General features: G+C 40.4%; 1 protein-coding gene and 2 long non-coding RNA genes across 8 annotated transcripts; 1 reads left to right on the forward strand and 2 right to left on the reverse strand.

Annotated features, from left to right (window-relative positions):
* Positions 1-15,418: 15,418 nt before the first annotated feature.
* Positions 15,419-31,859, reverse strand: LOC114307423 (uncharacterized). The gene is made up of 2 exons (XR_014332237.1): positions 31,663-31,859; positions 15,419-16,243 (listed from the first exon to the last, which is right to left on the reverse strand). It is a non-coding gene; the product is annotated as an uncharacterized LOC114307423 (long non-coding RNA).
* On the reverse strand, positions 28,256-29,275 carry LOC145792626 (uncharacterized). The gene is made up of 2 exons (XR_014332238.1): positions 28,613-29,275; positions 28,256-28,530 (listed from the first exon to the last, which is right to left on the reverse strand). It is a non-coding gene; the product is annotated as an uncharacterized LOC145792626 (long non-coding RNA).
* A 2,237-nt stretch (positions 31,860-34,096) lies between the features above and the next one.
* LOC114307422 (uncharacterized protein At1g01500) lies at positions 34,097-38,858 on the forward strand. 6 transcript variants are annotated; one of them, XM_028252830.2, is made up of 3 exons: positions 34,097-34,357; positions 35,200-35,991; positions 38,306-38,858. In XM_028252830.2, the coding sequence occupies exons 2-3, from the start codon at positions 35,287-35,289 to the stop codon at positions 38,540-38,542; spliced, it is 942 nt and encodes a 313-aa protein (XP_028108631.2). In that variant the 5' UTR covers positions 34,097-34,357; positions 35,200-35,286; the 3' UTR covers positions 38,543-38,858. The 6 variants fall into 6 exon arrangements, with proteins under 6 accessions (XP_028108631.2, XP_082729845.1, XP_028108632.2 ...); XM_082873719.1 differs by having other exon boundaries at positions 34,139-34,474; XM_028252831.2 differs by having other exon boundaries at positions 34,140-34,399.
* The last annotated feature ends 33,231 nt before the right edge of the window (positions 38,859-72,089 follow it).

Below are 72,089 nucleotides of genomic sequence, written 5' to 3' on the forward strand. Positions count from 1 at the left end.
GGGGTCATCAAATTCAGGAAATCGATAGTGGATTCGTTCCCTTATTTGAGGTTGAGTAGGTGTGGGCCAAGTATCCCAGCTAGTATTTCCAGAAGAAGATGAAGCAGCTTCATTCCATGCAAAGAGTTCTTGAGCAGATGAAGAGCTTCCAAGATCCATTTTGCAAGTGCTTGGTCTAGAGGTTCGTATGGTGCAAAAGCTTTCATAACTTGTATAAATGGGGGCGGATAAATGTGGTCAATAAATGGATTAAGGTTCTTTCGAGGTTGGTCATCATTGTCCAATACCTCCTCGTATGCTCGATCAAGGTAAGAGAGGGCTTGATTGGCCATTGGAGATGTATCAGTTCCTTCGGATACACAAATAGTGGAGGAAGTGTTCAAGCGTAAGAAAGAATTTAATGAAGTTCAGTGCTTCATTTCTAAGAAGACGATTACATTTCCAAGATAAACAAAGTCCATGCACATCCTAGGATGTGGATAAAGTGCACTGATCCACTAATATCACCAAGTATTGGGTATATTAGTGCGGGGGGTAATGTTGGCTACATATTTTGTATAGGCCAATTGCAGTTTAACACGAGGCTCGTAAAGGGTAATTTCGGGAGTTAATGCAAGTCTTCAATCAGCAACAGACACGTGGAAGTGCATATTGGTAATAATGGATCTGCGCAACATTAGGACAGTTAGAAAGCGTAAGATGACATGGCCCAACAGTTACTCATGGTTCAAATTCAAATTCAGGAGGAAAGCCTAATTGCAAGAATGGCGTAGTGGAAGCTAACTGTGCAAGGCCATGATCAGTGATCGTGGGAGGAGATTTCAACGGTTAGAAGCCCACTTCGACGGTTACTATGAGAGAGTATAAATAGAAGAAAAGGCCAACAGAAGCAGGATCCAGACTCAGATCCAAAAACCAGTTATGTACTTCATATTTTTTTTCTAGTTTTTACATTTCCAATTCTTTATATTTCTAGCTCTTCAGTTTCTGTACTGCACGTCATTTCCTAGGAGTAGTTTCAAATAGTTTGTTGCTGTGAACCTCTTTGAGACTGGGTCATTTCATTGTAAGTTCTCATATACTTAATGAAATTCAGTTTCTGAATTATTTTACACTTGTTTTTGTTTATAAGTTTCTCCTAAGCAAGCCATCAATAAAAGTCCTCTTCATTGAGGCTGAAAGAACTTCAACACAATCGTCTAATAATTGGTTAGCAATTTAAATTATGTAAAGACTTATTGATCCTTACTGGCATGCTTAAAATTACATAATTAACCTTCGAAAGTCAAAAAAGCCAACAGTTACGCTCGCTACAAATAGTTGTAACAAAATATATCATAATCAAGTCATAAAATTTTTATAACATCAGTCAAAAAAATCTAGATATTTTATTACGTCAATTTGTGGTAAGATTATACATATTGTAGTTGATGTTATGAAATTATATATTTTTGTGTTAAGCTCAATTTGTTTAGGAGAAAAACATTTTTTGAAAAATATTTTATGTATTTTTTAGTGTTTGGTACAATGAAAAATGAAAATTAATGAAATACATTTTTCATGGTTAACAGAAAACCAGTTTATAAAGGCAGAAAATGTTTTCCACTTTTAAAAGGCAAAAAACATTTTTCGGATTACAGTCTTACTAATGTCACCACACTACCACTGTCACTTTTACCTCCACCAACACACCACCATCACTACGGTCACTGTTGGCATCACTATCGCTATTACCATTGCCAGCGCCCTACCACCATGCCACCACCTCACCTTTGTTTTACTACCATCACTACCAAACATTAAAAAATATTTTTTTCAAAAAACATTTTTTAAAAAAATTTATAAAAATATTTTTCGTCTACACAAATTAAATGCACATTGTAAAAATTCATCATATTATATATATATATATATTTATATATATAGTAGGGATTGTTGAACTTGAATTTGGATTGATTTGGTGGGAGGTGCGAATTTAATTCTTGAAAAGGAGTTTGATAATCATTGTGATAATGATTTATTTCTCATATTATAAGATTCTACATAATAAAGAGGGGTTGTTAGACTTGGAGTGGACTAATAGTTTATTAGTACCTCGTTTGGGAATATGTTTATTTAGTAATTTTTTGACCAACTCCAATTGGTAGCTCGAAATATTCGAGGGTCGAATGGCTTGAAATCTCAAAACGACGTCGTTTTAGGCTTTTTTTGTATTATCTTACCGGTAAGAGAATATTTTCGACCCATTCGACCCTTTACTTTCAAGCTACCAGCCATTTTCCTTTTTTGACTATTTAATTAAAATATGAGTTAAAAAAGACTAATATATTTATGATGAATTTTTTGAATTTTTACGAAAGAAATATGTAAAGAAATAATATAAAAAAAAAAAGAAAAGTTAGGAATTTTACAATTTTGCCCTTCACGAAACTCGAAATGTGTGAAAGTCAATGTTGTAGTGCAGACGTGCAGAGTAACGTGGGAGGGGCATTTAGAAATTTGGAATTTTGTATTTTTTTGAAGGAATTTAAAATTACTGTAGAGTTGTTGCCTCATGTCAAATGGCATGTATACTACAACACGTGCCAATATTCAAAAATCACTATTCCGGACCCTTTTTTTGTGGTCTGAAGTTTTATTAATTTTTTTTTTTTTTTTACTTTCTGGATTTTCAAAAATTAAACATATGCAACAATATGTAGGCCTTGTTTGGTTTCTTTTTGGAAAATAAATTTTGGAGAAAATTTTTACAAATTTTATTTCGTTTAGTGATTTTGAAAAAAAAAAATTAAAATCATTTTTTATCTTCTACACATCAAGGAGGGGCACTTTTTCTTTCTCCTCTCTCCTTCTGAATCACTTTTTTCTCTCACATACATCTACTCAATTACAACAAAATATCAAATCTGTTTAAATCTCCACACTTCGAAACTATTTCTAAAATATACAACCAAACAAACCAAAAAATTTCTAAACAGTTTCCCAAAAAAAAAAATTTAAAATTTATCTCTCAAAACCAAACCAAACACACCCATACTCTTTCGTCCCCAAAAAAATCTTGAGTTATGGTATGGACTTCACATAAATTATCAATTTGTTTGTGAAAACTTTCACATAGGTGTAAGGTCCACACATATGGTAATTTATTTGGTGTCCATAACATTTTTTCAAAAAAAGTTTGTAATGAATAAAATTCACCTTTTTTGTGTAATGTTTGTGGTGTTATGGATGAAACTTGTATAAGAAAATTGAAATTATATTCAATCGGGCAACATTGCAAGTTATGTTGTTTACATTTTCAAATGCATCTAGCTTATTTATTTTATTTGTGCAATACTGATTTGTTTGTTTTAGTTGGTTCAAAAAAATGTTGGGCCATGTTGTTTACGTGATCTAGTTGGACACTACTACGAACTACACATAAATGGCCAAAAAAACAAAAAAAAAGTACACGAGTATTATCTAATTGTAGTTGGAGAGTATTACCTAATTGAAAAAAAAAAAAAAAAACAAAACAAAACAAAACAAAACAAAAAGAAAAAATAAGCCTCCCTGAACTGAGCCAAGTTGGTGAAAAAATTAGGTGCATTTGAATTGCTGTTTTATATTGATTCACCTACCTAGGCAATAGTAAAATTATTAGCCAAGCTGTAATTGTTAATTACATCTGAATACAGTTAATGCATGTAATATGTATGAAGAAATTCTTTACGACAATCCGTAAAAGATAAAATTTGAATTAACCATACACGAATGCAAAATACAACAATTGCATAACACATTTGTGAATGTCGTAAGTCATCTAAAAATATGTAAACAGTTTAGTAGGGTATGCATAAATCCTTACAAACCAAGAACTAACAACTACATTTCCCAAAACACATATTACGAAAAACATTTAGAAGCAGTCATACTAAACAACCTTGTCCGACTACCTATCATTTCGCCGAATTTGGTATAACTCTGCCCTTATCCGATAATGGACCTGCGCCATTTCAATGTCCTCGTCCGTAGGCATGACGGCATCGTCTAGGGCAGCCAAATCTGCGCGATCGGGAATATCATCATATGTGTACCCCGCCACATTTTTGACAGCAACAACTAACACATCATCCTCGCAGTTTCGGCATATGAAATTGTGTAATGCCATAGATGCAGCCACCAACGCCACCTCCACTCTACGAAAATCAAACCGCGGCATGTTGTGCAAGAATCTCCACCGCGACTTCCAAGCGCCAAATGTTCGCTCAATCACACTCCGCAAGGAAGAGTGGGCACGGTTGAACAACTCATCACGATTCCTCAACTTGTGACGTTGAAAGTGTGGTTGGTGGTAGTGGCTGCCGTTACATGGTGCAAGAAATCCCTTCTTATTACTGTATCCACTATCCACCAGATAATAGCGACCTATCAATGTGTACATGTTAATACATATTGGTTTCATGTGTGGGCAAACAAATTGAACATATTAGGGCATTGAAAAAATTAACAACTATGTATAAAAGTCATAGTTAAAGGTCTTCATATTGTTGCAATTGTTACATTTTTTTTTTTTGCGAGTTTACTAAGGTTGTAACAACCCTCACTTTGTCTTAGTCATGCTCACTTGCATTTGCATGAACTTTGTCTTGCTTAAACTTGCATATTTCGGACCTTGATTTGTTTTGTCTAAGTGTTACTTGCATGCTTTGTTTCTCGCTTGGTGTGTGTTAAGCCGAGGTCATCTTAAGCCTAGGTCACACCTTCGAACCTCTTACACCTAGGACCATCTTGAAACCACTTTGGTTGACCTCCACCTTCACCTTGGCATATTGGCCGAGATGTGTATCATCTAGGCCGAGATGTTATCATCTGGACATCCTAGATCTTTGACCCTTGCACCTAGTGATCTTGTTCCTGGACTGGTATGACCTAGACCGAGGTGTGGCACATCTAGGCCGAGGTGTGGCACAGCTGGGCCAAGTGTTATCCTTCCTAGCCGAGATCATTGAGACCTTACTTGCTGAAGCTAATGTCTCGATCCGAGGTCATTGCCTTGTTACAGTACCCATGTCACCTTACTTGTTGCATACACTTTGTCATGCTCTTGTCTTGTCAGTCAGTCACCTTTTTTAGCAGAGCCAACCAGTCGTTGCCACGTGTCCCAACAGAGGGTTAAGTCAGCCGGCAGTAGAGAAAACTTATCATTTTGTCATATCCTTGCCTTTGAAGAGAGAGAAGGTCTAGGAAGAGGAAGAGAAGTTCTTAGAGTGAGAGAGCTAGAATCCAAGCTTGATCCTTAAAGTTTGAACCGTTAGATTCGTGTTTTGAGGTTAGATTCTTGATCTACCCTTGTTGTTCTTTATGTTAATCCGATCACATTGCATGATCTAGAATTATTCATGAGCCATGCATTGATTTAAAGCTTGTTTTAGAAAGAGAAAATGATGTTCTTGTGTTCTTAAAATAAAACCATGTTTAGATCCGAAAGTTTGCATCAAGATCCATGTTTTTGTGTTTATTTTCATAAGATCTTCGAGTATGGTTACCCAGGTCCATGTTTTCGAACTCATCTCATGAAATCTTAGATTTTGAATAAAGAAGTTATGATTTTTAGCATTCATGTTCTTCATGTTCTTTAAAAAGAAACCTAGAATTTCCAGACTCCATTTCCCTGAATGTGGTCATCGGGACCACACCTCGGCCAAGAGGTGTGGGACCTCGGCCAAGACCTGGTTGGTACCCAGCATGTTTTCCCGAGATGAGAAACAGTGTTTTAACTCCAAACACTTGTTTTGCTTTGTCTTGACTTAGTTTTGAAAGAAATGCCGAGATCATTTACACTCATGAAATGCTTGTTTTAAGAATGCATTTCATACCCATCTTTGAGCATCTCTTCTTGTCTTCTTGAACTGCATTCAGTGGACTTTCCCATGCATTTGTAAGTCTTGGATTCTTCCCTTAACCCCTACACCTGAAGAGCCATGTGAGTGGTATTTTTAATAAAGCTATGTTATAAAGTTTTAATAAAGCTTTGCTTCGTTTTGGAAAAGTATTTGATCAAGCATGAATGATTATCCCTAGTTTTGTATCAAGTATTATCTTGTTTTGATGACATTCTTGGAAAGTCCTTAGTGCTAGGGGACTATAATGCAACTAGCGCGTTTGTCTTGGAAAGTCCTTAGTGCTAGGGGACTGTAATGCGACTAGCACGTTTGTTTGAGATATCTCCTTTGTCTTGCCACCGACGGTTTACCGCGTCGGTTTGTCTGGAATGTCATCCCTTGTATTATATTGATGTTAGTAAGCATCCCTTAAAGTTTTGAAAGATTTGACAGATGAACTTGGTTCATCCCTTGATTTTGTACAAGATATGCTATGTACTGTTTTGATAAAGATCTCGGATATCATTAATTTAAACCTTTATTACTAATATCATTCACTGAGTATCCAAGCTCACCCTCTCCTTATATATATGTAGGTGACGAGCAATAAGGCAGTGACGCCTAGATGATTATTTGCAAGATGTTTTGGTTTATGTTTTGGCTAGCATCTTGAAGATTATGCTTCTTAGCTTTGTATTTCATGTTTTTTGTATATGTCGGCTTGAGAAGCCTTTTGATCAAGATGTAACACGTATCTTATTTTATTGGTATTCAAGTTGTAAACCATGTTGGTATGTATGTCATTTCATTTAATCTATGCACAGCTCTTATGGACTAACTAGATTTAAATTTATTGCTTCTGCACATGTAAGCCCCATATGTATGCTCTGATTGTGTGTGAATCTTTGTAAGTTGGCCTTTGGTAATCTCGGATTACTGGCCATCACGGCACCATTCTACTAGGGGCGGAATGAGGTCATGATAGATTGGTATCAGAGCACCGGTTCCTTATAGTACGTTATTCGCACACACTTGAGTCCTAAAGAGCATAGGATCTCCCTTAGAATGATCTTAGGATTGCATCATATTGCTTGCTACTTGACTAGATGTGCATCATCTCGGCATGATTATTTGTTATTTACACACATGTCTATTTGTTCATTTTGTTTTAAAGTCATATTCTACATACTCTTAGCATCATGAGAAGGGGTAGACCTCTCGTTGGCCGAGATCATTCCGAGGAAAGATTGGACAAATTAGAAAGGTTGGTCGAAGGTTTGGTCCGTGAGTTGAGACAACCTAGGCCACAAGACACTAGTACCACCTCTACTCAGGCCTAGCAGACAAACAGCTGAAATGTAGTTCCACCTCCACCTCTTCTAGTGCCGCAAGTGCCTCCACAGCCAGCTTTATATGGGGACGGCACGATAACTTTGATCAAAGAATTCAAGAAGATGAATCCGCCAAGATTCCAAGGGGGTATAGAGCTGATGAAAGCCGAAGCGTGGGTTTTGGAGATAGAAAAGTTGTTCGAGATTTTTCCCAGCACCGACGCTCAGAAGGTGTCATTGGCGGCATTCACATTGGACGACGACACTCAAAGATGGTGGATGATGATCCAAGAAGGTAATCCGAGTTTGACTTGGGCTAGATTTTTGAAATTGTTTTATGACAAGCACTTTCGCCTCTGTGTCCGAGATCGCAAGACCACCTAATTCCAGACTTTGACACAGGGCAACAAAACCGTGGCTGAATACAACCGTGCTTTCACTGAGTTAGCAAGGTATGCACCCCACATGGTCAATAGTGAATATAGAAAAGCTAGGAAATTTGAGAGTGGACTCCGTAGACCAATACAAGATCGGGTTAATATGCTTAACATGCCGACTTATGCCGGAGTGTTAGATAAAGCCATTCTGGCAAAAACTAACCTGAATAGATACCAGAATTCGGGGGAGAGCCAAAGAAAGAGGCAGAATTATAAAAATCGCTGAACATCGTTTGATGCCAAGAAGAGAGTAAACGTCGACAATTCAAGCAACTCAAATCGAGGAAGTGATGCTAGGCCGACATGTTCAAGTTGTGGGAAGCCACATTCTAGAGTCTATCGTTGGGAGTCTGGAGCTTGTTTTGAATGTGGTGAGATGGGTCATCACGTTAAAGATTATCCCAAGACTAAGTCTAATGATTGAAAGAACAATGGGAGTACTTCAGGTACTGCACAGAAAAGCAACATCGGCAAGGCGCAGACGAGGCAGGGCAGAGTCTTTGCATTAGTGCCAGGAGACACCCAGAGTGCCGAGACAGTAGTGTCAGGTACCCTTCCAATTTGTTCTCAAGATGCATATATATTGATTGATTCGGGTTCTACACATTCATTTGTATCTACTAAGTTTGCCAAGAAGTTGAATAAGGAACTAGAACCCCTTGGTTATGTGTTATCTGTATCTACTCCGTTTGGGAGAACTATGACTGTCTCATACATTTATAGAGCATGTGTAGTTATAATTGAGAATGTTGAATTGCTAGTTGATTTGATGCCGTTGAACATGACTCATTTTGATGCTATACTAAGAATGGATTGGTTGGTAATTAATTGTGCATCCATTAATTGTGTTTCCAAAAGTGTCACATTGAAACCCCCAAACCAAGCCGAGGTTACGTTCCAGGGTAAAGGAGTAGTATCCCCACCTCACTTGATTACGTCCATGAAAGCTTATAAGTTAATCCAAAAAGGGTGTCGAGGTTATCTGTGTAGTGTATCAAGTAATCCGAATGGAAACGACGAAATGGCCAATATCCCAATTGTTAATGAATTCCCGACGTCTTTCCAAATGATTTGCCTGGCCACTTAGTCGATAGAGAAGTAGACTTTACTGTTGACGTTATGTCGGGAACCCAGCCTATCTCCAAAACACCCTATAGAATGGCCCCAGCCGAGCTTAAGGAATTGAAACTTCAATTACAAGAGTTGTTAGATAAGGGTTTTATTAGGCCGAGCACTTCACCTTGGGGAGCACCAGTTCTATTTGTGAAGAAAAATGATGGCACACTTCGCCTTTATATTGATTACTGAGAACTGAACAAGGTAACCATTAAGAATAAGTACCCATTGCCGAGGATCGATGATTTGCTTGATCAACTACGAGGAGTACGAGTCTTTTCTAAAATTGATCTTAGGTCGGGCTACCATCAGCTCAAGGTTAAAGCCAAGGATGTTGAGAAGACAGCTTTTCGGACAAGATATGGCCACTATGAATTTTTGGTAATGCCTTTTGGGGTGACTAATACTCCTGCAGCATTCATGGATTTGATGAATAGAGTCTTTAAGCCATACCTAGATGAGTTTGTGGTTTTTTTCATCGACGATATATTAATCTATTTCAAGAGTGAAGTTGAACATGAGAAGCATCTGAGACTTGCCTTATAGATTTTGAGAGACAGAAAGTTGTATGCCAAGTTTAGCAAGTGTGAGTTTTGGCTTTCCAGCATTTCATTTTTAGGACATGTGATTAATGAAGAAGGTATTTCGGTTGATCCTAGCAAAATTGAAGCCATTGTGAATTGGCCGACACCGACTAATGTGTCCGAGGTTCGTAGTTTTCTGGGTTTGGTAGGATATTACAGAAAGTTTGTGAAGGACTTCTCGAAGATTGCAGTACCATTGACACAGTTGACTCGGAAGGGAGTGACATATGAATGGACCGAGGTTAAAGAATCAGCCTTCTAGGAGCTCAAGACAAGGTTAGTTACAACACCAGTTCTTGTACTACCATCAGGCAATGAGGAATTTCAGATTTATAGTGATGCTTCACATAAGGGTTTGGGTTGTGTATTAATGCAAGGGGGTAAGCTTATAGCATACGCATCTCGCCAGTTAAAGCCCTATGAAAAGAATTATCCTACCCATGATTTAGAACTAGCAGCCGTAGTATTTGCCTTGAAAATTTGACGCCATTACTTGTATAGAGCTTCTTGCCAAGTTTTCACCGACCACAAGAGTCTGAAGTACTTGTTCACGCAGAAAGAATTGAATATGAGGTAGAGAAGATGGCTTGAGTTATTGAAAGACTATGATATGCAGATTCAGTACCACCCAGGTAAAGCAAACTCAGTGGCTGACTCGTTGAGCAGGAAGTTAGTTGGGAATTTGGCATGTTTAGCAATGATTTCAGTGGAGCCGACTATTATTGAGGAGGTAAGGACAAGACAGAGAGAGGATGAATTCTTCAAGAAGATAATTGATGAGTTTGTCACCAAGCCGAGGTCAGGGTACACCATTGAGAATTAGGTACTTAAGGTTGAAGGAAGGTTGTGTGTGGCCGACGTCCCGGAGTTGAAAAAGAGAATTTTGTAGGAATCCCATGGTTCTAGATTTTCCATCCATCCAGGAAATACCAAGATGTACCAAGATGTGAAGCAAACTTTTGGGTGGCCAAATATGAAAAAAGAGATAGCCGAGTTCGTATCCTAGTGTCTATATTGTCAACAAGTGAAAGCAGAGCATCAGAGGCCAGCAGGACTTCTTCAACCTATGTCAATTCCTGAGTGGAAATGGGAACACATCTCCATTGATTTCGTTATTGGGTTGCCGAGGACACAAAAGGGCATGGACTCAATTTGGATTATAGTTAATAGATTAACTAAGCCAGCACACTTCTTGCCTGTTATGACTACCTTTAATGCCAATCGACTTGGTTTGTTGTATATGAATGAGATTGTTAGACTTCATGGAGTACCGATGCCCATTGTGTCAGACCGAGATCCGAAGTTTGTTACTAGATTTTGGCAGAGTCTACAAGGAGCTTTGGGAGCCGAGTTGAGATGTAGCACAGCTTTTATCCCCAGACTGATGGGCAAACAGAGAGAACAATTCAGACACTTGAAGATATGCTTAAGCTATGTGTATTGGACTTCAAGGGAAGTTGGGAAGTGCATTTGCCATTAGTGGAATTTGCCTACAACAACAGTTATGAAGCTAGCATTGGCATGGCGCCATATGAAGCTTTGTATGAAAGGAAGTGCAAATCGCCGTTATGTTGGACCGAGGTAGGAGACAAAGCTTTGATTGGCCCCAAACAGATTCAAGTGACAGCTGAGAAGATTAAACTTATCCAGCAAAGAATTAGAACTGCTCAGAGTCGACAGAAGAGTTACGCCGACCGGAGGAGAAGAGAGTTAGAATTTGAAGTTGGGGATCATGTATTCCTGAAGATTTCGTTGATGAAAGGAGTTTTAAGATTTGGGAAGAAAGGTAAATTAGCACCTCGTTATATTGGACCATTTGAAATTCTTGAGAAAGCTATTGGTTACAGACTTGCTTTGCCGCCAGAACTAAGTCAAGTCCACAACGTGTTTCATATTTCGATGTTGAGGAAGTATATTCGGGATCCATTGCATGTGATTGACCATTTCGGGATTGTGATTAATAAAGATTTGGGTTATAAGGAGAAGCCGATACGAATTCTTGATAGGCAAGTGAAACAGTTGAGGAACAAGTCGATACAAATGGTGAAGGTTGAATGGAAAGAGCATTATGGCAGGGATGCTACATGGGAAATGGAAGAAGAAATGAAAATCCGACATCCGAAGTGGTTTTTGGGGCAAGGTAACTTAAGTTTGGGGACCAAACTTCCTTAAGGGGGGTAGGATGTAACAACCCTCACTTTGTCTTAGTCATGCTCACGTGCATTTGCATGATCTTTGTTTTGCTTAAACTTTCGGACCTTAATTTGTTTTGTCTAAGTGTTACTTGCATGTTTTGTTTCTCGCTTGGTGTGTGTTAAGCCGAGGTCATCTTAAGCCTAGGTCACACCTTCGAACCTCTTACACCTAGGACCATCTTAAAACCACTTTGGTTGACCTCCACCTTTACCCTGGCATATTGGCCGAGATCATTTAGGTCAAGATGTTATCATCTAGACATCCTAAATCTTTGACCCTTGCACCTAGTGATCTTGTTCCTGGACTGGTATAACCTAGACCGAGGTGTGGCACATCTAGGCCGAGGTGTGGCACAGCTGGGCCAAGTGTTATCCTTCTTAGCCGAGATCATTGAGACCTTACTTGCCGAAGCTTATGTCTCGATCCGAGGTCATTGCCTTGTTACAGTACCCATGTCACCTTACTTGTTGCATACACTTTGTCATACTCTTGTCTTGTCAGTCAATCACCTTTTTTAAGAGAGCCAACCAGCCATTGCCACGTGTCCCAGCAGAGGGTTAAGTCAGCCGGCAGTAGAGAAAACATATCATTTTGTCATATCCTTGCCTTTAAAGAGAGAGAAGGTCTAGGAAGAGGAAGAGAAGTTCTTAGAGTGAGAGAGCTAGAATCCAAACTTGATCCTTAGAGTTTGAACCATTAGATTCGTGTTTTGAGGTTAGATTCTTGATCTACCCTTGTTGTTCTTTATGTTAATCCGATCAAATTGCATGATCTAGCATTATTCATGAGCCATGCATTGATTTATAGCTTGTTTTAGAAAGAGAAAATGATGTTCTTGTGTTCTTAAAATAAAACCATGTTTAGATCCGAAAGTTTGCATCAAGATCCATGTTTTTGTATTTATTTTCATAAAATCTTCGAGTATGGTTACCCAGGTCCATGTTTTCGAACTCATCTCATGAAATCTCAGATTTTGAATAAGGAAGTTATGATTTTTGGCATTCATGTTCTTCAAAAAGAAACCCAGAATTTTCAGACTCCATTTCCTTGAATATGGTCATCAGGACCACACCTCGGCCAAGAGGTGTGGGACCTCGGCCAAGACCTGGTTGGTACCCAGCATGTTTTCCCAAGATGAGAAACAGTGTTTTAACTCCAAACACTTGTTTTGCTTTGTCTTGACTTAGTTTTGAAAGAAATGCCGAGATCATTTACACTCATGAAATGCTTGTTTTAAGAATGCATTTCATACCCATTTTTGAGCATCTCTTCTTGTCTTCATGAAATGCATTTAGTGGACTTTCCCATGTATTTGTAGGTCTTGGATTCTTCCCTTAACCCCTACACCCGAAGAGCCATGTGAGTGGTATTTTTAATAAAGCTATGTTATAAAGTTTTAATAAAGCTTTGCTTCGTTTTGGAAAAGTATTTGATCAAGCATGAATGATTATCCCTAGTTTTGTATCAAGTATTATCTTGTTTTGATGACATTCTTGGAAAGTCCTTAGTGCTAGGGGACTATAATGCAACTAGCGCGTTTGTTTGAGATATCTCATTTGTCTTGCCACCGACGGTTTACCGCATGGGTTTTTTCTGGAATGTCATCCCTTGTATTATATTGATGTTAGTAAGCATCCCTTGAAGTTTTGAAAGATTTGACAGATGAACTTGGTTCATCCCTTGATTTTGTACAAGATATGCTATGTATTGTTTTGATAAAGATCTCAGATATCATTAATTTAAACCTTTATTACTAATATCATTCACTGAGTATCCAAGCTCACCCTCTCCTTATATATATGTAGGTGACGAGCAAGAAGGCGGTGACGCCTAGATGATTATTTGCAAGATGTTTTGGTTTATGTTTTGGCTAGCATCTTGAAGATTATGCTTCTTAGCTTTGTATTTCATGTCTTTTGTATATGTCGGCTTGAGAAGCCTTTTGATCAAGATGTAACACGTACCTTATTTTATTGGTATTCAAGCTGTAAACCATGTTGGTATGTATGTCATTTCCTTTAATCTATGCATAGCTCTTATGGGCTAACTAGATTTAAATTTATTGCTTCTGCACATGTAAGCCCCATATGTATACTCTGATTGTGTGTGAATCTTTGTAAGTTGGCCTTTGGTAATCTTGGATTACTGGCCATCACGACACCATTCTACTAAGGGCGGAATGGGGTCGTGACAAAGGTATATAGGACATTCGTTACGTATATGGAAATGCGCATATGTTATGCCACGAAATTAATTTTTGGACAAGTAATTTGTACATTACAGATGCAGAAGGGTGTACCAATGTGTGCACATAAAATGGTCTGTGTGTACGTACCATCCACTGCAGTTGGAAAATTATATTGTGGATCCTCGGTGACAATGTTTAAAATCTGGCTGTCATGTATGCTACCCTCCCAACTGCATGACACAAAGACGAAACACATATTGAAATCACACACTACCAGAATATTTTGAGTGTGGCAACCCTTTCGGCTAAAATACGGGGCTGTTTCTGACTCCCTTATGCACACTGGCACGTGTGTCCCATCCAAGGCACCTAAACAATCCTATACAATTCGCACAAGTAGGCAACCAAATAGTAGCATCAACTTATGCATTATAGCCTTGCATTTTTTAATTCACATCTTTGTAGAATTTGACCATGCAAATTGATTTGAAAAAAAAAAAAATTTGCGCACCTTAAATGGAAAATACTGTGGTTGGGTCTGCAGGTGGGGATCCCTCATGTTTTGGAAATCTGAGGGCGGCTGACAGTGCGCGACGGTGAACTTTTTCATTGCTTTCAAAACATTATGAAAATGTCGTGATATTGTTTCACCAGAGTGTTGGAATCTTTCTTGGAGCTCTCGGTTAGGCAAGTATTTGAGAACATGAATGAAGATTGCAACACTCTCTTCAACGTGCAAGTCGTGGTCCCGCTCAGGTACATGCAACCCGAAGTCGTTCACTAGTGTGGAACATAAACGTGAAAAACATGTTTCGGCATGCACAGTTCATAGCGAAATCTGCCACTGTGCCCATTATACATTTCCGCTATCCATGCCCTCCCCGTCAAGATGGACGTGCGACATGGGATTTTAAGCACGTGTGCCTTGTAGTAGTCGGAGGCTATTTTGTACGCTTCAACATAATTATTATTCATTTTAGTTTGCCACTCGATTACGAGTGCAGCGACATCATGACACATTTCCTCCATCCGTGCATCGTTGTCATCATCACTTTCCATGCCTAAATCACATAACTTCAAATTAAATAGGAAGCATAACATGACAGTCTATTACTCTGGCAAAATTAAACATGGCAACATTAAACATCAGTCACAACTAAAGCCCTTCAATAAAAGAAAAATTATGTATAAAGAATCAATTACAGTTCGTTTCACACCAAATGAAAGCTTTTATTGTACAACTTATGTTCTATTAGCAATGGTGAAATTGTAAATAGATAAATTGCACTTTCCTTGATACGTTAACACATCATATATATATTTTTTTCTACCTTACAAAGGGTCGAACTTGTAGTAATTCTTTTTTTTTTCTGAATAATAAAACATACAAATACCAATGACATATACAAACAACACTGTTCAAATAAAATATACAGAAATAAGAACTTCAAATCTTTTTTTGTTTTTACTACCTTACAAAGGGTCTAACTTACTCTTTTCACCTCAAGCCTTTAGTGAACTTCAATGCTCTCTCTACAAATAGCAACTCTTTTGTTCAAATCGTCGAGTATAGCAGATTTAGAACCACTGTTTACATAACTATGAAGCTGCAAAGTGGAAGAGTTTGATCAGATTCATGGTTTATTTAAATTTAAAATTTTCAAATCCAACCATAGCCAAACTCAAGCAATGCACATCCATAAATTTAAAACTAGGAAAACCTTGCACATGCATAACCATCTCCCTAGCAATTCTCCTTACAACATGGTCCAAACAAAGCATAGTTAAACAAGAAACTCCTTACCAAATACAAAACCAACATATTTACAAATAACAAGCCGAACAAAAAGCATAGTTAAAAAAGCAGGTGTTCAGGAAATACAAAAACGACATATTTAGAAACCAAGTCCTCATTGCACAATATGCTTGCAAGAGTTGGAACACTTGTCGTCCTCTCTTTGCCATGTTGCTTCACCTGGAGCCAGCCGATAATGCCTTCATCCGAAGGAATACTCATCACCATCTCCCTATTATTGGGCACCTCTATAAGCGAAATTACGAAATGGAGCAGTGGATTAGTTTGGTCAAGTCCCTGAATTTCATAAAAACGTTCAACTGCTTCAGCCATAGTGGCACTATGGCCACAGACAACATGGTTTACAGTGAGTTCCTTGCTTTGGGTCTTCACCGAATTGACCATATCATCCATGCTTGTTGCCAATGCTTCTGCCCCGGTGATTCACTTTTTTTGCACGGCTGTGACGGATGAGTGCCTCATTTTGCTACCACTACCTGATGCGTTAATGGTTGCGGATTTCATCAAGTTAGATGTTTCAGTTGTGCCCAATTCGTTGCTGACCATAGAAAAGTCAGCACTGTCGGACTCCCTTTCCACCTCCAACTGGTTTCACGTCTCGCCAGGCGTCCAAGCATTTTTACCCATTGTCTCAGCCCAAGTGAATACGCGACGCATGAACTCCTCATGATCAAACCGCTTTGTTCTGAACTTGCAACTTTCTTTATCAACCTGTAATACAATAGAATGCGAGTACACAATTAGCGAAATGAATAACTTATGTACATGCAATATGCACAAGAGTAATGAACAGTATAAGCATGAACAGTCTATGTGCTGATAGAAAAAAAAAGAAAAAGAAAAACCAAAATATGTTAGAATTGTCATCGCATGTTTCCTTTGTATTTCAATGTTGTAGGCATGAAAAGTATACGTAAATGTTGTAATATGTTTATGGAGTTTAACATCTGTTTGTGGCATAGTTGACTTAGTTTAACCGTCAAAAAGTTCAATTATGTAAACATAAGTTAAAATCGTTACCTTCTCAATTCTAGCCCACCATTCATTCGACGCATTGATCAACCCTGTCTCTTGGTCGAACCCAATTCTAGTGGGGCCTTTGCGGCTGTACGGGGAGCAAATATTCCGGCGAGCCTCTACTCCTTTCTTCCAAGCTCCCTGTCTGTCCGATCGACCTGCGAACACAATGGCGGTGAGCTACCCGGCGGTGTGTGGTTGGAAAACCCCTCCGACGGTCAAGTCAGCACACACTCAGGAATAGAGAGAGAGAGGAGAGAGTTGAATGTCTAAGTGTATCTCACCAAATGATCATTTGCCTCAGCATGGGGGGCGCAGACATGCTTATATACCTTCTGAGCCCCAAATCTACTCCCATTAGTCTTTTGACACGTGGTGCTGCTATCCCATCTGTCAGCACAAATCCAGCAATTACCACCTAACCAAACTGTCAGGATATCTTGGCAGAGCCCGGCGGAATCACCTCGGCCTCACACGGTCGTGCTGCGCCGCATGCCCGAATGCTCACTAGCCGAGCTCCATACCGACCGAGCTCAATTGCATTCCGGCAGAGCCGAGCTTGAAATAGGTAATGCGGGTACAAAGGCCTTCATGCCGAGCTAAAGGCGCGAGCCTTCCTATCGAGCAATGCAAGTAGCACGGTTCCCACCTGTGCACGTTCAAGTAGCTCAGTCTTGGGCCTTAGCTGAGCAGCCCCATCTCCGTGCAAGCCCAAAGCTATCCTAGCCCAAACGCGCTCGGCCTTCAACTTGCCCGGCCCTTACCATGGCCCATTTCCAACTCATAAAATCTCCCTCTCAATTGCCCCTTAATTCCGTCTGTAAAAGCGTGACCGGGATTACATGATCCGACCAGGGTAGACCCTTCCTCGGTCTGTTGTTTGCAAGACATCAACCGCACTAATTCCAATGCTTGGTTCCTCGATTTGCTCGACCGACGTCTCATCTCGCCTTCCTGTCTCTTCAACTTTGACGCCGCCATTAATTGGGACACGTGTCGCTCGTTTGTTGGCCTCGAGCAGCCAACCATCACGTCCCTTCACATTCAAAATTTTTGGCGGTCTCTCATTTCTATTTATACGTCTTCTCCCCTTCACTTTTCGTTCTTACTGAATCTCCTTCATTCTTGTCGATCCAGAGGTCCAGTGCCCTCAGCAGCTTCCACTCTTGCCCTTTCCAGCGTTCGTGTTCAAAGAAGCAACTTCTGCCCCTAAACTGGTAAGTCCTTAGAATCATCTTTATCGCTTTTTCTTTTGATATTCCACATTCTAGGGCACAAAAACTATAGATTTTAGGGTATAACTCCCCAAAACCCTCCAATGTCCCTTGTTCTCCTTGTTGTTCTTCAGCTCCAGTGATGAACACCTGAAGATCTGGGACGGACCGGGCTCCAGGTCTTCTATTGATCCCAAAAACCATACAGACCGAGCAAATTGCGAGTTTAAAGAAAACTTCTGTAGAAACCGAGGTAGGCAGAGTACTTGGCCGGTCGACCGGGATTATATCTGGTCCGCTTGACCGGCTGAGCTTCTGAATTTACCTTCGTGACCGAGGTGGTCTGGCACTCCATCTGATCGAGCTAAAGTCAAGCTCGTTTTGCGCGACCGCGCTTCCACTTACACTTTCCCTCCTTTTCCTGCAGAGTCCAAGGGGACCACACCAACTCCGAGGCTCTGTAAGACCGAGCAGCCATCAAGCAAGATTTTGTGCCAAACCACCTCAGCCGAGCTAAAACCAACCGGCCACACATGGGGCGCTACCGCTTCCTGGTCGACACCCCGATCGCTCTAGCCGCGTTCTGGGAAGAATACGGTATCCCGGACGACATTCATTTAGAGCTCGGTGTTGAGGATACAACCCCATGGGGTAGATTAGACCAGTGTCCCTTCACCGTGTCGTCTATTATAGAAAGGGGTCTCCGCTTCCCGGTTAACCCGCTGATCTACGAATTCTTGCGGCGCACCGGGCTAGCTCTAACCCAGGTCTCAACCAACACTTACAGAATAATCAACGGGATCCACGAACTGAACAACCGGCTAGGAACCAACCTAGGACTAGTTGAGATACTGCGCCAGTATACCCTCAGGCATACAGGCGATGGCCTTGCCTACTATTCAAAAATCAGACCGGACAAGGAGAAGATAGTGACCGGCATCACAGACAAGGACTTGCATGACGATGACTTTTTCTGGGTGTCCTGTAATTACGAAATAGCCGATGTGCCGGGCTGGTTTATCCGCAAAAATTTTGGCGAAACATGTAGGCCGTGCTAACTGCTCGGTTAGATTACTTTCGTTAACCATTTTGTACTAATGTGCCTTGTTCCTTTCATTTTCGCAGCAATCGACGCTTTGCAAGCCAACTACCATTATCCCAACGAAACAGCCATCAGAACCGTGCTCCGCTACTGCAACTAGGATTGCCACGAGCTCCTCGGTTACACACCAACATACAGATATTCAGCTCCATACCGGAGTGAAGTCACAGACTTTTTTCGCCCTCCATCTCCACCTCCCGATCCCATATTATCGGACGTGCCATTCATCTGGTTGACCGAGGCAGAAGAGATGGCCAAAAAAATCCGCATCAAGAACCTCATCACTGCCACCTCCATCGAGATACTAAGCATCCCAACCTGCTCTCCTGCTGCCGGGCAATCCAGCGGGACCGTGGTTGCACTAGCGTCTCCTGCCGCCGGGCAAGCCAGCAAAGACAATCGCCGGGCTGGTTGCAGAGCTCAACACCGAGCAACCTGCCGTGATAGCTGACCTAACTCCGCCACGGAGGCCCCAACTCAAGCACCGAGGTAAAGAGATCCTAGCGACAGCTTCTGTTAAAGGCAACAAGGAGCATCTGCTCGCCTTTGACCTCACCAAAGCCGTGATGTTACCGAGCGACGTGGTCGGCAACGACCATGTACCGGACACCCGGCTGGTGAAATCCTCGGTCAAGTCTATGACCAGGGTAAGAACTTTGCACATTTTGCCAAAAAATTTTCCAAGTGTTTGCTCGGTTTTCTTTCTAATCAAACCTTCTTCTTGCAGGCTATCCAGAAACAACACTTGGCCATGGAGCGCATTTACCGACTCCGGCAGAAGGCCACCGACTCTGTCAACCAGGTGGAACACCTTCAAGTCGACCTCCACCGATCCAAAGCATCACTGCAGATGGCGAATTCAGACAATTCAAAGTTACTCGGCCAACTTGGTGTTGCCGAGCAAGAGAGAGATGCGCTCAAGACCGAGCTAGAGAGGTTGAAGCAATCAAGAAAGGAGGAGCTGGAGGATGCAAACAATGCCGGCTTCAAGGAGGCCGAGGAGCACTACACTAAGCAGGTCCACGCCACCCAAGACATCTTCTTCAAGGCAGGCTGGAAGGCTACTTATGAACAGCTCGGCCAAGGACCTGATACCGACGTGTTTGCCTCTCCTCCAGCTGCTTTCCTACCGACCTATCTCGTGCGCTATGCCAATGACGTCTTCAGCGTGTTGCAGGCTGAGGCCGAGGAAGAAGAAGCTGAAGACGCCGAGGAGAATGCGGAGGGTGACAACAGCCCAAATCAGGCCGGCCAAGAGAAGACCGGCGCCCAGGAGACCACAACCACGGTCGACCTAGAGGTCGCGATCGGGAATGAATTCACAGACCTTTCCCCCTAGCTTAGTTTTCTTTGTGTTCTTTTTTTTTTTTTTGTTTGGACATGTAACCGGGCTATCTGCCCCTTCTCTTGTAATTATTTTGCACATCAGTGAAAAAGTTTAATTTTCATCAAGTGTTTGCACGGTCTTCGAGCTAGATAACTTCAGCCAGACAAAATACTTCGGCAAAACAAACCATCTTGTTTAACTTATTTAACCGAAAAAGACATCTCGGTTTGAATCATAAAGTTGAGTAAATCATCAACTCAGTCAACTGGAGTAAAACATCTCGGTTGTAGTTCAAAGAAGTTGAGTAAATCATCAACTTAGTCAATCGGAATAAAACATCTCGATTAAAAACCTCAAAGTTGAGCAAATCATCAACTTAGTCACCCGGAATAAAACATCTCGGTTGACATTCACAAAAGTTTGAGTAAATCGTCAACTCAATCAACTAGAATAAAACATCTCGATTGAAATCTCAAACTTCAGTAAATCATCAACTCAATTAACCAGAGTAAAACATCTCGGTTGAAATCTCAAAGTTCATCAATTTAATTAACCGGAGTAAAACATCTCGGTTGGAATGTCAAAGTTCATCAATTCAATTAACCGGAGTAAAACATCTCGGTTGGAATGTCAAAGTTCATCAATTCAATTAATTGGAGTAAAACATCTCGGTTGGAATGTCAAAGTAAAAAACAACAATCTGAATGCTAAAGCAAAGATGAGACACTTTTATTATATTGACAAAAAGAATATTACATTTTGAAGTGTGAGGCAAAAAATTCCTTTGCACAAAAAGAACACAAAAGCTAAAAATAGTACAGTTTGAGGTTGGCCGCATTCCACGGCCGAGGTATTCCTCTTCCCTCCAAGTCCTCCAAGTGGTATGCCCCCTTGCCCGCCAGACCGGTTATCTTGTAGGGTCCTTCCCAGTTTGCCCCTAGTTTGCCTTCACCTGGCACCACGGTGTTGCCCATGACCTTCCTCAAAACCCAGTCGCCAACTTTGAACGGTCTGGGGTGCACCGTTTTGTTGTATTTTCTTGAAAGCTCTTGTTGGTAGGCGGCCACATGGATGAGAGCCTTTTCCCAGCATTCTTTCACTAGGTCCAATTTCAGGGCAATGGCTTCAGCGTTTAGCTCGGGCTCAAAACTTTCACTGCAGAGGGTGGGCATATCGACTTCCAAAGGGATGACCGCCTCTATGCCATATGCCAAGGCCAAAGGAGTTTCCCCAGTGGATTGCGGCGGGGTCGTTCGGTATGCTCAAAGAACGCTTGGGAGTTCCTCGGTCCATTTTCCCTTGGCTTTCTCAAGCCTTTTCTTCAACCCATTAAGAATGGTCTTGTTTGAAGCTTCTCTTGACCATTAGACTACAGGTAAGCCAGGGTAGAGTTGTAGAATTCAATCTTCAAGTCTTCACAAAATCCTCTGAATAGGCGGCCGTCAAATTTGGTGCCGTTATCAGAGATCAGAATTTTAGGGACGCCAAACCGCGTTACCACATTCTGTCGGACAAACCATTCGACGTCTTTCTCCTTGATTGTTGCCAAAGGCTTAGCTTCAACCCATTTGGTGAAGTAGTCTGTAGTCGCGATAAAGAACTTCCGGTTGCCTGGTGCCGTTAGGAGTGGCCCCACTATATCTAGCCCCCACATCGCAAAGTGCCAAGGGCTGGTGAGGGAAAGAAGTTCCCTGGCCGGCTGGTAGATTTGGTGGGCAAACTTCTGGCACTTCTCACATTTGCGAACATACTTCTGCGCGTCTGCTTGCATGCACGGCCACCAATATCTTTGCGAGATAGCCCGGTAGGCTAGAGATGTGCCCCCTATGTGACTGCCGCATATGCCTTCATGAATTTCGTACAAGAAAGCTTCCACGCTGCTTGGGTGTACACACTTGAGATAGGGACCGGTGAAAGACTTCTTGTATAAAGCACCAGATGGAGAGAGCCAAAACTGCTCTGACTTCACCCGGACTTTATGTGCTTCCTTTTTGTCAGTGGGAAGGGCCCGATCTTTGAGGAAGAGGATAATTGGGTTTATCCAGGAAGGACCTACCTCGGTGCAGAGTACTTCTGTCTGCTCGGCTTCCTCAATGCTGGGCCTCGGAAGGAATTCAATCAGGAGAGGGTTGGAAGATGTGTTATCAACTAAAGAAGCAAGGCCGGCTAATTCATCTACTCGGCCGTTTTCTTCACAGCCAATTTGTTGGACCCTTATTGCCTGGAATCGCTTGATGTGGTCTCTTACCAGAGCTTGGTACTTCGCCATTCTGTCATCTTTAGCTTCATAAGCCCCAGAAACTTGGTTAACCACAAGTTGGGAATCACTATAACCCATTAGCTCGGATGCGTGCATCTGAAGCACGCTCTTGAGCCCGGCCAAAAGCGCCTCGTACTCAGCCTCATTGTTTGATGCAGGGAATCCAAGGGTGATGGAGTGTTCGATAGTCAATCCGTCTGGCGAAATCAAAACTATGCCCAGCCCGGCACCATGGCGGTTAGAAGCCCCATCTACGAAAAGTTTCCACATTTCGCCCACAAAGAGCTTCCAACATTCTGAGGGGTCCTGGAAGGCTTGCAGGTGGATGGGCGCATGGTCGCTCGGTTGTGAGGCGTCAGGTTCAATGCTAATCGGTTCCACTTCCTCCCCTCCTGGTGATGCGGCACCGGACAGAGCAGGTTGGTCGGTAATACCCAACTCCGTCGTCGCATCGCCGGGTTGTAGTGTCATACTAGCTGAAGGTTCTTCGGCGGGGTGCATAAGTTCCACGTCGCCAACATCGCCTTGCCGTGTTAATTCGGTTAAATCTGTACTCACCTCCTCGGCTGCCGCCGCAAGATCCACTGGGCAGACGGGATGAATCCCGGGTGAGAATTCAGCAACAAAATCGGCCAATGTCTGGGCCTTTATGGCAGTGCGTGGCTAGAACTTGACGTCAAACTGTCCCAATTTGACTGCCCACTTGAGAATTCGACCGGAGAAGTCCGTCCGTTCGAACAAAGCTTTGAGGAGGAACTCGGTCAAAACAATGATTGTATGAGCATGGAAATAGTGCGCCAACTTCCTGGAGGCCATTATCAATGCCAACGCAAGTTTTTCCAGCGGCAAGTATCTCGACTCTACCGGTAGCAAGGTTTTGCTTACATAGAAGATAGGGAGGTGCTTGATTCCTTCTGACTGGACAAGTACCGCACTAACTGCATGCTGAGAAACGGCCAGATAAAGTTAAAGTTCTTCGCCAGGCTTCGGTGTTACCAACAGTGGTGCTGAAGACAAATACTCCTTGAGCTCGGCCAAAGCCCGGTCACATTCCTCATCCCATGAGAACTTTGATTTCAAAGCTTGAAAGAAAGGGCGGCAGTGATCTGATGACCGACTTATGAATCGGTTAAGCGCGGTGACCATTCCGGCCAGATGCTGCACGTCTTTAGCCGAGCTTGGTTGCTTTAATTCCTGTACGGCTTTGATTTGTGTGGGGTCTGCCTCGATGCCTCGGTTTGTGACTAGGAAGCCTAAGAATTTTTAGGATCCCACGCCAAAGGCACACTTAGACGCATTCAGGCGTAGCTTGTGTCATTTGAGAGTGGCGAACATCTCGGCCAAGTCGGACAAGTGGTCTGCTTGATGCTGTCTTTTAACCACCATATCATCAATATAGGCCTCCATTGTCCGGCTTAGCAGAGGAGCGAACATTTTGGTCACCATCCTTTGAAAAGTTGCCCCGGTGTTCTTCAAACCAAAAGGCATGACTCGGTAGCAGAAGAGTCCCTGTGGAGTAGTGAAAGAGGTGATCTCACGGTCGGGGCCATGCATGGCAATCTGATGATAGCCGCGGTAGGCATCCAAGAAACTGAGCCTGTTATGTCTGGCCGTTAGATCCACCAACTGGTCTATTCTAGGCAGGGGAAAGCTGTTTTAGGGCATGCTCGATTGACGGTCTTGTAGTCGATGCAAACTCGCCACTTTCCATTCTTCTTGGGCACTACGACCGTGTTTGAAATCCACCGAGGGTAGTGCACTTCCTGAATAGCCCGTGCTTCAAGCAAGTTCTTTACCTCCTCTACGACTACCTCGGTGTGGTGCAGCGCCGATCTCCTGGTTCTTTGAATGACCGGCCTTGCAGCGGGAAAAACATTGAGGTAATGACAAATAAAGCTCGGATCGACGTCGGGCATGTCGTAGGGCCACCATACGAAGACTTCAATATTTGCCATCAAGAATTCCACCATCTCGGTCCTCTCTTGGGCGGTAAGGCTTGAGCCGAGCAAGAAGAACTTGCTCAGTTTTCAGTGTTAATTTGCACTTCCACCAACTCTTCAACGGCTTTGTCCTTAGCCTTGGTGCCCACGTCGTCAAGGACTCCCCGGTCTTTCGGTCCTTCAATCATTTGGACGAAGCCTTTGGCAGCTCAGCTCCCGTTTACTGCCACGAAGCATTGCTTCAACATGACCTGATCGCCCCAAACTTCCTCAATTGCCCCCATAGCCGAGGGGAATCTCATCACCTGATGGTAAGTCGATGCTACGGCTTGTATAGCATGAAGTCATCCCCTTCCAAGGATCAGGTTATATGTAGACGACACTTGCAATACCTAGAACTCCAGTTGCTTGACCGCGGATCCCGCTTTGACCGGCAGAATAATTTTTCCCAAAGGCCACTCCGGTTGCGAGTTGAAACCAACCAGTGGCGAAGTTGCCGGAGCCAAGTCTGTATCTCAGAGTTTGAGCTGTTTGAATGCGTCGTAATACATGATCTCGACCGAGCTTCCCTGGTCGATCAAGATGCACTTGACATCGAATTCCTTGACGCGGAGTGTGACCACTAAGGCATCGTTGTGCGGCGTCTGAATGCGCTTTAAGTTCCTTGTAGAGAAACTGATCACGTCTTTCTCTTCGGTCTTCCCCCTCTTGATCGTAGGCTGGACCGACAAAATTTCCCTCATGTGTTCTGCCTTCTTGATCATACCTCGGAGCTCGCATACACGCGTCGGCTCCACTATGCCGTGGATGACATTAACAACTCCTTGTGGGGGCACCTCCAAGTCATCCGGTCCACGCGGATCAACCGGGGCTTGATGTGCGGCCTTCACACCCCCATCAATGTAAAGGTCCAAGTGTCCGGCTGCGACTAGCTCCTCCAAGTGCTGCTTCGGAGGCAAACAATCCTCTGTCCGGTGTCCGCGCTCCCGGTGGAATGTGCAGTGGTACCACGGATTGAAGCCTTTTTGTGCATCGCCTAACTTAGCAGGAAACCGGACATAATCCTCGTCACGGATTTTACTAAGTATGCGATAGATTGAAATCTTAAAGACCATGGTGATGCCCGTCCGAGCTTTCAACCTTCTGTTTGCATTAGCTACGTCATCGCGGGGGTATTCATCTCGGTCATTTCGCCGACCCCAAACCCGGTTTCGACGATTTGAACATCGGTCAGATTCCTCGGCGCGATCATTTGAACGGTTGGTCTCCTGTCCGACTGCGTGCACCTTACTAGCCGACCTCTTGTCTGTTGCTACCGGAGTTGCCTTCATGGTAGATGCTGTCGCATCATCTTCTACTCGAATGTGCTCGTTGATGTGCTGCATTAGTTGGCCCATGGATGTCGGCTGGTGCATGGTAAGCGAGTCCCGCAATCTATGTCCGACCGGAAGACCACGCTTGTATTGTGTGATTGCCAGGTTAACCGGGCAATCCAAGATCTCATTAAAGGTTTCCCAGCATCTGGGGTTGTATGCCTTGAGTGTGTCGCTCGGCTCCATCTTGAGACTAAGAAGGTGGTCAACTTCCTTTGGCGTTCTGGTGTTGGTTTGGAAACACGTCACAAAGGCTTCTGCCAACTGCTACCACCTTTCGATGCTCCCCTTCGATAGCCTCTCAAACCATTTCAAGCCCAGCTCGCCCAAACTTGACGGGAAGATAAGGCACATAAGAGCGTCATTCTGCCTATGCCCGGCCATGACCTGTCGGAAGTGGCTTACATGTATGTATGGATCGGTCTTTCTGTCATAGAGCGTGAACTTTGGCTGGTGGAAGCCCGCGGGAAGCGGTCTTGTTTCTATCTCCAGGGAGAAAGGAGTGGCACTAAGCCTCGCCAAATCTGTGTCTGGAGGAGGAGGCACAGCAAGGCGAGGTGGAGGCATTACGACCTCTTCACTGGCGCGATCTCCATAGGATAACCGCTGGAACGCCGGCACCCTCTAAGTCTCCCGCCGGCGAGCCCGCTCCTCTAAGACTACCTGCAAATCCTCTGAATGAGCGGAGTAGGAGTACCTTGATGTCATCGCCAGACGTGAGGGTCGGTAAGTGCTATCATTCGCGCTAGACTTCTCTACGGGCGTGTCGGAATCTCCAACCTTATAACTTCTGGTGATTGAGAGGGACGGAGTGTGCCGCTGGCTCTGACTGCCTGAACGGCGGGGTTGGGTGCGCTCACTGTGGTCTCCCACCCCAGCTACACCCTTCCCTTTGCCATGCCGCTTAAGATCCTCCATCTCTGCCGCCATTCTCCGGATGACGGCGTCTTGGTCCCTTAGCTTGTGTTCCAGACGTCTGGCGTGCGATTCTCTCCGCCGCCGGTGATCGACTGGACTTCGGGAATGACCAAAGCTTCTTCCGCGCTTATCCTACGCGTCTCTTGAATGTCCTCCTGGAGAAGTCTCCAGGTCCGCCATCGGAGGAATGGCGGGGTATCCTTCTCTCCGTCTGGCTGACTCCGGGGTAACTTCGTCGATGGCGGACAACGGAATCTCTTCGTTGTTCGCCATGGATGGCAATCAGATGAGCTGGGAAGACAGGGTTTTGTCTATCAAGTTCCCACAGACGGCGCAAATTGTACAGGGAGCAAATATTCCGATGAGCCCGTACTCCTTTCTTCCAAGCTCCTTGTCTGTCTGATCGACCTGCGAACACAATGGCAGTGAGCTACCTGACGGTGTGTGGCCGGAAAACCCCTCCAACGGTCAAGTCAGCACATACTCAGGGATAGAGAGAGAGAGAGGAGAGAGTTGAATGTCTAAGTGTATCTCACCAAATGATCATTTGCCTCAGCATGGGGGGCGCAGACACGCTTATATACCTTCTGAGCCCCAAATCTACTCCCATTAGTCTCTTGACACGTGGTGCTGCTATCCCATCTGTCAGCACAAATCCAGCAATCACCACCTAACCAAACTGTCAGGATATCTTGGCGGAGCCCGATAGATCGGCGGAATCACCTCAGCCTCACACGGCCGTGCTGCGCTGCACGCCCAAATGCTCACTAGCCAAGCTCCATACCGACCGAGCTCAGTTGCATTCCGACAGAGCCGAGCTCGAAATAGGTCACGCAGGTAAAACAAAGGCCTTCCTGCCGAGCTAAAGGCGCGAGCCTTCCTGCCGAGCAACGCAAGTAGCACGGTTCCTACCTGTGCAAGTTTGATCTTGGGCCTTAGCCGAGTAGCCCCATCTCCATGCAAGCCCAAAGCTATCCTGGACCAAACGCACTCGGCCATCAACTTGCCCGGCCCTTACCATGGCCCGTTTCCAGTTCATAAAATCTCCCTCTCAGCGGCTATCCATTAGCTTCGACCATGCACGCCACTCCGCCTTAAGTTGATTGTACCTATTTTTAAGTTGTTTAATGGTATGCGTCAATCCAGTTGTTGCCTCATAAGTCTAAGACAAAGACCGGTACCCATTCTGAGTGATTGACATGTGCGGCCTGTTACCTGTGCCTATTTCCTTAACAAGAAGTTCCAAAAAGATACGTATGTTCTCCCAGTCCCTATTTGCTTTGTGATGAGGTTTTGGGCCCTTCCCTTTGGCGAAAGGGGTACGAGAGCCGAATCGAGTTGAGGCCATGCGACTATAAGTACATTATAATTTGCGTAAATTGCAGTGCATTAGTTGTAGCAAAGATGTGAACCATATATTATTATGTTTGTATATTACGTATCACATTATTAAAATCACAAAAGAAACGCAAGTTGTACAAATGTTTTGTTTTGGAACGGGATTGCCGTGCACACATTTATGAACATAGAATTCAGAAACTACTTCGCAAACACAGATACATATATTACATATGGACATCATAGTACGGTAACCATTTAAACACGGATACATATATTACATACGAATAGCATAGTACGGTAACCATCTAAACACGGATACATATATTACATACGGAACAACAAATAATGACGATGATGGACAAAAAACATGTCACAACTTTAAGTACACGTAGAGTATGTTCTATGTCAATGAAACGAACCTCAAAACGACGAACATTGTCTCTGTCATTCTCAGGAGGCATTTTTCGGCCATATTCGTCACATCACCCAATCCAATTGATACATGGCTGAGGTTAAAAAAATTATTAATTATTAGTGACGGTTTGACAAGGTAATAATCCCAAACAAGGTGAAGGTGCTTGTACTCACCACTCCACGAAGGCATTGGTAGTATGCACGTCCTGAATTTTTGGCGGACCGAGAAATCTTGACCACACAATGCCCGTACCCAATAGCACACATAGGGCCTGGTTGTGTTGATGTCGCAGTCGACATAAACGAGGCCATATAGTCTGTGATGACTTGTTTGATGACATGACAAGCACACCAAAACAGGTAAACGGGTGTGACATTTATGGTATGGGATAAGTTTGTTGGGTAAACAAGTTTATTGTGTTAACAACTTTGTTAGTGCACGTCATTTGTTATGTCCATAAGAAATTATGAAATGATTACTTGAAAAAAAAAACTTCTTGAAAAAAAGATTAATTGAAAAAATGAACCAAAGTTAATTAACAAAAAAAATGAAAACAAATTTATTTGGAAAATAACTGAAAATTTGAAAACAAAAAGCAACTCTTTCAAAAAAAGATTGAAACAAAAAGATTAATTAAAAAACAATTATTCGAAAAATAATTAATTGAAACAAAAAATTAATTGAAAAACATTTATTTGGTAAAAAGGTAATTGGAAAAAAAATTAATTGAAAAAAAATTATTTGGAAAAAAAGTAATTGCAAAAAAAGTAATTGAGAAAAAATTATTTGAAAAAAAAACTATTTGAAAAAATAATTATATGAAAAAATAATAATTGGAAAAACAAAAATTAATTGAAACAAATTTATTTGGAAAAATAATAATTGAAAAAAACAATTGTCTCCCAAAACAAATAATTGAAACAAAATTATTTGAGAAAAAATGAAAAAAATTAATTGGTCAAAAAATTTATTTGAAAAAAAAATAATTGACAAAAGACCAAATACACACCAAATGTGCAAATACACAGCAAATGTCCATGTGGATATACACACCAAATGGTCCTTCCTTTTTTTTTTTTTTTGTGTTTTTTTTTTTTTTTTTTTTGATTTACTTGGTGCACAATTTCAGAATCCCTATTCGTACAATTATATTTCTAACTGGAAAGAGTAAAAACCAATTGTTATCTCTACAAGAATTAACACAAACACACCAACATAAAACAAAATGTTTTATGAAACTCTAAATTATATTTTTCCAAGCTATTCATGTCAGGTTTACTTGTTATCCGTTAACTTTCTAACTTGGGTAACTTTCTAACTTGGGTAAATTTGTACAAGAATTAACACAACTAACCAACATAGAAGAAAAGATTTCACCAATCTGTAAATTATGTTTTTCCTGGATATTCATGTCAGGTAGCCTTCTCTCAATGACAAGCTTTTTTATATATGCAACTGTTTAACTTGTAAGAAGCTAAAACCCATTAGTAAATTTCTAGATTGTACACTATCCCTCCATTGGTAACCCGTGGGACTAATTTTTTTTGTTATCAAAAATGCCATTTCCAGCACAACTTTTAATTCAAACAGACAAATTTTGGACAAACTCAACCCATGCGGTAAAGGATTTCATACAAATCTATAAAATGATAGCAAATAAATAACTACTTCAGCAAAAAATGGAAACAAGATTCTTCAAAGAACATGAGCATACAAATTTTTTTATCCTTGCCTGTTAACAAAGAGAATAGAGAGTGGTTTGGTGACTGAAAATGATTCAGGTCTTGGTGACTGCTCTTATACTTTTTGCGGATCGCACGAACTGAGTTGGTTCTCTCTACGGATACGGCTAAGGCTTCTTGTATATGACTCTCCAATTTAGGATTTTATTGGTGAAAAATATAGATTGTCGCATTTAGGATTTTAATATTGAAAAATATTGAAGGTAAAAATAAAAAAAAATTTTAAAAAAATTGTATCCAGAAGCCTTGATGAATGATAAATACACATGTTCAAGGAAAAATGATATCCATTACTTGCACTACACATACATCACTTGCAAATGCAGACAGTATTGGAAAAATAAATAAATAAATAAATAAAATAATTCAGGAATTGTTAACAAGGAGCAACATATACAGTTTTTGATCTGCTACAAAGAGCAACATATTAGCACATAAGTGTCCAAAAATAAGAAAGCATCAAGCAGAAAAATCAAGACCTTTAAGTAGCTAATTTCACCAAATTTACAAGAATAGTATAAATAATGATTTCATGTCAAAGTATTCAAAAATTATAACCAGAGAGAGAGAGAGAGAGTAATTGGAAAGATTATACTGACAAATAGCCCAAGTTCTCTCCCTTTGTCTTCTTAGATTTTCAATTATGTTACACCGGAGAAAAGCTATCATCAAAATACTTCCAACTTGTTGAATTCAATAGCTATAAGAACTGAGGACCATAAGGGGATGCTATTTTAAACATATCCACATAATTTCTCATGGGTGACAACCTTACCAATAGCATAAACAATGAGCCTTATATGAAAATGAGGAATTCCATTTTGGCTGAAACAGATAAGAACGAGGAGCTAAAGAGAACCCGTCGTATAATGCCTTTGGTCTGTTTGTGTTGTATGTAAAGGATTTGTATTGAAACATATGTGAGGATCAACCATTCATGAATGGTATAACTGAATAACTTCATTTCATGTGCAAAACGTGTGTTAATTACCCAAATGCGTTGTAAATTTTTTTTCTTACAACACATAATGTGTTCAAATTGGCAAGTGGTGATACACACACACACACATACAAAGACAAAGACAAAGAGAGAGCGAGAGCGAGAGACAGAAGAGTTCATACATATACAAAAAACAGAGCACACAAGTCATGGTTATGAGATCCACACCCCCCACCAACAAACAACCCGCATATTGCTAAACTGCTCTCAGTAGGTGAAAGGAAGCCCTAAAACCCCGCACATGGCAATATATAGGCAACTTTCTACAAAGAATTACCCAACTCTAAATTTTGAAGACAAATTCAAATACGAAAATGGTCACACAGGACGACAGACACACACACACACACAGAGACAGAGAGAGCACGAGAGAGAGAGAGAGAGTTCATACATACATACAAACCAAACAGAGCATACGACTTATGGTTACATAGCGAAATAGAAAGAAGAGAGGCTGAAGAGAGAGAGAGCAAGAGCATACCTGTAGTTGAAGGGATCGTCCGAGGAGGGACTGCTTTTCCGTTCGCCTTGGCGGACTATCGTCATCGCTTGGTTCGTGTTTCTTCTCAGATCGAAGCTTCTACTATGATCTACCCTTGAACGAAGGGCCCTCTTCATCTTCACTCTTTGATGTAGCTGAATAGCTCTAGCTACTACACCCTGTGTGATAATAGCTTTGCAGATATTCCCATCAATGTTTGACATAAAGCGAGGGGTGAGAACGAAATAAACAAAATCAAGGAGGGGCAAAACGGTCATTTTACACTATAGCTGGCAGACTTCACGTGCAGCTACTGTACATAGGTTTTTAGGGTGACTTTTTGACATTTTTAGTAACTTTTTGATTTTTTGACTAAACGGGAGGGTTTCCAAACGAGGCCTAGGTAAATTACATTGACATTTCGTTTGTTTCTATTTAATATAGATTCATTCCTTGCATTTAAAAAATTATATTTATTTTTTTATTAAATTAAAATGATATATTTGTCTCTTAATTTTTATATATATAAAATAATAAAATAATATTGATATTTTGTTCAAATCATTTCAAAAGAAATAACGATTTTCTTCAGTTTAACTCACAAAAAAAAAAAATAAATTAAATTAAATTAAATTAAATTTTTTTATTTTTCATATTTTTTATTTTTACTAATTTTTTTTTTCATATTTTAAGTATTTTTTTTTTTAAGATACATCTAATCTACATATAGTTAAGTAGTATAATATTTTGTGATTTTTTTTTTAAAATTCACCAAATATGAAAATACAAAAATATAGAAATCCAGTACTACTGTAACAAATGTGAATGTCGGTGTTTGGTAATATTGTAATAAACGTGGGTAAATAGATGAGAAAGAAAAATGATGGTCGAAATAAAAATGAAAATTCTATTAATATGTAAAAATTTATACAAAAAGTATCATAAAAATATTGTGGTACTGATGTTGTTGTAAATATAAATCATATTTATGGGTGTTTTGTAAGGTCACCATCAAGTTATATCATTGTGCTTGGAAATTTTATATAAAATTTACGTTTGTATAAGAATATGTTCATGTAGAATTTAATGATAAAAAGTAGTAAAATGTAGTCATGATAATAGAAAGAAGAAATAGTAGAAAAATGGCAAAATTGTCATTCAAAAAATTTTAGATCATGACATCAGCAATCGAGGAACAATTTATAATGAGATTACAAATTTCATGAATGGAAATATAATTTTTCAAGCATGAGAAAACAATGTGTATTAAACAGAAATCTCATAAGGTGTTAGTATAATCTACCCTAATTTATTTGATATTATAAATATTTTTCATATTTATAATTACTTTTCTATCTAATATATATATATATATATATATATATTAAGTGATTGTTAGAAAAGTATTAAATTAGTATACTTTTTAACTTTTACAAGAAAACGTGAAATATGAATTAAATTTAAAATGATATAATAAAAAGATAATATCACTTAAATAAGATAATATACTAAAAATACATGTGCTATTTTCAAGCATGCCAAACAACAGTAACTTGTTTGGTAACGTTTACGTTTTCCATTTATATTTACAAAAATTTTATAAATTAATTTTCATTTATTTTTTGTTTATTTTTAGAAAAACATAAACTACAAACGCGTTTGGTTTAGACAAAATGTTTAAAAAAATTTAAAAATTTTAAAAAAAAGTGAGAAATGACAAGTGGTGGCATGTGGTGCGTGGTGACGAGTGGTGGTGGCGGAAGACGGTGGTGGAAAATGATGGTGGGTGGTGGTGGTGGAAAATGGTGGCAGGTGGTGGGTAATGGTGGCAGAAGACGGTGGTGGAAAGTGGTGGCAAGTGGCGGCGGCGGCGGAAGACGGTGGTGAAAAGCGGTGACGGGTGGGTGGATGGTGGTGGCAGGCAGGTGGTGGTGGCAGGTGGCTGGTGGTGGGTGACGGTGGCGGGTGGTGGGTGGTGGTGGTGGTGGTGGTGGGGGGTTGTGGGTGGTGGTGGCAGGTAGTGGCTGGTGGGTGGTGGTGGCGGGTAGGTGGCAGATAGCGGGCGGGTGGTGGGTGGTAGCGGGCGGATGAATGGTAGGGGCGGGTGGCGGGTGGGTGGTGGGTGGTGATGGTGGTGGTTACGGGTGGCGGGTGGTGGCGGGTGGGTGGTAGGTGAGTGGTGGTTGGTGGTGGCGAGTGGGTGGCAGGTGGTGGTGGCAGGTGGGTGGTAAGTGGTGGCGGCAGGTGGGTGGTGGTAGCGAAAGACTGTGGTGGAAAAATTGTGACGGGTGGTAGCTAGTGTTGGGTGATAAAAAAAAAATTTCAAAATTCAAAATAAAAACACATTTTTTGAGTTTAAATTTTTTGACTAAATTTATAAACTGAGATTATTAATATATAAATTAAAAATTTACCAAATAAATTTTTATTTAAATTTTTAAAATTTTTATAAATATAAACTCAAAACCGAAAAGAAACGGCAGCAAAACAATTCAAACGACCCATCTGAGAGAAAAATCTCTGATGTTTCGCCCAGTTCGGTTTTGACAAAAGAGATTTCAAGAACTGGGTTGCTCTGGTTTTGACTGTTACTGATTTGGGCCACAAATGTTTGGGAGGAAGAAGAGATCAAAATCTCTTTGCTTAGATCTTGAAAGCGTTTAGCCATCCACAGCTTGGAATCGATTGTTTGGAGGTTTTTGATAGAGCTAGCTAGCTATCTTGATAATTTCCTATGGTATTTCATACATGTTTGTGCCACCTCTGTCTCTTTCTAGATTCATCTAGAGAGGGTCGTACTTTTAGAGAGAGAGTAATACTTCTAGAGAGTCTCTCTCTCTCTCTCTCTCTCTCTCTCTCATTTGATAGCATAGAGTTGCAGGGTATTAAGCTCAAGCTAGTATTTCCTCAATTTGAAATTAGAAAAAAAAAAAATTTAAATTAAAGGACAATACTACTCTGATTTGATTTGGATTCATGGAGTGCTGGTGGGATTTATTTTATTTCACACTTCAAAATTTTCATTTTATGTTTAATGTTGTTTGTTTGCTTTTTATTTTATTTTATTTATTCTGGTGTGACACGTTTGTATAATCTCATATAAGATTTCTTTCATTTTGATCTAAGAATTTGTTATGGGGCATGCATTATTTTGAACAAAGATCGTTTGTTCAAATTATTCTATCAAATTTTGCAGCTTCCAATCTTTGAATTATATTGTATTTTTATCCTTACTGTTTTATCCCCTCTCTCTCTCTCTCTCTCCTCTGTTCTATTTTAGGGTTTATAATTTCCCTCGTCATATATTCTTTTGACTCTCTGAACAGAAAGTATATTTGGCATTTACTTTTCAATCCCTATTGGTCTTTTTTGTTTTTTAATCAATTTCTGGTTCTTTAATTTAAGAGGTTTCATGTACTATGACTGAAAAAATGTGAGAATACAAGAATCCCTACTATTTGTTGCTTTTTAATTCTGATTTTTAGTTCACTGTTTATGATTTTCTAATTGCAAAATGATATGTTGGATCTGGAACAGGGTTTGTTTGATGATTGACATGGTTCTTCCGATTTCATTATCATGGCCAATTTTGTAGCATTTAAGTGAGGATTGAGGTCCTGGAAAATGGAGAATTCTTATGAAGCATTGAATGAAGATAACTCAGCTGATCCAGGGCTCCAGATTATTAGGCACCCGGCTTACCAACCCCACAGATCATTACCATGGTTTGATTTGAGAGTTTTCTATGTTAGAATCAGCAATTTCTTGGTCGATGATTCGACCCCCGAGTGTCTCACTCTAAACCATATCCCTCTGAGCCCTGACACCCTCCTCGAAGTGAACGGTGTGAGATGTTCCATTAACTCAGAAGGAATCACGTCCCTTCTTCGGAGAGACAGAGTGGATAAGAAATCAGAAGAAGCCACATTCGTGAGCACGGATAGTATAAGGTTAGCCGGGAGTGTGAAATTTCAGGTTTTTGATAAAGAAGATCTTGTGTTATATGGAGTTCTGGAGATGTCCAATAGCAATGGTTTCATTGGGGAATCAAAAAATAGTGCTCAGCAATGGACCATGAACTGTGAACCAGTGATGAATGCTGGTGCTGGATTCTTGAAGGGAAAACATTTTGTGGGTTCTGAATCATTGTCGCCTACTACCATTGAAGTCTATATTACAGGTTGCTTTTCAGGAACACCAATTATTCTAACTAAGACTTTGCAACCTAGTTTTGGGAAGAAGCACAATAGGAAAGGGACATTAGATTCAATCCCGGAGTCTGAAACAACTGAATCCCCAAAAAATGATGCCTCTGGACTTGATCTTCAGGTAGTATGTTGCAATTTTTTTCTACCCAAACAATGTGGTGTTCTTATTTTCTGAGTTCTTGATAGCATTCATCCACCATTTTATTGCTGAACAAGTAATAAAATATCAATAAAATGAATATATTGCAACCCTAAAACTATGGTATACTGCATAATAATTAGAGAAATTAGTAAAATTATATAAAATATTAGGTTGATATTGATGTATCAAGGTCTTAGAAATTTGGACATATCATATCAATGGATATATTGCAAATATCGCAAAATTCTTATTTTTTAGTGCTGCATTGATGGTATTATCACCAATGGGCACTTCCTAAGTAGGTTCTCTATGGTTCACTAATAATTAATTAGTGAATTGGCCTAACAAGATGCTACGGTGTGAAAGAAAGTAAACCCATAATGTGGTATAGCCTCCAATGATAAGAAACTACAATTCAGTAGCAAATTCCAAAAAAATGGCGCACAAGGAATAGAGTATTTAGAAAAAGTATATATCGCAGCCCTAAAACTATGGATATAGCATGTAATATTGTTATGGATAAATTAGAGAAATTGAAAAAATAAAGACATTTGAGGATAAGATCGATGTACCAAGGCCTTAAAATATGGACATATCGATAGATATATTCAAAATATTGTGGGTTTTTAATTCCATGCATTGGAGGTTTTATCACCAATTGGCACATCTTATATATCTAAGTAGGTTCTGCATGGTTCTGTAATAATTAATTAGTGAATTGGCTTAACAAGATGCTGTGGTGCAAGAGAAAGTAAACCCATAATGTGGTATGGCCTCCAATATTATGAAACTACAATTTGGTAGTGAATTCCATCCTTGGTTCACTTTTTGCAAGGGAAACCCTATCACGAGAACCCCTTGCTGTGAACTCTCGTAAGCTTCCCTTTTAACTCGATATCTCCAGCTAGAAATTTGAGATTCGCTTGATTATCCTCTGGTAGATCACACATGTGCCACCAAATATTGTAATCTAGACTCAATACCAATTAGATGCACACTCTCTCTAAACTTCACATCCTCCTCCTATTTTCTTTGACCATGTCATTGCTTATACTTTCATTGGTACTTTTGATTGTGTGTTAATTGTCTTTCTTGCTGAAATCAATATGGTGGGCCAAGTGTGTTGGTGTATGGTTCAATATTCATTGTTTTAACTGTGTTCTGATTGGAGGGGAGGGGAGCCTTACCATCTTGTTATGGGTGCTGGCATGCTTCCTCTCATTGAAACATGTTTCTTACCACACAAAAGCTCATTTCTGTTGATTCTTGATTCTTGGATTGCCAAACACAACCTTATCCTAGATACATCATCGGGGTATGGGGAGGGCACATGTTTTGAAGGGATTGAGTAAGACTTCATTATCCTTTTTGTATTCTGTTGCATTATCCATGTCCTGCCACAACCTGACATGCATGAACCTCATCACAAGAGCCACTTGTAGTGGGACCAACTTTCTCTTGTAAGCATTTTTAGAAAGTTTTATGGGGATTAAATTGGGCTCTACAGCACCTGTATTATGAAGCCAATTCATCTTGATCAATACATGAGTCACCGTTAGTGAATATGCTTCGATCTTTGATACATATCATGCCCAAAGCATCTTGTGTTTTGTGGTCTCAGAACTAGGATAAAGTTCTTGGCTAGTGTGAATATATATATATATATATATATATTTTGGACCATCTGAGGTGAAGTATTTTCTGGGAGCTATCATGTTTGAATATGTGAATGATTAACCATACAATAAATCCCAATAGATCATTGTAATGTTTTCTCATAAATCTTTTTAGCTGGATCCATTAATCAGGAAATCCCTATACCCACTTTGCTGGCATCATAAACTTGATATGATTTGCTTGAGTGGATTTTGCTTTCTGTTGGGCACATTAACGTGTCAATATCCATCCTCAGAAGTAATTTCGCTTCAGGCCACAGTAGACGCGTAACTAGATCTTCTACAAAATAAGAAGACAAATTGAAGATGCAATTGAATATAGTTTATCTAGCTCCATTATATCATGTTGAAGTCTGTTGACATGCCTAATCTATGTAGATAATGCAGACTGTTTGGTAACAACTTGCTCTTTTGGAGTTTTATATTTGCCATTCAGGCAATATATGTTATGCTTTTGCAACTTAGAAGACACTACCACGCTTTTTTTGTAGTGAGATTTTCCTTTTTAATACTTGGCATCTCTATTTCACTTTTAGTTCCAGAAAAATCTCTTTTATCTGTTTCTACCTTCAAAATATGGCATGTCATTGATACAAGTTGTTTTTTTGAGTTTGCAGATGGCAGAATACAGAGACTATAAACCAGAAAGTGAAGAAGACTACTACAACATGTACTGGACGGGGGGAACAGAGTACATGGAAGGTGAAGATGGCGAACTCTCTTGGTTCAATGCTGGTGTAAGGGTTGGTGTTGGGATAGGCCTTGGCATTTGCCTCGGAATTGGAATAGGAGTCGGTTTGCTAGTCCGTACTTACCAAGCTACAACCGGAAACTTTAGAAGACGGCTTGCATAATAATTTCTGTTGCATGATAATCTCTCTAATCCAAAGGCAGCCAACATAGTTTCTGCACGAGGTGTCTTTGACTGCAAATTTTAACTTGGTGGAAGATCCCGTGAGTGTGACAAGCCATCATTTTGTGAGCTTTACTTTCATTTCTTTTTTGGTTATGTATCTTGTTTTTTTATGAGGATTAAGAGCTGTCGCATACGCTGAACTTCAGTTTGTATGACTTTGTACTGTCCTGTGAATAATTTGTTTTCTGTAAGGTCACAAATGACACTTGACTCATATTAGTGAAAATAATACCAATTGCTGACATAGCTACAAATATTTTGAGCATTATTCTGGGTGTTGATTTGCAAACTTATTTTATGAGGTGGGGTTAGTAGATTGGATAGTTCGTGGGATATGATGGATTTTTTCATAGTTTGTAACTCGAGAATAGGAATAAGTTTGAGAAGTTTAGGTTTGAGGATTTGTTTTAGAAGGTAGACACAGGATGATTAAGAGTGCTCTGGATATTCGATGCTCAAAAGTGAAGACCTCTAGAACTTCTGGGAAGAACCAAATCAAATGCAGGATTCAAATGCATGATTCTCCACTCTGTAGGCCTTCTGGTAGTAGAGAGAGTAGCAGGATAAATCCCCGAGGAACTTCGCCGACACTGGCAGATGGAAGGGTATAATCATTTACATTTTGGTGCGATCAGATTAGCCCTGACCTTTCATAGAAGAAAGGGACTACATGTTTCCAGACCGACACTTCTCACTAGTAGATGTGCTCTGGTGAAGCAAACCATCTACTGGGAATGGACTATGGCTTGACTACTCTCTTTCCATTGAAGATGGACTGGAATGGCACAGACGCAGTACTGTGATTCTTTCAGTCTCTCTCTCTCTCTCTCTATATATATATATATATTTTCTTAGTAGTATGACGTCTAACGCTAACAATCTAGCGATCGCCGGTGACAAGAATAACCTTGGAGGTAAGACCTCCGAGGAGGAAGACAACTTAATCTGTAGTACAAACAAAAATCAAAGCAGCCAATTTCGGTGATGATGATACAATTGATGGTTTACTTTGGGGTAGTAAAAATAATTTAAATATTTGTAAATCTCGCAATAGTACGAATTTGTAGGATAGTGACTAAATTTGGGTATCGATCCACATGGACTATAAAATTATTAGGAATTTCATAAATTAATTCTAAATTAATTCAACAAGGATTTTTAGATGAAAGTAATGAAATTAATTTAGAGCTAAAATAATCTAAAACAATGTAAGATTAGGTTAAGTATAAAAGTGAAAGTCTGAAGGTAATTGAATTCACCACTTATCTCTAACTAGGGCATATTAATTTCACCTCAAGAGAAATCACTATAATGATGTATGACTATAAATCCCAATAACATCTGGATGGATATTCATGCATTCAAATTACGGGTATGAATCATCATCAGTTGGCACAAGGCGTTTACGTTAAACTATAGTCATAGGCATACCTTACCTCCCTGGGTATGAAGTTAAATAAAGAACTTATTTGCATAAATGAAGAATTCGAACAAGTAATTTGAAATATATATTTATACAAACAAGTTATTTAAATATATAGTTATACAATAGTGGGTCTTTGTTCAATTTTAATGTATGCACAAGAACCACCATTGTATAACTATATATTTAATATCACAGAAATTAAATGCATATGAAGTCGATAAAGAACTTGTTTGTATAAAAACTCTAAAACTGCTATACAATCATCATCATAATACATCAATCTCAACACAAAAATACAAAACCCTAACTACTTGATTGGGATTTAATCAAATCCTAAGATAGAGAGTCTAGTCGCTCATGATTATAAAAGAAATCTCCATGTAGATTGGTGATTCCAACTTTCAATCCTTGCTCCGCTCTTTGATTTTGCTGTGGAACTTCTTTCTCTCCTCTTGTTCTCTTCCCAAAACCAAGCTTTCCAAAAATCCCCCTTCATAGAAACACCAGCCCCTTTTTAGTGTTGAACATAACCTTGAAAATAGGAAAATTTTGCTTGAGTATGTCACGTCTATGCTTGAAGACAAGGTCGCAAAATGTTTTTCTCTTCAACAACTTACATTCTCAAGCGCTCAAACTCTGTTCTTGAGCATAAAAAGGTGACTTGTTTGTTCTTTTTCAACTTTCAAAGATTCATTTCCTTGCCTTGATTTGGACTTCAATGCATGTTCCATCAAGCTCTCAAAAGCTCCTAATTGATAGCCTTTTAGCATCGTAAGCTCAAATACCTACAAAGATTGCATTAGAATACATCAAGTAACTAGAATTGAAGACTTAACAAATGCACTTTAGGAGGCTTAAATGTAAACATTGAAGCACATCTCAACAATGCTAGCTCGGCCAAGATCGGAGAATTAATTAATGGCTAAGCGATTTCATAAGTGGAGCTTTCTTTAACCAATCCCCAATTGAAAGAAGGACGAAAGAAAGGTCTTTTGATAAGGATCTAGATAATTTGCCCACATATGACAAATTCTCAAATGGCAAGGAAAGGGAGGATGATAAGGGATTCCCAAAAACTGATGTTTTGGGATCCCTATAATTAAACTTCTGAAAAATATGCTCACCAAGATAAGAAGAACCTAAAAAGATTGTCTGATTATTAAGCTCGTGGGTAGAAATGTGGGGGTATAAGTTGTTAACTGCGAAGATTAACTTGATTTGGGATTTGCAAGGGGATTTCAAAAGCCATCAAGCTTGGCTTTGGCATCTTTCTCCTAAAATTCCAAATGGAGGAGGATTGCTCCTATATGTAATAGGGGAACCTTGGATTATTCTAGATCACTATTTTATTACAAGGGAATGAAGACACGATTTCAAACTAGCGGAAGCGAAAGAGGTATCAATAATGCTTTGGATAAGATTTCCCTAACTTCCGATTGAGTTTTACAAGAAGAAAGTGTTGTTCCACATTGCCAAAGCCTTGGGAAAACCGTTAAAGATTGACATCAACGCAACGTCAATAAGAGGAAAATATACAAGTGTGTATAGAGATGGATCTCAACAAACTACTAAGATCACACTTTTTAATCAGTAAGAACATTTACGTTATTGAGTATGAACATCTACACTCAATTTTCCTTAATTGTGGTCTAGCGCCAGTGAATAACTAAAACCAAAGAGGTGAAATGACTACATCAAAATCGATCGTTGGTAGAACTAATACAAGCCTTGTGAGGGAAGGTGTAAATTGGTCGCCTAAAAGGAGTGGGCAATAGGACAGACAAAGAAAACATTGGGCCTTGGATGCTAGTAGGAAAGAAAGGTTGTAGAAATAATTTGCACGGATGGAATGAAAGGAAAGATGGGCTGCCCAGAAAGGCCTAGCTACACTCTAGGGATAATGTAATGCCCCGAAATAATTACAACAAAATGAGAGTAATGATTAATTAAACAACATCATAATCCGAGAATAAAGTCCTTCCATTCATATACTTGAAGTGTACAAAAGAGTAACACATACATTTATACATTCATAAGCCCTAACCCTGAATCTGTAACATATGTTATAAACAAAACATATGAAATAAAAGATAAACAGATATATAAATGCCCTAGTGGCTACAACTTTCCAAGACAATACTTTGTTACATCAAAAGTAAGTTTAAACTCAATATAAATAAAGCCCTAGGTTTGTACAAAATAAATACAATAATAACAAAAGAGAAGCTCTTGGCTCCAAGTCCTCTAAAGCCACTACCTTGACAGAGGCATATCATCAGCACCTGAAAATGATTTTCTACATAGGGTGAACAAAAGCCTAGTAAAGATACTCTAACACAGTGTATGAATCTTAATAAAGTTATAAGGTGAATGCATATGTAATACTTATATCAAAACATTTTATATCTCTTTCCAAAAACCTATGCAATGCCAAGTTTATATCACAACCCATGTAATCATTTCCTTTTTCAATAGAAACAGGAAAGTGGATACAACATTGGGAATCTCTTGGACGTGTCTGCAAATAGGCTAGAAGTACTACCAATTGCCATTTTTACGAGTACTAACCGGAAGGCTCGGCACCTATCTGCGCAGGTTTTTGGACTTTCACCAAGGATACACAGGCTAACACAATACCACAATTATACTCCTACCCAGATTCACCAAGGTATTCACTTATTTTTCTCAAAACAGTATACATTTTCAATGTATTAACTATGTAACAATGCTCAATGCAAATGGATGAGAAATTAGTTTCAATTCATCTAATCCTCATACAATTTCTACAACAATCATAATTATCTTCCACCGATAGCCAAAACAGATATCTCTAAACAGATAAATAATTTCCAACACAAATGTACTTTCCAACATTTCCACATAGGAGTGACAATTCATATCCAACTCCATCATCATCATCATTCCAATTCCATGAAACCAACATCAATTCCATTTTCTCTTTATAAAATCCATCATTCACATTTTAGGGCAAAATCCATTTTCTTTGAAAAATCAATTTTAAGGATGGAAATCCACCATTTTATCATAACTCAACCATATCCACAACCCCACAATCATTTCCAAGAAAACCATTTTGAAACTCCTCTTTTGATTTCAAAGCCAAAACCCTAGGTTTTATCCAAAAATTCCCAAATCACAATCTTATTTAGAAAAGAAAATAACTAAGTTAAAAATCATACAAAAATGTCAAAGTAATCGCTACCTCAAAGAAGAAGACTCAAAGGAAAGATGGGTAGAACTTGACGGAGCCAAAAACACGAACTTCTCCTATTAGAACGAAGCCCTCGACGTGCTCTCTCATTTGATCAAAGGGACTAGGGTATAGGGATTGATGGATCAATGTGTATTTGGGTCAAATGTTCAAGAACTAGAGAGAGAGAGAGAGAGAGAGAGAGAGAGAGAGAGAGAGAGAGAGGGAAGATCTGAGATTTTGGGGTGTTTAGAGAGAGAAAGATGCGAAAAAGTGACTTAAAAAGTGACTTTTCGAAACTGATATACGCATAGACCATTCGAGCTACCAGACACAAAAAGTGAGACCACTTGAGCGAACAAATTGATCGCTCGAGCGAAGAACACAACCCTCCTAGTACTTTTTTAGGCCTACAAAAATATTGAGAGTTCCAAAAGACCACTCGAGTGCAAAAAGGACCGCTCAAGCCAAGAACACTCGAGCGCAAGAAACACAGCTCGAGCGAAGAATGCCATACTCACAGTAGTTTGTAGACACCCCATTTTTGACCGTCCTCAAGACTTGGACGTCACCGTTTGAACACACGGTGATCTTCCATGTTTGTGTTCGTTTGGAGTTCCCGGAGGCCTCGGCTCGCGTGCCTTGCCTCAGGATCTCCGAACTCGACCGTTTAGTGTCTGGTTTTGCACCAAACACTTGCATCTTGCCCTTGAGAGGCAGGGTGGGGCTTGTAGACCATCCCCACCCACCACCGGCATTGGCTAGAGGCCACCGGCTGGTTTTTTCTGCCACCGGCAATATAGTTTGCCGACCGGCACTCTTTGTTGCCGGTCAGCACTCTTTGTTGCCGACTGGCACTCTTTTTGGCCAAGATGGCATTTTTGGCCGGCCGATTGCTGTTCATCTGCTTTTGCAGATATTTTTAGACAGCTGTCTTGCTTTTGCTCCCCTCCATATGTATGGAGGGATCTCCCTCTTGCAAAGCTTGTCTTGTAAGCTTTACAAGAGAGATAGGTAGAGGCTCTCTCTTGGGGGCTAAAGGTGAGAGACTTTTAGACATTTTAGAGAGAAAAAAAACAGAGAGAAGCTCTGGTTCTAGGGTTTGAGTTAGATACATTCTCTATCTCTCTTTCCCTCTCATTTGTGCACTAGGTGTTTTGTGTCTTACTATTGCACACAAACACCTAGTGTTTCACCTTCCTCTTGGAGCTGAGGTTCTAAAGGGTTTGTTTTGAAGTTTTGGTGTTAGATTCAAGCTAAAGGAGGCCATTGGAGCACCATTTGTAAAGGGGTCATCAAGGGTGAGAATCTAGTCCCATTTTTCCCCTTTTTTGCATTGATTTTATACCCATCTTAGAGCTGTTTTTGTGCTTATTGTATAACATAAAAAAGTTCTGTTTTTAGACCCTCTTTGTTGTTTATTAAGAGTGTTTTGTTGTTTAAGGGTTGTTGACCACCCTTAGGCCTTAAAAGGCCTCATTTTGAGCCATTTTGTGCTAGCTCCGGGATTTTGGTGTTGAGGTCTCTTCACCACTGAAATCTTGAGGGATTTCAGTGGTGAAGATGATGCCTTGAAGTCCCAAGAAGGAGAGGGCCACCCCCTCTCCTTGTTGTCCTTGAAAAGGGCATATTTTGGCCTCTTAAGGAAGCCTATGCTTGAGTGTGTGTTGAGCATGTTTGGTCTGTTTTTCATGCTTATATATCCATAATATAACATGATTTCAAGTTGGTTTTGGTATTCCATGCATGCTTAGCATAGTTGCCTTGTAATGCCATGTTTATGCCTTAATGTGCCTTAGGTTGTTAGCCTTAGTTGGAGCATGTTTTAGGCTTGGTCTTGTGAAGATTTTGTGCTTATTTTGACATGTTTTAGGTCTGTCCATAAGTGTTTGGGTTGATTTTGGCATGCTTGATATAGCTCCTTTGTATTTGGGCTTATTGGCCTTGAGTATGTGCATGTGTAGCATGCCATCCTTGCATTGTTTTGGTGATTTGGGATCATCCTACATGCCATTTCAGTCCCATTTCCATGCTTGTTGGATTGCCTTGCATGTCTCTTTAATGCCTCATAAGCTTGTGTAGCAATGCTCCATGTTTTGGTGCTTATTCATGCTTTTGTTTTGAGTCATTTGAATGCCATTTAAATGATTCTTGAGGTTTGTTTTAGCATGATTTTCAGAGCTTATGTTGCATGCTTTTAGTCCATGAATGTCTCTTTCAAGTGTGCTTGAATGTTGCTTGCTTTGTGCCTAAGTGTTGGGTCTTAACATGTGTGTGTGTGCATGTGTGCTTAGCATCCATTTTAGGCATTAATGGCCACTGTTTTAGGCCTTATTAGAGCTGCCTAATTCATGTATAAGCCCATCTTGTCATCCATTTGCATTGCCATATGTATGCTTGTATGCTTGCATAAGTGCCTTGCCATGCCATGTTGCATTCTTAGCTTGTATGCCTAGGTTGCATTGCATCTTGCGTGCATGCCTTGTTCCTTGAAATGGTGATAGGAATTGGGCCTAATTTGTTTGATTGGTTTGCATGCATTTGAAATCAAAGTTGCATACTTGTTTCTTTGGGCCATCATGCATGGAAATGCGTGATTGGTGGTCCGAGAACCGAGGCACATGTCCCGTTGAGTCATTACAATGATAAGAGACATGGTTGGTGCATACATGCCTTGAATTGTGCTGCCATGCCTTGTTTTGCCCTCTGTTGCTGTGAGTTGCAGGTCCTGCGGACTTTCTTTGCCGACCGGCAGTGTAAGGTGCCGGCCGGCAACCTTTTCTCTGCCGACAGCTTCAATTTTGTGCCGATGGACACATACCAGTGCCGGTGATGATCCCACTCAGCCGGTGGTACTCCCCAGTGCCCAGGGATGTAACCCTGAGGTTTTGACAGCCTCCAGAGAAGTGAAGGAAGGAAAACAGAGGCAGCTTGTGCATGGCGGCGCGCTTCTCGAGGCGTTTTACTGTTTTTCTTAGTCTATTTAATTTGTTAATTAAATTAGGCAATTTGTAATATTAATTAGCTTGCGTAGTTAATTAATTTGTAATATTTATTCGGTCCCTCCGAGCGAGGGCAAATCTGTAATAAGTGTGCGTGGGTGGTGAGTATGTCTTCCAACCTCACTTCTTTCTTCCCTTTTACTTACCCGCTTTAATGGTTAGTATTAGGACACGTTTAAATTAGCATACCTTATGCTATGCATGCGTGCATCCATGCATTTGTATTACATGCATTGAGCTCGGTACATCATGCTAACTGCATATGTATGTCAAATTCCAAACTGAATATGTGAAAGTTGTGCATTTCTCACATACCATGTTTAGGATAGCCGAGCCTATTCTAGCAACACTTTGTATGCGATGCATTAGGCACTTAACATGGACTTGGATCATGCATGTTTGCTAATGAGTTCTTTGTTTTGGCACGGAGTACGATGTAAGTATTTCCGCTTTAACATATCGCATGAGTGTGAATGTTGCAATGACAGCATGCTTAACATGTGGCTAGATGCTTATGTGTTATAAACTGCTTGGATGCCTGTGGGTGAAGGTTGGATTGTTTGAGTTGGAAGAACTCATTGAAATCCGTGTTTTAGCCTACTTGCGAGTAGCAAATCCAAAACATTTTTCGAAACAAACGGATATGCAATGCTTCTTTCCAAATTAGGCAATCTAGTCTATACTTGTTTGCTGCGCGCATAACATAGTAATTCTAGGCTAATAATTGGTTTAAGAACACATAGCGTTTTCAAAATTGGATATCACGGTTAGTAGAGGCCGGTCTTCGGACCGGGCGAAAGGGGGTGCTCATAGCTGACCTTCCCCGATCGTACCCAAGCTCCCGAGCCGAGACAACTCCGGTGATGACGGACATGTGGCCTTCGACACCGAGTCAGGGTTTCCTAAATTCTCCCATAAAAAATATTTAGGTGGCGACTCTGTATCTGGCAAAGCAGTCCATGTTTGGCACTACTTTTTCAAAAATCTGTTTCTCAAAACGATTTGCCAGATTTGGACTCTTTGGTTCAGATTTAGAACCGTGACACAAATCGAGTCCGAACTGTAGCATGAGGCCCACGCGGGCGCTGTTACATAGTTTTGCAGACCTCTAAAAGTACTAGAAGTCCTCAAAGTTTGCTCAAGCACAAGAAAGTTCTCTCAAGCGAACAAGCCAAAACTTGGGCAACACAGTTTTGAACAACTAACCCCCCAACCTGTTTCAAACACAACCAAGACACTCCAATAACCAAACTCAACAAAGAATAAGATGGAAGAAGACAAGAACAACCATTAAGATAAGAAAACCTAGATCCAAAACAATGAACGGGTCAGGTTTAAACCAGAATCGCTATAACCTCCCCCCTTAAGGAATTTCATCTCCGAAATTTGGAAATCAACACAATAACAATTGTATTTAAATAAATTATAACAGCTCATATCCATGACCCATCCACCGGTCATTCATTCTTAAAACAATGATAAACAAGTTTTCAATACTTAATGGGCACTTCATTTTTCCCAAAACATATACAATGTTCACATATAATCAACATAACAAGATTTTCATTACAAGTTTCAAACATTAAGAAAAAGATCCGAATACTTCTCACGGACTTCCACCTCATGTTCCCAAGTCACATCCTCAACCCTGTGGTGTCTCCACAACACCTTTACCAATGGAATTGTCTTGCCTCGAAAGACTTGATCTCGTGTGTCTAAAACTCTAACTGGCCTACGAGGCATCCTCATCTACCTCTAACTCGGTCTAATCCAACATATGTAACGGATCCAGCTCATACTTCCGAAGCATACAGATGTGAAACACGTCATGGACCCCAGAGAGCTGTGGCGGCAAGGCCAAATGATAAACTACCTCCCTAATACGCTCTAAGATCTCAAAAGGCCCAATAAATCTAGGAGACAACTTTCCCCTCTTCCCAAACCTTATCAAACCCCATCTAAGTGATATTTTCAAGAAGATGTGATCTCCTACCTCAAATGATAACGGTCTCCTCCTATGGCCGGCATAGCTCTTCTGACCACTCTGAGCTGAAACCAACCTCTTACAGATAAGTGCAACATTTCTGTCGTTTCCCAGACTAACTCAAGACCTAGCATAGGTACGTCACCCACCTCGGCCCAACACACAGGAGATCTACACGGTCGGCTATACAAGGCCTCAAACGGTGCCATGCCAATACTCACCTGAAAGCTATTGTTATAGGCAAACTCCGCTAAAGGCAAGTGCCTCTCCCACAACCCTTTAAAGTCCCCAAAACATATCCTCTAGGATTTGAATGGTATGCTCTAACTACTCGTAAGTCTGAGGATAATAAGTGGTACTAGATGTCAATCTAGTGCCAAAGGCATTTTGTAGGCTCTGTTACAACCGAGCTGTGAAAAGTGGATCTTTATCCGAAACAATAGTCACAGGGACCCCGTGAAGTCGCACTATATCCCAAACATACAAGTCGGCAAGATAATCTACCAAGTCACTCGTGTGCATAGTTACAAAGTGTGTTGACTTAGTTAACTGATCAACTATCACCCATACTGCATCATTACCCCGCTGAGTCCTCGAAAAACCTACAACAAAATTCATCGTGACATGCTCCCACTTCCACTCAGCTATAGGCAAGGGTTGCAGCAAACCTGCTGGCCTCTGATTCTTGACCTCCACTTGTTGACAAGTAAAACACCTCGATACAAACAAGGCTACGTCTCTCTTCATCTGCCTCCACCAAAATTAGCGACTAAGGTCGTGATACATCTTTGTGCCTCTCAGGTGTACTGCAAGATGCGAATGGTGGAACTCTCGAAGTACCTCCTCCTTACAAGATTCTGGTACAAAAAGATGGTCAAGGTATCTAACACTCGAGTCAAAATACACGTTAAAGCCCTTCTCTATCTTCCCACTAGATATCTTCTCATGGATGGACTCTACCTCGTGATCACCCCGTTGTACTTTTATAACTTGGCTCACAAGTGTAGGTTGTGCAACTATAGTAAACAAAGTTGCAAACTCAACGGACTCGCTAAAATGCAAGTCAAACTCACCAATAGCGCCCAATATCTCCCATTCTTAGATGGCAATACTAGCTACACTGCTAATGGATTTCCTACTCAAGGCATTGACCACTACGTCAGCTTTCCCCGGATGATAGTGCAACTCAAAATCATAATCTTCCATAAACTCCATCCACCTTCTTTGTCTCAAATTCAAATCTTTCTGTGAAAACAGATACTTCAAAATCTTGTGATCGGAGAACACCACAAATCTCTCACCATACAAGTAATGTCTCCAAATTTTCAAGGCAAAGATCACAGCTGCTAGTTCTAAGTCATGAATGGGATAGTTTTTCTCGTGTGTTTTCAACTGGCGTGAGCCATAAGCTACTATCTTTCCCTTTTGCATCAAAACACAACCCAAACCTTCCCGAGATGCATCACAATACACTAAATAGACCAAACCCTTCTTTGGAATAATCAACACTGGAGTAGTGGTAAGTCTAACCTCAAGCTCTTGAAACAATTTCTCATAATTATCACTCTATATAAACTTGATTCCCTTCCTCATCAATCTAGTCAACGGTGAGGTTAATCTAGAGAAATCCTTTACAAAATGACGATAATACCGAGCTAATCCCAAGAAACTTCGAATCTCAAAGGCATTCTTAGGTTGTTCCTAATCTTGCACTACCTTAATCTTAAAGGATTCTACAGTTACCCCTTTCCTTGATACCACATGGCTTAAGAATTTCACCTCCTTTAGCCAGAACTCACATTTCCCAAACTTAGCATACAATTTATGGGCTCTAAGCAACTCGAGTACAATCCGCAAGTGTTCCTCGTGTTCTTCCTTAGAGGGTGAGTAAATCAAAATGTTGTCAACGAAGACAACCACAAAACGGTCTAGGAACTCACGAAAGATCCTGTTCATCAAATCCATAAACAAGGCCGGTGCATTGGTTAGCACAAAAGGCATAACTAGGAACTCATAATGGCCATACCACGTATGGAATGCCGTCTTCTAGATATCCTCCTCCTTCACTCTCAATTAGTGATAACCCGATCTCAAGTTTATCTTAGAAAAACAACAAGACCCCTTCAACTGATCAAACAAATCATCTATACGAGGCAATGGGTATTTATTCTTAACAACTACCCAATTCAACTTCCAGTAATGAATACAAAGTCACAACGTACCATCCTTTTTCTTGGCAAAGAGAGCTGGTGCTCCCCAGAGCGAAGTCCTAGGGCGGATAAAGCCCTTATCTAGCAATTCTTGCAGTTGAATCTTCAACTCACTCAACCCGGCGGTGCCATGGAAGTCAGTGTTGTGCCAAACACTAAGTCAATTGAGAACTCAATCTCACGGCGAGGTAATAAACTAGTGATATCCTCGGAAAAGATGTCTGGGTATTCACAAACTACCCTCGGTAACTCGACTCGAACCACATCGCTCTCAACACCCAAGAATGTAGTGAGAAGGAGACTAAGCTCGCCTCGACCACGCGGATCACACACTAGCAACAAGGCTCTATCAACTCTGTCCCCCAAGAAATAAAAACAATCACCACTCGAAGTGCACACCGTAACCCTCTAACGGTAATAGTTTATGATGGTCCAATAGGATGACAACCAATCTATGCCCAAAATAATATAAAAAATTAACATGTCAATCAACACAAAAGTAAAAAGAAGTCGGCGACTGGCAACCCCAATCTCACAACCCCGACACGTCTGGTCCAACCCAACCTCACCACCAACAGGTGACTCTATCCAAAGTCGAGATGCTAACTAAGCCACTTCTAACCTCAATGCTGATACAAATGCAGACAAAATGAAAGAATATGATGTACCAGTATCAATTAATACATTAGCAATAGAATTACACAATAAGAAGTCACCTCTCACTATCGAAGGTGCTAGCAACAAATCTGGTATGGTAATAGCATACATATGCCCTGTAGGTCTTTGCTTTACCTGCTCACCCCTCGAAGAATGAGTCTGATACACTGACTGAGTCGAAGAGGCTCCCTGATTGGCTTTCAAGGCCTGTGCTAACGGTGTAGGTTAATGGCTTTGTGTCTGCTACAAACCAGATGCATCAGGTGTGCTACCTGCCTAGGAGAAAAACCTCTTCAAGTGCCACGACTATCCACACTGATGATAGGTAGGCGGCTGACCTCTCCTCTAACTCTGGCTTTGAGAACAAATTGAAGACAACATAGGCTATTACCCTCCTCCCCTCTGCAGGCAAACTACAGACTTGTGGCCCAGCTGACCACACTCAAAGCAAGTGATCCCTCCCTAACCACCTCTACCAGAACCTAACTCGGTACCAGGAAAGTAGACCTAGACTGTGCTTCTTGGGACTATGATGGGTTAGAATCCCTCTGCCTCTTATTACCCCAAGTCTCCCCCTGAACCTCTTGACTCCTCTTCCTGGAGCCCCTTATCCTCTCCTTTTCAGTCTGAATCACTGTCTCTAAGTGAGCCGCCACTTCCACAAGACTACCGTAATCCCTAATCATGGATGTGGCCACCTTAAAAAGGAGTCCGGTCCTCAACTTTTTTCTCAAACTCCAAGCAACGACGCTCCTCTGTTGTTACAAGCTCTGGTGCAAACCTTGACAGACTAGTAAAGGCAGCATCAAACTCTGGCACTGGTGTGTTATGCTTCTTGAGCTTCAAAAACTGCTCCATCAACTTCTCGCTAATAGTGGGAGGCAAAAACTTGTCCTAGAAGGCGTTGAGAATAGCCTTACAAGTCACCCAATGCACCCACGCATAAACTTCCATCACTGACCAGCATTTCCCTACAGTTGGAAGGATACCAAGGTCACTCTCAGCCCATCGTCCTCAATGCCAAGCATCTTGAACGTCTTCACCATCTGCTCCAACCACTCATCCGCCTTTAGTGGCTCCTTCGGATCCCTCAAAAACTCATCTAGATTAGACTGGAAGAACTCCGTCTTTAAAAATGATGGCCCGGCTTCCACAACCTAGGCTTGGACTTGATTCTTAACTCTGAGAATGTCCATGGATTCCTATAAAGCTCTGGCCATCTCACAGGCTAAAGTGACTATGGCCTGCTAACAAACTAGTTCGGCCACATTGGCCTGACCAACCCCTTCCTCCTGTGCCAGAATATCATTCGATAACGGTATTTCCCACCATCTAGGCTTGCCACGCCTACCACCACCACGCCCACATTCTGACATTCTAACGAAGGTAACACAAGATATTAGCACATTTACAAATATGCCGAAGCAAACTCACTCGCATCCTAAAACAGTGGACAACAATTAATTCATTCCACATAAGCATAAATACATACGAACTTCATTTCTAGATAATGATCGTCACGCGACATTGCTAGAGTTCCAGCTAAAAATAGTAGTGATCAAGTGCTCTTCTAACAGGACTTATAGAAACTCGTAGACCCAATCAATATTTTAGAAATTAAATTTCATACCCACTTAGTCACATAAGCATGTTACCACATAACATACTAGGTTTATTCCTAATATCATCTAGCAAGGAAACCCATTGTGGTAATAGCCACTCCCTACGATCCCAAGGTATTCAAACTCGATAGCTTTCATACCAAGTTGTAATACCCCAAAATAATTATAACAAAACGAGAGTAATGATTAATTAAACAACATCATAATCCGAGAATAAAGTCCTTTCATTCATATACTTCAAGTGTACAAAAGAGTAACACATGCATTTATACATTCCTAAGCACTAACCCTGAATCTATAGCATGTGTTATAAACAAAAGATATGAAATAAAAGTTAAACAGATATATAAATGCCCTAGTGGCTACAACTTTCCAAGACGGTGCTTGGTTACAACAAAAGTGAGCTTAAACTTAATACAAATAAAGCTCTAGGCTTGTACAAAATAAATACAACAATAACAAAAGAGAAGCTCTTGGCTCCAAGTCTTTCCAAGCTACTACCTTGACGAGGGCATAGGTGAGCCAAATCCTAGTAAAGATACTCTAACACAGTGTATGAATCTTAACAAAATTGTAAATTAAATGCATATGCAATGCTCGTACTAAAATATTTTATATCATTGTCTAAAAACCTATGCAATGCCAAGTTTATATCACAACTCATGCAATCATTTCCTTTTTCAATAGAAAACAGGACAGTGGATACAATACTGGGAATCTCTAGGACATGTCTACAAATAGGCTACAAGCATTACCAATTGCCATTTTTACTGGTACAACCAGAAGGCTCGGCACCTATCTGCGTAGGTTTCCAGACTTTCACCAAGGACACTCAGGCCAACATAATACCACAACTACACTCCTATCCAAATTCACCAAGGTATTCACCCATTTTTCTCAAAACAGTAGACATTTTCAATTTGTTAACTATTTTACAATGCTCAATGCAAATGGGTGATAAATTAATTTCAATTCACCTAACCCTCATACAATTTCTACAACAATCATAGCTAGGTTCCATTAATAGCTCAAAACAGATATCTCTAAACAGATAAATAATTTCCAACATAGATGTACTTCCCAACATTTTCAAATATGAGTGATAATTCATATCCAACTCTACCATTATCATCATCATCATCATCATCATCATCATCATCATCATTTCAATTCCATTTTGTGTGTACAAAATCCATCATTCACATTTTAGGAAAAAATCCATTTTCTTTAAAAAATCAATTTTAAGGATAGAAATTCATCATTTTATCATAACTCAACTATATCCACAACCCCACAATCATTTCCAAGAAAACCATTTTAAAACTTCTCTTTTCATTTCAAAGCCAAAACCCTAGGCTTTATCCAAAAATCGCCAAATCACAATCTTGTTTAGAAAAGAAAATAACTAAGTTAAAAACCATACAAAAATGTCAAAGTAATCCCTACCTCAAAGAAGAAGACTCAAAGGAAAGATGGGTAGAACTCGACGAAGCTGAAAACACAAACTTCTCCAATTAGAGCAAAGCCCTCGACGTGCTCTCTCTTTTTATCAAATGGACTAGGGTACAAAGATTGATGGATCAAGGTGTATTTGGGTCAAATGTTCAAGAACTAGAGAGAGGGTGGAAAGATCTGAGATTTTGGAGTGTTTAGAGAGATAGAGAGATGTGAAAAAATGACTTTTCAGAATTGATATACGCACAGACATGTAGACACCCCATTTTTGACCGCTCTTAAGACTTGGACGTTTTATTCCGAACACTTAATGATGAAATGTTATATTGTGCAACCTTTCGACTCTTTAGCAAAAGAATTTAGTTTTGAGCTTCAAACCCAAACCTTGCACCATATTTGAACCAAAACCTGTTTTTCTAGCCAAACCACTCAAAGAGCAGCAAAACCAAAAATTGGTCGGCATGCCACATTTATTGGGCCAGCCGTACATCCTCTTAGTCGACCAACTAGGTCTAGTGAAGCAAATATTTTGCAACAGGAACCATGCACGAGATTTGGCCAACTGCTCTTTTTGGAAGATATTTTCGTTAAAGACGGTTGAAAATCTATAAAAAGACCACCTCCCTTCAGAATTTAGGGTTAGAAAAATTGCCAAAAGCTTAGAAACTTGTTCAACACATTTCTCTACCCTCTTGAATATAGACACCCTCGGCCTCTCCCTGATCGCCTTCCAACCAAGCATGATGCTTCCAAGTATTGCGCCTTCTATCAGCAACCCAGCCATGGCACAGACTGTTGTTTTTGTCTTATGTCATGAAATTCAAGACCTAATTGACAATAAGGTCATTACCTCACTAGGTCCTACAAAGTCTATTGGTGTTGAATCAATGAACTTGGGGAATTAATTTTGTGATCAGGGATGAATCACTTGTTGATGGCGCTCAAGTTACTCCAGACGTTGGTGGATGGCATGTACTAATTTTAGCAAAACACTTTTTATGTTTCTTTCTAAATTGGGTGTTGAGTCAGTCTTAATGCATCAGAGTTTGGTGATTTTGGAGGTGTTAACTCGGACGTCATTGTCTAGTATGTGTTTGTCTTTTCACTCTTTCTTTTGAGTTTGTTTCAATTATTGAGTCAGAAGTACTGAATGAAACTGTAGTAAATTTCACTTACTTCTCTGTAACTTTAAATCATTACATTGACCAACGTTTTTCAAAATTGTTTACAAAACTATGGTGAAAACAAAGAGGATGGAATTCCTCGGGGTTTGCAAAATTTGATCGACTAAGAGGAAAAGAGGCATGATAAAGCCCTTAATGAATGAGATCATGTATGTTAATGTGGGTACTGAGAAGGATCCTGGCTTCATCTAGATTGATTCTATATTGTCTTCAGAGGAGCAATGAGTGATTAATCGCTTTATTAAAAGATTTCAAAAATGTTTTTGCGTAGTCATACAAAGACATGCCTAGAATTAATCTTGAGACTGTACAACATAGGATCACTCTCGACCTTGAGACTCAACCCCTTAGCTTTCAAACCCTGATTCAGAATGTTCAACGATCAACCAAAATATGAGGCTTGCATGGCTGGATTGGAAGCAGCTCTTGAGCTAGGGGCAATAAGGTCGGATGTAATCAAAGGAGGCTTGCATAGTTAGATCGGAAGAAGCCTTTGAACTACGTGCAAAAAAGTCAGATGTGATCGAAGATTCAAAAATGGGTCATTTCTCAAGCCAATGAAGGTTGGCAAGAAAGTCAAATCCCAGAATTTTAGAGAAGAAAATTTATTACTGCAACACTATCGAGTTTCTATCCACGACACTAGTGGAAAATTCAGACCCAATTGGATGGGCCGTTACATCATTAAGACTATTTAGTCAGGAACAGCAGCCATTCTTATGGATTTAGATGGCTTAGAGATCTCACAACCCATCAACATGGACAAGTTCTCTATCCTTGAAAGGCTCGCTGGGCCGAGAACCCGGAAAGGCAACCCAAACAAAAGTTAGAGCAAGAAAAAAATGAAAAAAATAAAAAAGGAAAAAATGAATAATAATAATAATAATAAAAGTGGATAGAGAAAGAAAAATAAAGCTCGCAAGGTTGAAAACCCAGAAGGCGGCTTTAGCAAAAGTTAGAGCATAAAAGGAGAGAGTTAATACCCGGTGCACCTTAACGAGAACTACGTAAGGCCTGATTCCCACATCTTTGGGATACGTAGGCAACTTCATCATGAAGTTCGGCTCCAATTTCAGCCTTCTTGTCTCATCCATGTTGACTGTCTTATCCTTATTCAACTCAGCTATCCTATCCATGTCCTATTGGCTCATCTTCGTTCAAATTCGGTTGTCCTATTTCGTTAAAAGATTCAGCTACAACACAAATCAAGTTTGGATTTGAGGTTGTTAATTCCATGTTGGTCGGGTAGTGGCTAGAAAGGGCACAACAGAAGGTAGCAGCAGGGACCAAGAGCTCTCTCATCCTCCAAGCAGTGAGGTATCGATCCAAGTGTAAAGCATGGACTGGAAATGGAGTTGGATATTTGACCCCCTTATTTGGACGAGTTTGATCGCGCCCGAACTGGCGTCTGAACCGAAATGGGAAATAGAAAACACAGTGGTTGAGACCAATCAATTGTACACCCGGCTGGTAGGACATACCGTAACTAATCTCGGTTAAATTAAGCCAAGGACATTGCCAAGTGATGTTAATTACAGATCTGTTGCACATTCAGTCACACCACAACCCCTTTGTGGGAAAAGCTCACTAGTTGTGAGCAAGAGAAATAGGACCTAGCCGAGCACTTGAGGTAAGCCACAACTTCCACACTTGGGAAGGGATAAAAAAATAAGAGAGATTAAAGAATAGAGAGATGTGTGCTGAGAGGAAAAGTAAGAAAAGAGATTGAGTGCCAGAGTCATGTGAGAACCATAAATGAGAAAGGGTGGGCAACAATACCTGGAAAAACAGTGGGTTCCCCGTGAATTGAGAGGTCTTCCACTGGTGGAAAACATCTAAGTGTTATGTTTGTTGTTTTTGTTTGTTTTGATTCTTGTTTTGAGTCTTTTTGATTTCGGTGAGTACAAATAGGTGTGTTTAGGTTGTTTTTACTTTGTTTTTCTATTGTTGAGTCGTATTTTGTACTTTGGTCAGTTGTAGGCTCAATATCCGGTTTAGAACTTATTCTTAGTTTCAATTTCAAAAGTAAATCGTTTTTGTGCTCAGAGTGCCACACCATTCCTAACATGATGTGCAGAACATAATTTTTTTTCATAAACTGTAGGGTCCAACCCCAATCAAAAAAGATAGAAATGAAGCAAGGACCTATTTGAAGCTACATAGGTTCCCAACTACAAAGCAAAAGAAAAAAGGGAAAAGTGGAGTATATGAGTTTGTTTCAACTTCCGAAAATCCAGAGATTGCATTCCAAATGCGCTTTCTCAAGTCTCGCCATTTCTATGGAGTATGAATGTACCTCGACCTCGACCTTAAGCCTGCTTTAAGTTAGAATAACGATAAAAATGTTCTCCTTGAACACCATTCCTCACTAGAGGCATTTTGGTTGTGTTTGCAATGAGTTCCTAGTAGGCCAATTGAGACCGTGGAAACTAGAGTTCGAATGGCAATGCCTAGAATACAAAGGTTCAGAATTTTCAAGACTAAAGTCTGGTTTGAATGCCCAAAGGTGTATCCTCAGCTTGAAAGCTGTATAACAGCCCCATAGGTTGAGGTAACGTGTATGGGCCTCAATTCTGGATACTGAATCAACCTAGTCTGTCACCCCGTTGGAGAATAGGGAAAGTTGTGAATATAATCAGGGAGAAAAGTGGTATCCGAGGTTCCCATATACAGATTTTACCGCTTGTCAGCATTTGGGGACCTTTGAGCCGTAAGTTGAAGGTACAAAAGAGAGATCCCCGTCAGAGAAGAATAGTTCATCGCCACTTGCCCCATGAGGCGCTTTCTAAAGCACCTATAGACACCCCATTGTTGACCGCTCTTAAGACTTGGGCACCACCGATTGATCACCCGATGATGAATTTATACGCTTGTCAAACGCTCGATTTCCTCAATAGAAAGCCTTAGTTTTGAGCCTTAAAAGCCTACAAACCTTGCACCATTTTTGGACCAAAATAGCAGTTTTCCAAGCCTAACCAAGCCTGACCACCCAGAGGCCTACAGGCCAACTGGTGGTCAGCCCGCCAGAAGTGAGTGTACGGCTCTCCAACTAATGGCCAGCCGACCACTTATGTTAGTAAAACCAGATATTTTTGCCAGATATGCTAGATGTCTCCACAGGTGCATGCACTGCACCAGCTATTTCTATACTGATATTTTTGGGGGCCTAACATAATTTTCTATATATACTTGACCCCCTCTCATAAAATTCGGTTAAAAAAATTTGAAGAAGAAAAATTCTTAGACAATATTTCTCTCTCTACCTTGCAACCTATACACGTCTTACCTAGACTTCTTAAACAAGTTTTTTGAGGTCCCTTTGCTGAGGTACTTGAGCTTGAATATTAGCTCTTGAGCGTGTGGAATTGTGGGTCACTCCTCTTCAAGAGGTATAACCCTTAGCTTTCTTGCACTACTTCTTTCCTATCTTTTCTTACTATTTTTGGGCTGTTTTTCAACTGTGTTTATAGGATGAAACTTGTGGTTAAAAGCTATTAAAGGTAGAGTGGTTAATCACCCTTCTTTGCACCTTACTTCCTATGCTTTTGCCCTTGTGTTTCCCATCTCTTCATCAACTTTTTTTGAGTTTTTTCCCTCTGATTTTCAAAGGTTTTCAAAGGCTAAAAATGTTGTTTTGAAGTCCCAAAAATGGAGCTTCATCAACTTTTGGCTTTGTTTACTAGCTTAAATTCTCCGTTATTTTAGTTTTTTTAAGTTGTTTTTACCTTAATTCCAACACTATTTTGAGCTATTTTAGGACTATTTTTATGTGTTAGTTTCATTTATGCTTTGTATAGTAGGCATGTAGTGTAATAGTCCTCATAGGCTTGGTGTTTTAGGCATTAAACATCAACTTATTTGAGTTGATAGCATTTATTTAGTGCTTTCCATACTTGTGTTCACCTCTAATCACCTCTGCAACCTCCATCTTTTTTTTTGGCTTTTTGGTTGCTTTGAGAGTTGCTTCAAAATGAGTATTGTTTAAGCTTGAGAAAAAGACATTGTGCTTAATGGTTTAATCTCTTCAGAGGTTCATTACCATAGGCATAACCTCTCTCTCATGACCAAAACAACCCTTTGTTTGACACTCCTCTCCATTAGTGGACTTAACTATCATTTTTGGACTCAAATGACTAAGGAATTGAAAGGTAATTAAAAGAGGTAATGAAATTGGGCTAAGAGGTAACAAGATAATAACATGGTTTGGGGGTTCAATCAGACGTTAATTGCACCCATTGAGTTTTGAGCCATTTCATACTCTCTTGTGATGATAATGGTTAAAAATATCAAATCAACCACCTCCCTTGATCAATTCCATGACATGGAGGAGGTTCATGAGTCTTTTCCTTGTCATTTATCGAAATTGTGTCCCTTGATTCATGAGTTATCATGCAATGAATTTACATCGATTGATGGCTTGCAAATCAAACCTTCCCTTCCTTTGATCTGTTTGATGATAAGGAGAGGCAAGGTGGACAAATATCCCTTGAAAATACTCTATTTGTGCTCTGTTTCATGTTTGTTGCAGCAGGGCAATACCAAACATTAGTGGCCGACCAACCACTTTAATGTATGGTCGACCACTTCTTCTGGTCGGCCAGTCACATTTTTTAGCCAGGCAGTGTCCTTTTTCCCGCAGAACAGAGCAAAGGTTGAGGCAAAAAAAAAAAAATAGTTCAATTTTATGATTGTGCAACAGAAGCATTCTAGCAGCAGAACAGAGAGCATTTTCAGATGGAAATCGACATCCATGCATGAACCATCCCCCGTTTCATGGGGCCCGTTAATGTTATCTTTAAATGGTAGTATGTTGTACTTAAAGTAGTGGACTTGTAATAATTAATTGCTTAGTTAATTAATTTTGTATTGTAACTAATTAGTTAGTTTAATTGTAATTAATTAATTAGTTAGTATAACTAGTTAATTTTTGTGTTGTACTTAGTTGATTAGCTAGAATATGTGGCGTTGTAATAATTAGCTAGTGTAGTTAATTCATTTTGGTATTGTAATAGTTAGTTAATTTGGTAATTAGCTAGGACATTTATTCGGACTCTCCTATGCGAGGGAAAAAATCTAATAATGTGTATGTCTTCCAACTCCCATTTATTTCTCCCTTTTATTTATTTACTTATGATGAATAGTATAGAGCATCATGTTTATTTAGCATTTTCCATGATTTGCCTCCATTTGCCTTGCATGCATAAGGTTCGGTTCATCATTCTGGCAGCATTGTCATTTATTACTTCCTTAAATACGTGCACCACCGCATGCTATCAAAGTGATTTATATGACATACTAGACAACTGAACAGATTAGTAGCATTTTTTTGCATGTGTTGCATTAGCCATCTTGTATTGTTAGGATCATGCATTCTTTCTAACTATTTTGTTTCTTTTGGCTTAACTTGGAGTACGAGGTGAGCACTTATTGCTTTAGCATATTGCATGTGTGTGATGGTTTCCATGTCGAGCAAGTTACCATGAGGCTAAATGTTTAGTTGATATATCTCTTGAATGCCTGTGGATGAAGGCTAATTGCTTATGTTGGGATAACTTGATGAATGTACATATGAGGTCACTTTTTCAAGTGGTACATATTCAAAAATAATTTTCAAACAAACATGAAATCAAAGTGTTCCAACTTTTACAAATTAGTCTATACTTGTGTACGTCACACAGTAAATTAGCCTAATAAATTGGAACAAGAGCCTATAATGTAAATAAGAGTCACATCATGATTAGTAGAGACCGATCTTTGATCGGACGAGCGGGGTGCTTAATTCATGACCTTCCCTTCTCGTACCTATGTTCCCGATCTGAGACACTTTGGTGATGACAGATAAATGGCCTTTGGCACGAGTCTCGGATTTTCTAAATTTTTTAAAAATATTTAGGTGGCGACTCTGTAATCTGGCAAAGCAGTTCATTTTTGGCATTTTGATTCAAAATCGATTTTTCAAAAGAATTGACAGATTTGGACTCATTTGTGTTTATCTATTTCACATTGCACTTGGGAAATCAGATTCAGAACCATGGGAGTTCAAACTGTAGGGCTATCATATCCGAAAGGAGCACGAAAAACAAGCTACAGCGTCGTTTTATTTTTTGATTGCATTTCCTAAACATCATCCACTACATTGCTTGTCATACATACCACATCGTCTATCGCGCCCATTGCATCTATTTGCATCGTGTGTTATCTAGCAGCATTTATCCTTTTACGTTGAAATGCTTTAAAGATCGTTGTCCCTTAGGGCTTTTCTCAGAACATGTAGGAGCATGTTCTCGAGTTGTTTTCTCAAGGTGTGTGAGATGTGTTCTCGAGCAGTTTTGTATCTTAGGGCGTGTAGGAACACGACCCTGAGCGATTTTCTTAGGACTCATGAGATGAGTTCCCTAACATTTTGTATCTCAGGGCGTGCAGGAATACAACCTAGAGCGGTTTTCTCAGGACACGTGAGACGCATTCTCGAGCAGTTTTAATCTCAAGGCGTGCAGGAACACGACCTTGAGCAATTTTGTCAAAACGTATGAGACGCGTTCCCTAGCGTTTTGTATCTCAGGGCATGCAAGAACACAACCCTGAGCGATTTTCTCAGGACGCGTGAGACGCGTTCTCGGGTGGTTTTTATCTCAGGGCGTACAGGAACACAATCCTTAGTGGTTTTTTCATGACGCACGAGACACGTTCCTGAACAATTTTATCTTAGGGCGTGCAGAAACACAACCCTGAGTGGTTTTCTCAGGACGCGTAAGACGCGTTCCCGAGAGATTCTTATCTCAAGGCGTGCAGGAACACGACCTTGAGCAGTTTTTTTTATCTCAGGGTGTGCAGGAACGTGACCCTAAGCGGTATTCTCAAGACCTTTTCTCACTATTTCAGCGTGGTTAGAGTGTTCTTCCTCTTCTCACGATTTCAGCATGGTTGGAGTTTATTCCTCTTCTCACGATTCCAGCGTGGTTGGAGTCTATTCCTCTTCTTACGATTCTAGCGTGGTTAGAATGTATCCTTTCTCACACGATTGCAATGTAGTTTGGTTTGTTTTTCGCCCTTTCTGTGCGAGGTGTAGTTTGACTTGCATCTGTTCCCCCTTCTACGTGAAGCGTAGTTTGGTTTTCATTTTCACCCCTTTTGTATGATGCGTAGTTTGGCTTGTATCTGTTTTCCCTTTCTATGCAAAGCATAGTTTGGCTTGCATCTTTCACCTTTCTTACGTGAAGAGTAGGTTAGTTTGTATCTTCCACCCTCTCTACGTGATGTGTAGTTCAGGTTTATCCCCCCTCTCATCTTCACGATTTTCGGGCTGTGTGCTTATTTGTGGTTTCAATTGTTGCATTACATTGAATATCATTTGTATCCTGCCCCTGAACTACGCTGGTTTGATTCCTTGCAAAGGGGATACATAGGCAACCCTCGGGTTTAACCAATTGCATCTGTATTTTGTTTGTTTGCCCAAGTCTTACGACCTCGTCAAATGGTCGTCTTTAGGCTTTGACATTCACTCACATCATTTCATGACTTTGAGCTCTGTCAAAGAGGGGCAACTGTAGATACCCCAGTTTTAACTGCCCTTAAGACTTGGACGCTTCATTCCACATACTCGATGATGAAATGTTATACTGTGCAATCTTTCGACTCTTCAGCAAAAAAATTCAGTTTTGAGCTTCAAACCCAAACCTTGTACCCTATTTGGACCAAAACTTGTTTCTCTAGCCGGACCACTCAAAGAGCAGCAAAACCAAAAATTGGCCGGTACGCCACATTTATTGGGCCAATCATACATCCTCTTGGCCGGCAGATATTTTGGATCAGCAGGTTGCTCCCATGCACGGGATTTGGCCAACTGCTCTCTCTGGAAGATATTTTCGTTGAAGGTGGTTGAAAATCTATAAAAAAAACCACCTCTCTTCAGAATTTAGGGTTAGAATTAGAAAATTGCCAAATGGTTAGAAACTTGTTCAACACATTTCTCTATCCTCTTGAATATAGATACACCATAGATACACCATGAAGCTTAAACTTGAAGCTTTTTGCTGAAGTTTCAAACTATTTTTCAGATACTTGAGGGTGTTTAGATTGAAGTTTGTTAATTAAGAAGATTTTCCTCTCTTTCAAGAGATGAGATTTTAACCCTTTTTTTTTATTACCTTTTCTCTCTCTTTTTCTTTCTTTTACATATTTTTTTTTCAGAATATTTTAGGGCTGAAATATGTGATTTAAGGTTACAAAAAAGTGGAGGGGCTAGCCACCCTTCCTTGGGCTTGCTTGCTAGATGTAACCTCTTGGTTTTCTTCCATTTTTGCTCATACTTTCCACCTCTTAAAACTGATTTTCAGCATTGTTTTGTGTCATTTGTGGGCTGTTTAATGTGTTAATATATGCTTTGAATACTATAGTTGTGTTGTTGTAAGTCCTTACGAATTTAGTGCGTTTAGGATATAGCAACCAATCCGTTTGAGTAGATTGTTTTACTTTGGTTTTCATAGCTTTTCATAGTATATTTGGACCCTTGTGATCATTGGGGGGGAGGGGGAGACGGGGGTTTTAAAGCTTAGCCATTCCAACACAATTTTGATTAACTAGTTGTCTTTCTTGCTTGCCATTGTGTGTTATCTTCTTCAAAAGATGTTGTAAGCTCTCTTCTATTTCCATCTTTGAAGCATGGAAAAGGATATTTCATCCTTATTCCATAAGTATTCATAGCTTTCATTTACTTAGTCTTGTTTTGGTTTTCTTTTGAAGCCATATGAGCTCTCTTACATCGGCGGTATTAGAAACTCTTTTCTAGTTCCTTTTGAAGCATGGAAATGGATTTTAATCCATGTTCTATGAGTAGGAAGAAAAGTCTCTAATTACTTCCCTTAATGATGTAATCTTTTGTTAATAAGCTTCTCTTTCAAACATGGCTAACCTTTTCTCTCCAAATTTAAGTACTCACTTACTCTTATTTTTTCATGAGATATAGTAGGTTTCAGCCATCTCTTTAAATGATTAGCCTTAGTTTTGTATCCATTAAACATTCTGTCACATTGTTTCATTAATCATCATTTAAATACATTTGGGATGTTCGATGATTTGTGAAGCAAACCTACTCTCTCCTTGAATATCTTCATGATAGGAGGGAGTAGGAAAGATGAACATCATTTGGAAACCCCTATTTTTGCTCTGTTCCAATTCTGTTGCAGCAGATCTTTCTCCAGAAGAGGTGGCCAGTCGGCCAAAATATTGTACAGTCGACAAGTTCATTAGGCCAGCTAACCACCTTGTTTGTATAACAGTGGTGGTTTTTTTTTCCCCCAACAAAACAGAGCAGATACAGAGGTCCAAAATAGATCTGTTTTCTGACTGTGAACAGGGCTATTTTTGGCAGCAAGCAGAGAGGGTTTCTGGAGGATGTTCTTGCTTGTGCGCATACGATTCACCGTCTCTCATTCAATTTATTTCATTTGTGTTTGTAATAATTAGTTGATTAGGACATTCGAACCCTCTTGTAAGAGGGCAAATTTGTAACACTTGATATATGTCTTCCAACCTCCATTTATTTCTCTCTTTTATTTAAATGCTTACCGTAATTGTAAAGCATCCTATCTTCTCTTATCACTACCATGATTTGTATCCATTTTTGCATGCATGAAGGTGATTATTTCTTACGTGAATACGTGCGTTACTACATGCTTTGAATGGATTCATATGACATATTCATAGCTGAATCAAGTAACCACATTTTGTATGTGTTGCATTAGTCATGTGCATTTCTTTATGATTATGCATTTTTCTAACTATCTTCTTTTATTTGGCTTGTCTCGTTTGAGTACTAGGTGAGCATTTTTGCTTTAGCATATCATATGTATGTTTGTGTTACCATTTTGAGCATACTACCATGAGGCTACTCACTTACTTGAAATATCTCCACGAATGCCTGTGGACGGAGGCTATTTTGCTTAAGGTGGAATGACTTTAATTATTGTACATATGAGCTCGTTTTTCCTTAGAGTTGCACATATTCAAAAACTCTTTTCAAGAAAGCATGAAATCAAAGCATTTCAAAGTAAGTGATGTGGTCTACACTTATTTGCGTCACATAGCAATGTTAGTATATTAATAAACAGAATATGAGCATATAATGTTTATAAGATTCACATCATGATTTAGTAGAGGCCGATCTTTGATCAGGTGAGTGGGGTGCTCAATTCATGACCTTCCCCTCTCATAGCTAAGTTCCTGAGCCGAGACAACTTTGGTTATGATGGACAAGTGGCCTTTGGCATGAGTCACGGTTTTTCTAAATTTCCTAAAAATATTTAGCTGGGAACTCTAAAATTTGGCAATGCGGTCCATTTTTGGCATCTCTGATGATTAATGGATTTTCAAGGATTTACCAGATTTGGACTCACATTCATTTTTTCTGTTTCACATTGCACTTGTGAAACCAAATTCAGAATTGCAGGAGTCCAAACTATAGGGAAATCGCATCTGAGGAGACTAAACCCCTTCGAGGAGTGCGAAAAACCAGCTTCAAGACCACTTGAGAGAAGGAATAGTCGCTCGAGCGACTAGACACAAAAAGTGAGATCGCTCGACCGAACAAAGTGACCGTTCGAGCAAAGAACACTACCCTCCCAATACTTTTGCAAGCTTGCAAAAGTACTGAAAGTGCCAAAAGACCGCTTGAACGCAAGAAACACCGCTCGAGCGAAGAATGCCATACTCCTAGTAGTTTTGCAAACCTGCAAAAGTATTGGAAGTCCTCAAAGTTTGCTCAAGCAAACAAGCCAAAACTTGCGCAGCGCAGTTTTGAAAAACTAACCCCCCAACTTGTTTCAGACATAACCAAGACACTCCAATAATCAAACTCAACAAGAAATAAAATGGAAGAAGACATTAACAACAATTAAGACAAAAAAACTCGGATCCAAAACAATGAACGGGTCGGGTTTAAATCAGAATCGCTATAGGTAAGACCTCTCATTCAAAGCTTCCAACCACCAGCTTTAAGAAACCTTTCCCATTACAGATGGCAAATAATTGTTAGGTTTCTTGCAACTGTTTGTAGACACCCCATTTTTGCCGCCCTTAAGACTTGGGCACCTCATTCTGAATACTCGATGATGAAATGTTACACTATGCAATCGTTTGAATCTTTAGTAAAAGAATTCAGTTTTGAGCTTATAATCCCAACCTTACACCCCATTTGTACCACCTTATTTTTACCAAAATGTTTTAGACCCTTAAAAAATCATCATCTTTTCAAACTTTAGATATAGCCGTGGGTATTTTGGACCCGACCATGCTTATTTGGGCCCGACGAGGTATCCCTAGCAGCCAGACCAAAATTGGACCAGGCATGCCACTTTTGGGCCTGCCATATAATTCATTAGTCGGCCGGTCATGTTCAGCGGCAGCTAATATTTATGACAACCAACTATCCCCATGTGCATGCCTTACACCAGCTGTCTCTTTCTTGATATTTCCAACGTAAGAAGCCTTTTGTCTATAAATATAAGCCCACCCCTCATGGTTTGGGGTTAGAAAAAATATCCAAGAACCTATAGCTTGCTCAACACTCCTCTCACCTCTCTTGTAATATGCATACACAATAGATATACCATAAAAGCTTGGACTTGAAGCTTTTGCTAAGATTTTGAATAGCATTTCAGCTCCTTGAGAGTGCTTGGTTTGTGGTTTGATAAATAAGAAGCTTTCCCTCTCTTTCAAGAGGTAAACTTTGAGCTATTTTACCATCCTTTCTCTCTGTTTTCTTTGCCGTTTCATACTGATTTCAGAGCTATTTTAAGATTAAAAATGTGATTAAAACTTGGTTACAAGTGAGTGAGCTAGCCACCCTTTCATTGGCTAGCTCACTATTTGTGTACCTCTTTGTTTTTCTTCCATTTTTTTTGTTTTCCTTTCGTTTCTTTTGGTTCAGTTTTAGTCCCTTTTAGCACTGTTTTAGGTGGTTTTTGTGTGATATTAAGTGAATATGGGCTTATAAAAGGGTCCTAGTCCTCCCCCACTACTTATGCTCTTACTTCCTACACTTTGAATATCATATTTGTGTTGGTGTAAGTCCTCTCGGATTTGACGTGTTTAGGATATAGCGGTCAATCTGTTGAGTTGATCGTTTTTACCTTGTTGTAGCTTTACTTGGAACCTTGTGGTCATGGGAGGATTAGAGCTTTGGCTTAGCCACCTTGCCACAAGTTTGCTTAACTAATGTAAATTTCTTGCTTTCATATTCTTGTTGTCCACCGTGAAGCTAGGTAGTAGCTTCTGTGTTCAAAGCGTTGAAACACACTTGTAGACACCCCATTTTTGACCGTCCTTGAGACTTGGACGTCACCGTTTGGAACACTCGGTGATTATTCATGTATGTGTTCGTTTAGAGTTCCCGGAGGTTTCGGCTCGCGCGCCCTGCCTCAGGATCTCCGAACTTGACCGTTTAGTGTCTGGTTTCACACCGAACACTTGTGTTTTGCCTTGGAAGGGCAAGGAAGGCCTTGTAAGGCATCCCCACACACCACCGGCAGTGGCTAGAGGCCACCGGCTGGTCTTTTGCTTCCATTGGCACATTTTGTTGCCGGTCGGCATATTTTATTGCCGGTCGGCATAGTTTGTTGCCGGTCGGCACTTTTTTTTGTCGAAACAACTTTTTTGGGCAGCCGACCACTGTTCATCCACTTTATGGAGATATTTTGTGCCAGCTGTGGTAGCTGGCACCAACTCTGCCTCCCTCCATACACGTGTATGGAGGGATCTCCCTCTAAGCAAGCTTGTTGTATAAGCTTTGCAAGAGGGAGTCTTATAAGAGAGAGGGGTCTTCCTCTTTGGGCTAGGTTAGAAAGTTGGAACCAAAAACCAGAGCTTAGAGACATAGATGCATATTGTCTCTATATCTCCCTCTCTCTCCTCCTTTGTGTGTGTTTCTTAGCTCAAAAGTGTGTTTTTACCTTACTTTTGCACCATTACACACACTATTACACCTTGCTCCGAGATTGAGGGACTTGGGGGGTTGTTTCTTGAGTTTTTGGACTGATTTTGATCAAAAGAAGAGGGCTAGACCATTTGTTCTTCAAAGGTTCTTCAAGGGTGAGCATCTTGCCTTATATTCCCTAAACTTGGAATCATCTTTTACCTATTTTGATTTTTGATTTAGCTTTTGTATATAACATGAAAAAGGCCTATATTTTCATGCTTTAGAACTTTCATTAAGGATGTTTGGTGTTTTGAGTGCAAACTCACTCTATTAGGCCTTGTTTGGCCACTTTTGTTGCCTCTTTGGTTAAGCTTTGGTCATCTTTGGATTTTGATCTCTTCACCACTGAAAATCAGTGTATTTTTAGTGTTGAAGAGGACGGTTTGAAGTCTTGCATAGGGGAGGGACACCCCTCTCCCTTTATGGTCTTGTTTCCTTGAGTTGTGGCCCAAAAGGGTGGCATGCATGCTTGCTTGGTTTTTGCTTCATTTCAGAACTTTTTGGGTGTTTTTAGGTCATGTGGGATCTCTGTTTTTGGCCGGATTTGTGCCTCCTTGTATGCTTGTAGCACTTGCTTTGTATTGCTCCATTTGGCCTAGAAATGTCCCTTGAGTTTAGACCATGATTTTTGCATGTGTTGGCTTGGTTCCATGAAGATGTTAGCACTATTTTTCCATGTTTAAAGTCTGTTGGTTATCCATTTGGTCATGTTTGACATGTTTGATATGGTTGCTATGCATTTTGGCTTGTGAGCCCTCAAGTATATGAGTCACAAGCATGCCTTAGTTGGTCCACTTTAATGAGTTGAAATTGTTTGCCATGCTATTTCAGTCCCTAAATCATGTTTGCATGCTTGCATTTATGATCTCTTTTGTGTCTTGAGGGTGTGCCCTTTTATGCCTACATTTGAGCCTTGGTGCATACACTCCTTTGGAGTCTTTTTTTAGTTGCCATATTAGGAGGTTTTGGAGTCCCATTTTGCATGAAAAAACTCTGTTTTTTACTTGTTTAAACCATGCCATGATTTGGTCTTGTTTTTGGAAATGAAGTGGCCCTTTTGGTGCCTTAGCCTTGGGTCTATTGGCTTGCATGTTGACATGAGAATTCGTCCATCATTTTGAGCATTTTTGGTGCTGTTTTGGGGTGAATTAAGGCCTGCACCTTTATCACTTTAAGGCCCTCTTGCATGCTTGTCCCTTGTTTGCTACATAATTGTTTCATAAATGTGTAGTCCCATGCTAACTTCATGGTAAATTGGTCCATGTTTGCATCACACTTGCATCTTTCATGCTAGCATTGTATACTTGTCATATTTGTTGCATAACATTTGGCATGTCTTGCATAATTAGCATCATGTTGCATCTTGAGTCTTGTGAGCATAACATGCATTGCATCATTTGGCTTGGGGTGTCAAGCCAAATATGAGGGTCAAGGGACATTCATACTTCGAGTGATGTAATGTACCTTGATTCTCGGTCACCGGGGCCTTTGACTCCAACTTGATAAGGCTTCGGTTCTCATTTTGTTTGTTGCATGCATCTTTATATCAAATGGCAAATTTGATTCTTTGAGCCACCATGCACCATTGATGGTTCGGGGATCGAGGGACATGCTTCCTTGAGTTCAAAGCATGATAGGAAGCATGACCATGCTCACATGTGCCTGAAAACCCCATGCCATGCACTGTCAGTTCTCTGTTTGCTATCAAACTGTCTTCTGCAGGAAGTTTCTGTCGACCGGCAGAATTTGGTGCCGACGGGCAAACTTTGAAGTGCCGATGAGTCCAAGAACAGCCGGTGGAAATTGTAGAGTGCCGGTGGGAATTCTGTCTGGCCGGTGGTGCTCTGCAGCATGCAAGGAACCTGTCCTGGAGTTTTGGCAATTTTCAGAGAGACAGGGCAGTATAAACAGAGGTGGCAGTGTTATGGTACGGGTTTTTCGGGCGAGCCAAGTTCCGAGCATGCATCATCTGCGCACCCCGAGGCAGAGGCTGTGGCCACCCTCCTTTTTTTTTTCTTTTTCTTTCGCATCCTTTCTTTTAATTAATTAGAAAATTCTGTAATAATTTTATTTGTTTATTATTTGGGACTGTAATATTTATTTGGGCCCTCCGAGTGAGGGAAAATCTGTAATAAGTGTGTGTGGGTGGTGTGTATGTCTTCCAACCCCACTTCTTTCTTCCCTTTTATTTACCTGCTTACGATGGTAGATTAGGGCATGTTTAAATTCAGCATACCTTATGCTATGCATGCGTGCATTCATGCATTTGTACTACATGTATTGGGCTCGGTACATCACACTAACTGCATTGGTACTTCAATTTACAAATCGAATATGTGATAATTGATCGCATTACATATGCCATGCTTAGGTTAACCGAGCCTATCTAAATTGCATCTTGTATGTGTTGCATTAGGCAATTTAACACGAACTAGGACACGCACATTTTGCTAACTAGTTTACTGTTTTGGCACGGAGTACTAGGTAAGTTTTTATGCTTTAGCATATCGCATGCGTGTGAATGTTGCCATGATAGCATGATTACCATGAGGCTAGTTGCTTATGTGATATAACTGCTTGAATGCCTGTGGATGGAGGTCGAATTACCTAAATTGGAATAATGCATTAAAACTGTGAGTTTTAAGCCCACTAGATAGTGGCAAAATCATCTTCTCTAAAAGCCCACTTAAGGGTGGCAAAATCTGCATTTTAGCCTACTTGCGAGTAGCAAACCATTTTCAAAACAAACATGAAATGTTTTGTTCCAATTTGGGCGATTTGGTCTATACTTGTTTGCTGCGCGCATAACATAGTAATTCTAGGCTAACAATTGGTTTAAGAACACATAAAGTTTTCAAAAACGGATATCACGGTTAGTAGAGGCCGGTCTTCGGACCGGGCGAAAGGGGGTGCTCATAGCTGACCTTCCCCGATCGTACCCAAGTTCCCGAGCTGAGGCAACTTTGGTGATGACGGACACGTGGCCTTCGGCACTGAGTCAGGGTTTCCTAAATTTTCCCATTTTAAAATATTTAGGTGGCGACTCTGTACCTGGCAAAGCAGTCCATATTTGGCACTTCTTTTCAAAACAAAATCCGTTTCTCAAAACGATTTGCCAGATTTGGACTCTTTGGTTCAGATTAAGAACCGTAACAACAAAAATCGAGTCCGAACTGTAGCCGCGAGGTCCCCCCTCCGCGGGCGCGTCTACAGTTTCTGGCGACTCTGCTGGGGAGTTTTAGAGAGCTTGACTCGAACTCGTGATATCCTGTTTTGATCTCATTTATGTGTTTCTTTGCATTGCATGTGCATTGGTGCGCCTAGGAACACAGTGTTTGCCATCTGCCATTCCTGAATGGTTTGCCGGAGGCTTGTCTTGTCAAGGCATGACCATAAGGCTGACCGGTTATGGGCTTTGACAGTATGGGAGCACAAACCTCGGTTTTTACCGGGGCACCCTTTTGACCGTTCGACCTAGTGCATATTCGGATCCATAGTGACCATTCCAAGTTAGGACAGGTTGCTTACCCGATGTTAGGTTGTTTGAGAACCGCTGCGTGCGTAGTGAAACCCTAGCTCCTGACAAAATAGGACAGGGAAACCCTACCCCAACATAGGGGTGTTTTGGTTCTCTTTACTTGCTATGTGCTTTTAGAATGTATTTCTACAGGAAAAGTACGTGTCAGTTTGCAAGTTTGAGTATCAGACCTGAGGACACCAGTATCAGCATCAGTTTATGAGAATCAGTTATCCGCGGATAT

The sequence above is a fragment of the Camellia sinensis genome, chromosome 6, assembly GCF_055761805.1.
Source record: "Camellia sinensis isolate YWXY chromosome 6, ASM5576180v1, whole genome shotgun sequence".
Lineage (NCBI taxonomy): Eukaryota > Viridiplantae > Streptophyta > Magnoliopsida > Ericales > Theaceae > Camellia > Camellia sinensis.

What these genes read in the sequence shown, in the direction of transcription:
- LOC114307422 (XM_028252830.2), top strand. Translation starts at nt 35,287, where the DNA reads ATGGAGAATTCTTATGAAGCATTGAATGAAGATAACTCAGCTGATCCA. An exon ending in CCTCTGGACTTGATCTTCAG is followed by an intron (nt 35,992 to 38,305) that starts GTAGTATGTTGC and finishes TTGAGTTTGCAG; the next exon opens with ATGGCAGAATACAGAGACTA.